Source organism: Setaria viridis, chromosome 9, assembly GCF_005286985.2.
Source record: "Setaria viridis chromosome 9, Setaria_viridis_v4.0, whole genome shotgun sequence".
Lineage (NCBI taxonomy): Eukaryota > Viridiplantae > Streptophyta > Magnoliopsida > Poales > Poaceae > Setaria > Setaria viridis.
The window spans coordinates 13338501-13407183 of NC_048271.2; the positions used below are offsets into that span (position 1 = coordinate 13338501).

The window sequence follows — 68683 nt, forward strand, 5'->3', positions numbered from 1 at the left end:
AACGCCACCTCCCACCAACCCGTTTGGAGTTTCATGAATGTTCATGCGTTCCAAAACAGACCCTCACAGTCACAGCTTGTTTGGAGCGAAATTGAGTTCTAATTCTAGGACGACGTAGATTGTCACGCCACGGCTGAGTTTGGATTCCAACAACAAATCCTCAGAATTTGTCGAAGCGATCCCGGGTTTCTGATCGAGCAAGTGGATGGTGCGGACGATCGAAATTCAAATTCAAATCGCACACTGGGAGCCAGCCACTAGTTGACTCGCAGTTCCTCTTCATTTCGGGCTCCCACAAAGTCACAACTGGGATCAGGCTCGACGATTGGCTATGACTCACACGGCCACATGATGATAAGGTTTCATTCGTCTATCCCAAGTTTCGTGCGAACCTGTACGTGCTTACATGGCCTACTAGCAAAAGGCAAACTTTTCCAGCTGCCTCGCGTGCGCTTGTGTGGCTGGAGGCTGGAGCACGCACGTGAGCAGCAGTCATCCACCTACGCACCCACCTTTGCCAAAGCCCACGCGTGCCGCGACACTTTTGGAAGCCGAGGCCGTGCACGGCTTTGCCTTGTTCGTCCACGCCAGTCGCCAGAGCTCAGCTTCCTTCGTTCGTTCGTCACACGCTTGTCAACAACTGATCCATCATTGCCCTGCACAGAAACAAAACTGGTCAGCCCGGAGGCCGTTGCAGCATCCTAATTCCTAATTCGGGTTGGCTTCCGGCGGTGGCCCTTTATTTCGCTGCAGGAAAGGATCGCGGCCAGATTCATCCAAGGTCTCCGGGGAGCGCTGGCGTGTCGTGCCATCGTTGAAGGAATCTCCAAGCATAGGCATGGAATGACGGGAAAGCTCGAGCTCTGCACTTTTCGGGCAGTTTCGTGGTCTGCCCAAGGATAGCACGGTAACACCAAAGTTGACTGGTGCGGGCTGGGCCTGAGAGTTTCGGTTCATTGAACGTGCCCGTGTTCCAGGGTTTCACTTTCACCACGCGGGCAAAAAGTGCGGTGCGTTGGATTCATAAGGCCGGGTTCATGCACGGCGTGGCTCGTGTCCGTGAGAGCGTGCACAAAAGGTCATGACGTCGAGGGTGATGGCTGCGGCTTACTGGCATGTGTTTCGGGGAAACTCTTCCTGGGAACGAATGACGAGGGAAGGTGCTAGGCTGCTGCTAGGCATTGGTTAGTCAATCTTTATCCAAATATCCAAAGAAATTAGGAGTAATATATGGTGGAGCGGTACTGAAAATAGTGCTGATCGATATCCCTACCAGATTCAGAGTAGCATGCATGAGAAGGGGCTGCCAGGAATTGGTGAGTGAATCTTTGGTCGAAATCTCCAAGGATATTACGAGTAACTAAAAGGGGTAGTGAAATTAAGACTACTGATATAGTGATATCTTTAATACTGGCATGAGAAGATCCTAGCCATTGGTGAGTGAATATTTTGTCCAAATCTTCAACTAAAAGACATTAGGAGTAATAGGGGAGTAATGAAAATAGAGAGTGATGTTATCTCAACCACATTCGGAGTAGCAAGAGAAGGGGCTGCCAGGTGCCAGCCATCGGTGGGTGAATCTTAATTTGGTCGAAATCTCCAAAGATATTAGGAGTAACTAAAAGGGGTAGTGAAATTAAGACTACTTATATATAGTGATATCTCTAGTACTAGCATGAGAAGATCCTAGCCATTGTGAGTGAATATTTTATCCAAATCTTCAAATAAAAGACATTAGGACTAAGTAACAGAGGAGTAATGAAAATCGAGAGGGCTGCTATCTCAACCAGATTCAAATGCTATGGTCGAGATCTCCAAAGATCTTAGGAGTAACTAATAGGGAAGTTGTGAAATTATGAGTAATGATATAGTGATATCTCTAGTACTAGCATGAGAAGGCGGTAGCCATTGGTGAGTGAATATTTTGCCCAAATCTTCAAATAAAAACACACTAGGAGTAATAGGGGAGTAATGAAAACAGAGAGTGCAGATATGCTCTATCAGATTCACAAATAAATGTAGTAATTTATGGTAGGAGATACACTGCACTAATACAAAAACTGTTTTCCTATTGCAGCCACCAGTATAACGTCGAGACGCTACACTTGGCGCGAAGGTACCACGCTGCGGTTTCTCAATCTCCGGCCTTCTCCCCTGGCCGTAGAACGGGTCCCGGTTCACACCCCCTCCATCCGCCGACCGTTCCTCCGGTCGTGCGGCTCTGATCCGTCCACGTCCCCGCGCCGCATCGCCCGGGGCGTGGCCGCAGAAGATCCTGGACTCGCCTATAAATGTCCACCACCTCCTGTTCCCTCCACCCCGCACTGCTCTCTGACCGAGTCCCAAGCCCCCGACCTCCTGCACTCCTCCCCTGCAACGCACCCACCCATCCCGATGGCCCAGGCCATGGCCGCCGCCTCCGAGCTGATCAGCACCACCCTGAAGCGCCCGTTCGGGAGCGACGGGCCACTCGGCGACGACAACGGCGGCGGCGCGCTCGCCCACGCCGACGAGAAGCCCAAGGCGCGCCGCCGGGAGGCGGACCCCGCGGCGGCGCTGGCCGCAGCGCGGCACGAGTTCGGGGAGCACGGCGGCGTGAACATGTCCATCGAGGCGTCGGCGACGTTCACGGTGATGGAGCCGGACACCATGCGGCGTCTCTTCGCCGGGGAGCTCGGCCCCGACCGCGGCGACATGTACATCTACAGCCGTCACTTCAACCCTACGGTGCTGGCGCTGGGCCGGCAGATGGCGGCGCTGGAGGCCACCGAGGCCGCCTACTGCACGGCGTCGGGGATGTCCGCCATCTCCTCCGTGCTGATGCAGCTGGTCGGGGTGGGGGGCCACGTGGTGGCGTCGAGGTGCCTGTACGGCGGCACCCACGCGCTGCTGTCCACGTTCCTGCCGCGGACCTCCGGGGTGCGCGCCACGTTCGTGGACGCCGACGACGAGGCCGCCGTGCGCGCCGCCGTGGTGCCCGGGGAGACGCGGGTGGTGTACGTGGAGACGATGTCGAACCCGACGCTGGCCGTCGCGGACATCCCGATGCTGGCGCGGGTGGCGCACGAGGCCGGGGCCAAGCTCGTGGTGGACAACACCTTCACCCCCGTCGTCGTCACCCCGGCCCGCCTGGGCGCCGACGTCGTCGTCCACAGCGTGTCCAAGTTCATCAGCGGCGGCGCCGACATCATCGCCGGTAAGGACGACACGGCCTCTTATTGCCCCCGATCGTCTGCATCATCTCGCGACTGCATGCAACGACAGAGAGCGCCTATCGGTCTGCGGCTGGAATTTACCTAGCCGCGGAATGGGCGTTCTGTTCTACGGCGCGCAGCATTAGCGGGTCGCATGCACACGCTTAGTATAAAAATAAGTTATTTGCAAGCTGCAATTAAAAATTGAAGCCTATCTTAAGCGTTGTCACGTGCTACGAGTAGATACGTACTGCTGGACCGTCTCGTTTGTCCTGTACGGCTACGTGAGTGCGTCACGTTCCAGTGAAGCTGGAGCTGAAAAGCTTGGCCGTCGTCACAAGGAATCCCCGGAGCTGTGGGGGGAGGGATATTCTGCGTAGGGAAAAGGTGAAAAGAAACTACCGGTCTAGAAAGTGGTAAAGGCCGTCAGTGATCACGTCGTAACTCTTATCAGAGCGTCACGGCACTGCGTGTCTGCATCTCCCAAGACCCCAACACCTACACACACACGTGCGCTCTCCAAATTCTTCGTCTGCACATTTCTCTAACGCAAAATGTGTGGCAGGATTCACACTGCCCTGCACTTTTACCCAACTGATCCTCGACACGTCCACGTCACTTTTCTATTTTTTCTTCTTCCTTTACCTCTTCCGACCACGACAAAAACGCTCGGCCATGGCACACCACCCATGTGGCGACGACCCATGCCGAGGACATCCAGATAAACGACAAGCCAGTGAGTCATGCAGGCGCAGTGGTCTTGCACTACCTAGCCGCGGTACGTGACGTGGTGACCCACCTCATCTAGCTAGCCATTGCCATACCCGGGCGTCCGTCTCGGCCTGGCTCTGGCACGCTCCATGTGTTGCATGTCAGGGCCAGGCTCCATCCCGCGCCGAGATCTCTCGCAGTCGCCTCGTGCTTGGTTCGCGCGCGGCCCCGCGCGTCATCCGGCTAATCATTTTGCCTGCCGCACCGTGTCTTTTTTCTCCGTTTTCCCCCACCTCCTGCGCTGGTGCAGCAGCGGTTGCGAGCGCTGGTGTCACCCGTGATGCACGTCCTTTTGTCTTTGTTTTCGTACCACGAACCCCCACCTCCATTTCGCCCTTGGTTGAACCGTCAATCATGCATGCAGCTAGCAGCTCGGTCGCTGAGAGATATGCGATCTGCAGTACTGCACCCGCGTGTGCTTTGTCCCGACTCCGTGCGTGCAAGCGGCCAAGGGCTGACCATGCTCTCTTGTCGTCTGGGCCTCCACGCGCGGTGCACAGAAGACACGACCGAGACGTGTGTGTGACGAACTAACCTGCCACGCGCGTGAACGAAATCTTGCAGGTGGCACTTGTACAGCTTGAATTTTGATGGCACGTCTGTGCCTGTTGTTTTCGTTGCACGCAGGCGCCATCTGCGGGCCGGCGAGCCTGGTGAACGCGATGATGGACCTGCAGGAGGGCGCGCTGATGCTGCTGGGCCCGACGATGAACGCCAAGGTGGCCTTCGAGCTCTCGGAGCGCCTCCCCCACCTCCCCCTACGCATGCAGGAGCACTCGCGCCGCGCCCTGGCGTTCGCGTCCCGGATGCAGCGCCTGGGCCTGCGCGTCCTCTACCCGGGCCTCCCGGACCACCCGCACCACGCCCGCCTGAGCGCCATGGCCAACCCGGGCTACGGCTCCGGCGGTATGCTCTGCGTCGACATGGGCACCGAGGACCGCGCCAACCGCCTCATGCACCACCTCCAGAACACCACCCAGTTCGGCCTCATGGCCGTCAGCCTGGGGTACTACGAGACGCTCATGTCCTGCTCCGGGAGCAGCACCAGCAGCGAGATGCCGCCCGAGGACCGCGCCAAGGCCGGGATCTCGCCGGGGCTCGTCCGCATGTCCGTCGGCTACAACGGCACGCTCGAGCAGCGTTGGGCGCAGTTCGAGCGCGCCCTCGCGCTCATGCAGCCAGTACCGGCGCCGCTGCACCACAAGCCCGGCGCCGCCGCCGACCGCGACGTCCTCGACGCCGGCACCACCATCCACCGCAAGCACTGACCGGCGCGCGTCCTCCCCCAACAGATGTCAAGGCTGTGCCGGCAGGGAACATGCATGCTTCTGGTGTATATTACTATTTACTACAGTACCATTTAAGTGGGTAAGGTTAAGTAAGCGCCGTCTGATCCCTCTGGTTCAGATGGATAAGCCAGTGAGTGCAAGCCGCTTCATCTCGGTCTGGGGATCCTGGAAACGAACATGAATAAGTGTGTCGTTGTAATCAGTTGTTTGCTGCTTAATCTGAACTTCATTCAGGCAGGAAGGTAAAGATACATGCGTGCGTGCGTGCAGCTCCTTGGCTACTGCTTACTACTAGCAAGATTTCTGAGATCAGCGAATGAAGCGTCTCTCTGCTCTTATCTGAATTCCGGACATTGTTCTGTCATGTTTGGTACCGAGATTCAGGTTCCTGCACATGATTCAGGCAGTCTGAAAGACGTTCTGGATCATTCTCTTCGGAGCTGCCATCGCCGCGGACTCGAGCTCTGAGATCTCAGCGGGGCTCAGCCTCCAGCCGAGCGCGCCCAAGTTCTCCTCGACGTGCCTGACCGTTTTCACGCCGGGGATAGGGATCGTGCCTCTGCAGATGCACCAGTTTATGGCCACCTGCGTTAGAGATCATAGCATCGGTTTTGTTCAGAAACCTTGTCGGAAGTTCAGATGAACACATATTGACCCAAACTGAATCACAAGAAACAGATGACAAGGAAATCAAATGCCATACTAGTTGTGGGCTTGTGCCATGCACATACAACTGCGGTTCAGAATTCAGGCATGCCACCCCCGTCATTTGCTCTATGCATGCTTGCATAGTTGTATTGTGTGCATGAAAAAACTACCTGAGACATGGTTTTCCCCTTCTTTTCTGCAATTCTTCTTAGACAGGACAGCAAAGACTCCAACCCAGGAAGAATTTGCCGGAACAACACAGACCTGCAGCGCAAAGGACAGATGAACATACCCTGAAAACATGCACTCAACACCTGCCAAAACAAGAGTTCAGAAACGATAAAGGCTCCCAATTCCATCACCTTGGTCCTTTTGGAAGGTTAGAAGCATCATACTTTCCGGTCAGCATCCCTAACCCAAGCGGACTATATGCGATGAGACGAATGCCCAACGAGTCACACACGGTTTTCAGTTCCATCTGCTCGTCACCCATGCTCAGTAGTGAGAACTGAACCTGCATGCTCAGTAGTCATACTTTCAGGTAATGCAACACTGAATAAAAAGTTTGACAAGACATAGAACTAACTATTTTTCTGCAGGCCAGCTACCTGAGCTGAGCTCAAGGGAACACCTTTAGAAGCTAGATAGCTGTGGATCTTCAGAAGCTGCTTCGGTCCGTAATTGCTGACACCAACAGCACGAACGAGGCCCTGAGAAGCAAAAACTTGAAGTCAGACTATGTGCCTAACTGACCAAATAATATGATTGGTATTTGCCAGTGATTATACAATGTGGAATTCAGTAACTTGAAAAAATGACTCGGTATAATATATGATGTAGTATGTTTGAAAGTGCAGTGACCTTTTCATACATTTCAACTAGACCATCCCAGAGAGCACGTTCCTGTAAAGGTGCATAGTTAGCAGTGGACCAATGCAGCTGCCCTATTCCAAGCCGATCTAGTTGCAATCTTTCCAAAGAAGATCTGAAAATAGACACTTCATGAGTCACATAAACTCTGATTACCAATGGCCATTCTATGCTCAATGTTTGATTAATAATTCCTGTTAAAGTATTCTTGCTAATGTTCTGCAAATACAGATTGTAAAAACTGAACTGAATAAAGTGAATCGTGGCAGATGTACATTAAGCAAACAAATTGGGAGAATACTTGCAAGCTCCGACAAACTGGCCCGATGTAAGTCGCCAAGGATATGCAGCAAACTTCGTTGCAATGACCACATCATCTGGAGATTTGATCGGCCCTGAGGCAGCATGAAGGAATAACATTAAATAAAACCATTGTAGCTGAAAAACTGACAGAAAGGATGAAAGAGCATCAACCAGTTCATGGATTCATGAAAAACCATTTTTGAGTCGATGCATTAATCTAACCTTCAAACTCACGTATAAATCTACCAAGTAACCGTTCGCTCTGTCCATTCAACTTTCCAGTTCCGTAAGAGTCCGCAGTGTCAAAAAGGTTTATGCCATTCTTCAGAGCCAGATTGAAGCATTCCTGAAGTTCACTGTCCATACTTTCTTGATAGCCCCAGAGCAGCTGATTTCCCCAAGCCCACGTTCCAAAGCCCATGGGGGAAACAGACAGGGGACCAACTTTCACCTATATTTGTGAACAACAATGTTACTTTCAGGATATTCCGTTGAATAATGAATGAGAACTAGCTGAATTAACCGCAAACACTTTGAACTATGTAGATACTGTAGCATGTTGTGGTTCAGACTTCAGACAGAAATGTGAGATCATAAATATGCATGGTTGTCTTTTTGGCTCAGCAGAGGCAATTCAAGTTTTTGGAAGCCTGAATCTATAAGAGATAAAACTTAAACCGATGTAACCCCTTGTTATATCAGGCCATTATGTGCCAATGAATGAACCGCAGACACTTGAGAAAAAAAATATAAAAGAGATGAAACTTGAAGTTTCCCTTGTCCATAAGAAACTATGAGATAGAACTTGAAACAAACATTCTCTAACTAAGGTCAATATCGTCTGCTTGCTTTGACAAAATATTGTATGATGCATCAGCTGAATCCTATAACTCAGAGAAGCTTTTGTGAAGAGATGCGATGCAGAGAGTCGAAATCATGTCTGTCCAGTTAAAAAATTATGCATAGAAGTGAAGTAGGTTTCGTCAATATCTTCTGCTCAGCGTAGTGGGGCGCAGAATGTCAGTAATGGCCGGGAGGGAGGGTGCCTGTTTATAGTGTCTCTGTGGTTATGCATGCTTTCCATTTAGTTTTCTGTGCTTTCCTGATCTCGTTGTAGAAGGCTTGTTTTCCTGATCTAACCAGGGGGGTGGGGGGGGGGGGGGGGGGGGGGGTGAACTTTTGCTGGCTCATCCACGGTAGGTTCTTTCCAACGACAATCGCACAAACACGGAACTTTTGGGTGTCCGTGAATGACTTCAATAAAGAGGAACGGCAGCATCAGGAAGAGTGTAAGACAGCACACAGCAGTAATGCTAGCTATAATCTACTGACTGTTTCGATTAGAATAGTACATTCGTCTTTTGATTCATGGCTGAATACTAGTACTAAAAGTTACTGCTAATCTAATCAAGCTCCACGAATAATGGCGTCTAGGTAGGGTCATCGGATCCTTGTTGCGGTTTGTGCTTAGGGGGGCAGGAAATCAAGGCTCAGTGAGGCCGTGCACATTCAGACAGAACATCAAGTTTGCGCCGGTGTCCCATCCCATTCGCCTGTCTCGTTCATAATGGCGAAGCCGTGCATCCACCTCACGCGTCATGTCACATGCATACCGGGTTGAGCGATGCACAGTCCTAGGAGTACTAAAAGCTTCGAACCGTGCACTGCATAAAAAAAAAACTGCAACAGCAATGCAAGTCCTAGACCTGGCGAGTATTCAATCCTCGATTGTCAGCTCTACAGTTCCGAACGATCCCGGACCCGGAGTCAAACACAGTGCTAGATTATTACGCCTATTCCGGCGCTCAGACGTGATTAAATTGCAAAGATGATCAGTACAAGTAGTGAAGGAGAGGCGTTTCTATCGGACCTTTTCCCACGGCCAGAAGAGGGGCCCGAGCCGCAGCGCCGCGGCCGGCGGCGCCGGCGACGTCCGCCTGAGACCGCCTCCACCGTGCCCACGCGGCTGCGCGGCGAAGGGCGTCACCGGCGCCGCTGCCGCCCCTGCGGCCGGCGGCAGAGCCATCGGTGGTGGAGCAGCACAGGTTCGGACTTCAGACGCGCGCCCGCTCTCGTCCGTTCATCCGCCAATAAAAATCCCCTACCTGCAGTGCTTTGCTCATAAGGTCATCTTCGTCGTCGGGGGGTCGCGGCCGGATTAGAAAGCCAACCGATGTCGTCAAGGCCCAGTATGAGCTAGTCGTCGCGGCCCAGGCCCACCCACGAGGCAGCCCGGTTTTACTTGGAGCCCGGAAGATGCCGCGACGAGGACGGCGATGCAAAGGCGACGCAGGGGACGTCAGGGACGGACGCGTGCGCTCACACGTGGGCGCGCGGCGACCGGCGGGCGAGGAATCTCCGGCCGCAGTGGACAGTGGTGGTGGACTGGTGGTGGGTGAGTAGTACAGTGCCCTACACTACCCAGTACCCAGCTACTAGACCTAGTACACTCCTAGGCTACTACTCCGGCTGACTGGTTGGTGACGGTGGTAACTCCCAACTTTCACACGCGGCCAGAGCCAGGCATTGATGGTTGATCAGTCGAGCGATCGATGGCGACGCCAGGCGGCAGCGTGGGCGGCAGGCGGCAGCGGCCCCGTGAGCCGTGGGTGGAGTTAATGGCCACAGCGGTGGGCGCTCGGCTTGAAGGAGGAGCCAGCCAGCCAGCCGCTCCCCGGGCACGGATCTCCAGGCCCGTGAAAAGTCTCCGGCAGCAGCAGGGGCCGGCTACTCGTAGTCGTAGATGCCGGGACCGGGCAGGCTGCCTTGGTGTGCGAGACCTCGCGTCGCCTTCCGTGTGGGCGGGGGTGCCGGCACCGCCGCGCCCGCGCGCATGCGGACACGGGCGGGGCGGGCGTCGGCGTCGCGGTCTGGAGCGAGCGCGCGCGCGCCACGGGCGCGAGCCTCGGGGGGTGCTCTCGCGCAGGCGGACCGAATCATTTCGCAATCGATTGCCTGGCGGACCCGGCCGGTTACCTGGGCGTGAGGGTAGAGTCCTGACACCGCTTTCCCGCGCCTAGAGTAGCGTGGCCTTCTGGACTTGGATGCATGACACCCGGCGCGGCAGAGTCGTCCAAACGGGACACTCCACAGCCTCCACCCTCCTATCGCACCTCTTTCCCGCATGCTCCTCTCCTTTTCCACTTTTAGGAACGGTTTCGGTTTCAGTTTCAGCCTTCCCTCTTTGTTTCTTACCCTGTGTTCATTTTGTAAACGAGGTGGGATGGTCCCATTCCAAATTTTTAGATAAAACCATCCCACCTTATGTTTGGTCGAGAGAAATAGATTTATTTTAATTTTTTATTTGGTTTGGAAAATAGGATGTACGTGGGACTGCTGACAACTTCACAACGCCATCATTCTCGCCAGTGCCGGTTCTAAGTTTTTGAGGACCCTCTAGCAAACTTGTCGCGAGGGCCCCTCTAAACTATATATAAATCTTATACTATATATAAGTGCTAATTTTTCTTACAAAACGAAAACAAATTCAATGATATATTTTAAATTTAACATGTTTGATAATTATCGAAGAACAATATAGACTAAAACTAATATGATTACCTTAAGGAAGAATAGAACTCCATAATATACATTGTTTCTCATAAAAAGATTGTTTTTCGGGCATTTCTTGATGCAAAATCATCAAGGACGGGAGATCAATAGTGTCCAAGATATCCCTCTCGATGGTGCACATAGCCAATCCATTTAATCTTTCTTGTGACATAGTTGATCTCAAATAGTTCTTCAACAACTTCAATTTTGATAAACTTCTTTCCGCCGAAGCTACAGTCACAGGTACAATTAAGAGGATTCGATAGGCAACTGAAATATTTGGATAGCAATCTGCAGCTATAACAAACTCCAGAATCTCAAGCCCTGACATCAAAGAATCTGGCAAAGTCACTTGTAGCACCTTTAATTCCGAAAAAAAAATCATTGATCTCAACAACGGATAAGTTATCCTGAGAAAATGTTTCTACAAAATTTTTGCAGTGCAGCCAAAGATTAGCTTCATCCAAAGATTTCAAATTTTTTGAGTTGAACAGGAACCTAAAAATATTATCAAATTTTTTCATCTGCTCAAATCTACTAGTCAATGAAGCAATTGCAGCATCAATCATAACATTGAAGTACTCTACTCTAAATGAGTCCACAGGAGACCACTGTATTTCCTCATCTTGTTTATCAAAATGTTTCTTTCTCTTTCCTTAACATTTTGTATGAAATTTTGGCTCTATATGCATTTCAGATGCAATGTTTTTTGTTGTATCCATACTAGAAGTGAAACCTTCATCTCTATACTTCTTAAAATATGATATGACACCTTCAATATGTTTGAGAGTATCATCTATACTCACAAATTTAGATTGCAACTTTTTGCTCACCTTATTTATAGAGAATAAAATATCGTGCCAAATAACCAAACCAACTAAAAATTCAAAATCTTATTTGAGGAGTTTGGAATCTGATAGCTTGAACACTTTTTATTCGGCTTTCCCAGCGTGTATTAGACCATGACTTAACTGTCAATCCCGGGACATTATCCACCAAAATCTTCCACCTTTTGGTAGATTTTGCAAACAATGTGTATATACATTGGATGAGATAAAAAAAGAAATAGCTTGCCTACAAAATTTAACAAATAGTAAGTTTGAAACCTTTCCCAAATCATGGCATATTATATGAAAACAATGTATAATAGAAATAATAGTTTACCTGCAAGATTTCCCATATTACAAAGAGTAAGATTCAGACTATGACATGCACACGGCATGTATAGTGCTCTTCGATTAATTTCAAGCAAGCACTTTTGAACACCTTGGTGAGAATCCTTCATATTTGAACCATTATCATAGCCTTATCCTCTCACATCATCAATATTCAAATCAAGAGAAGCCAATACATTCTTTAATTTATTAAAAAGAACTAATCCTGATGTGTCATCTACATTCAAGAACTCTAGGAAGAACTCCTCTACTCTTGGAACATTCCGCGACATATTGACACACCGAATAATTAGAGTCATTTGTTCTTCATGGCTCACATCTGGATTACAATCTAAAATAACAGAAAAGTACTTGGCATCTTTGATGTTCTTTAGTCTAGTTTGTTTCACACAATCTGCAAGAAGAGAAATCATCTCATTCTGAATTTTATGCCCAAGATAATGATGATGAATCTCACTATTTTGAATCCACCTAATATGTCTTGCATCACAGGATCAAATTCACCCATCATTTCAACTGTGCCCAGAAAGTTACCATTGCTATCTTGATATAGTTTCTCATTTTTCCCTCGAAAAGCCAAATTATGTTTAGCAAGAAACTTGACAGCAGCAACAATTCTTACTAAAACTTGTCTCCAACACTATCTCTCCTTTGCAATTTCTCATTGCAAATCATCATCAATTATTTTATTTTTGCTCAACCTTAGCCTAAGTTCATTCCAAGTATTCATGTTTGTTATATGCTCAACACTATTCTCATGTTGCTTGAGTCTAAAACTAAGATGATTCCAATCCCTTAATCCATCATGTGCTAGCAAACTTTTGCTTTGACTTGATTTGAACAATTTGCAGCAAAAACAAAAAACTTTGTCCACATGTTTAGAGTAAACCAACCATTTTCTATCAACCACCTCACCATTGCTTAACTTTCTGGAGTAGTAAACGTATGAAAAATGTCTATTAAGAGCATCTGCAGGGAACTCATGATTTAATTCTCTCACCGACCCCTTTTCAATCAATATATCTCTACCCTTATTATCAATATTTCCCCAAGTTCTAGGATCAAAGACATCATGAATAGAAGCTTCTTGCACATCATCAATTAAATTTTCAGGTTGAGAGGAAGGTTGTAAATTTTCTTTCTCTATAGCATCATCAATGTCATCAACTTGTTCACTTAAATTATCATTAATTTGTTGTTGTTGCTACCCTTGTTCTTCAATGTCAAGTGCATCTACAGGATTATCATCAGGCACAACACTGCATGAAGCTGAAAAAACTTATGTATAGCACCTTTTTGAGATTCAATAAATTGATCTTCTACTCTTTTCCATTTTCTTTTCTGAGATCCCGACAAATGTTTCTTAGGTAACAGTCTAAGTTTCTAACATCTAGATTAGAAGAAAAACACGACTATATGAGTACCGAGTACTAGAAGTCCGAAGTAATTAATTTAGATTAAAAAATGGTCGAAAAAATACCTAGATCATCGCCTTGCTGGACAACCATGGGACAGCCGGACGGGACCGCTCAGCCGCCGTGCCAGTGCCGCACGCGCGGTTTCGGCGTTAGACTGGTTGGCGTGTCGCAGGAAGTACTAGTCGTAGGAGCAGGACGCAGGCACGCAGCGTCGCACTCGCAGCACGGTAATCGCCTAATCGGCGACTCGGCGAGACGGATCACGGACGGGTGGATGGCGATTCGCATTCACCCTTTGGCGGCGCAGGTGACAAATCCTGGGCGAGCGTTCGCGTAGACGCGTAGTATACCTAAAGGGCCTGGCGGCCTGCAATACTGAGCGCGAGGGTGTGTCCTGTCCGCTTGTATAGCTGTATACATGGGGGCTCCTGCCGTTCTGGGCTGACCGCTAAAGCCTAAAGGGCCTGACAGCTTGCAATACTGAGTGCCTGTCTGCCTGTATACATGGGGTCCTAGGCTGAGCCCCCCCTTCCGTGGGCCCTAGGCCATCGCACCTCGTGCCCCCTTGCAGGGCCGGAACTGATTCTCGCGGGATCCACCTGTGTCACTCTCCCTACCCTTCTTTCTCCTCCCTTCTCTCTCACCGGAGCTAGCCACAGTAGCCCCTTCACGCCGTAGCTGAAGGGCCAACGACCACTACATCACCTTTCTCATGCCGCTCCACCATGCCCCCATCTCGTGTTAGCCTACGCCGCCCTGAACAGAGGGAGATGGGTGTCTGATGGTGACAAAGTGGATGAGCCCATCCCTTCATTTCGAGCAGATCGATCCATCCCGCATCTACACTTCTATAGGGAATATTCCTCTCTAGGGATAGATCGATCTTGCTTGTTCCCAATCCCGATACATCAAAAAATGGGGTGGGCTCAACCCATTCCACTTCATCCTCTCAACCAAACAATGCTCAGGGTGTATATGGGGGAGAGACAACAATTGTCTGAGATGCATTTCCTCTAGGTCATGACCGGAGGTTGTAGGGAAGTTCGAGGAGAGAGCACTCATCTCGAGGAGGAGAAGTTTGTTTGGTTTCAGACCCGAATGAAATAAGATGGCTCCGTTCTTCATCACTACTATAATAGGAAAAATATCACTAGAATTTCATCGTGATTCCAGACAGTATGTTAAGTACTAGACGACATCTCGCCGCTCGCGGCTACTCATCGCCAGATAAAATCATATGCGACACATCTTTTAACAAAAAATATTGTCTTCTAGAACTACAGGCTAGAGGCTAGAGCTAGAGACCCCACGAACATCACAAAAATCATGTAATGCACACACATGCGGTTTTCAAGCTTCGATTCAATCCCATATGAGTCTTGCGTGATTCCACATTACAATCCCATTTATACTTCATTGCTATTGTGATGAGGGGGTTTGTTCCTAATTGTTGTCTCAAATTTTGGTTAATATTCGGCCATCTAAACAGATGTAAATAAAAAAACAAATATAAAGTTTTGAATCTTATTGAAATTTATAATTTTATATAAAGTTTGTCTTTATTGGACGAGTCCGTATGAAAAAAGTTATATTTTTTTTGAAAAATCTTTCACACACACACACTCTAACACAATTAAGTAGAGTCGATTCTTGGACTGCAAAGCCATGCACGGTGGAGATCCGCGATCAATGGGAATATGGACAACCTTGGAAGATCCACACCTCTTGCAAGTTCATGTGTGATTTACCTCCTTCCCACACTTAACAGCAGATAGTACATACGCGTGCCAAGAGAGTTGAACCCAGACCTAACCATTCCCCCATGAACTGAGTGACAGACTTTACTGCTCAAACGCTTATGCAAGTACTCAATTTGGCCATTAGAATTTGTTTGACACGATGCCTTTCCAATGTAACACCAACTAAACAAAACTACGAAACTGATTCATATTCCGTTTTACAGGGCTTGTGTTATGGCGCATCAATCACTCTGATGCTGATACCTGTCCTCCATCACTCATATGCTGAAGAACTTTCATGCATGTAAGATTGTAAGCACACTGACTGCACACACGACAGTGCGTGGCCGGCCGGCCGGCTTGCGGGCGATGACGGCGTGACCCCACGGCAGCAAGCAGTCTGTCCCGTTCGTCCGGGGGGCGCTCTCTTCAAAAACGGGAGGAGAACCGAGGCTCAATTGAATTCGATCGATCGGGCATTCATGGCTCCCTGCTTCTCCGGCAGCGTTGCCTTGGCGATTTGGTGTTGCGCGGAGACGACGGAGAGGGGCCATCAATAATGCCGCGCCCGCGCGCGCCGCATGGTGGCACCTCTTTTTCCCCGCTGCAAAGCGTAGGCGCGTAGCGAGTAGCTAGCACTACGAGGAGGTAGCTCTACGCAAGCATTCGACCTCGCTGCTGCAGCTCCGATCCCATGGCGATGGATGGATCGAGTAAATTTACGGCCAGGAGTAGCAGTTACAGGTGCAACTACGTATGCTCAGATGGGAGTGTCTCAAGCTACCTAGCTACGGTAAAAAATTTTAAAAAACTGTCCACAATTCCCTCGATTGTGCTGTGCAGCTGATTGACCAGACGAGCAGATATACCGGACAGGCTGTAAAACTGTAAGCCCTGAACTGTTTGGTGTTACACATACACGCTGTAATTTTATGTATGCCTGCTTTCTTCTCCTATACATGACTAAGCATCAGGGTTGAACTTCTTTGGATGCGTGCTCTCATCAGCTCTTGAAACATAGAAGAGCTAGTTCTTATTTTGGCACGACCGGCCCTAGCAACATTAGTGGGGGGTTTTTTTACAACACACAACTAAAACTGTGGCTTTAGATGTGGACAAAGGTTGTAGTCTGTGAATTGTTCAAAGACTGAATAAGACAACACGAGTTCCACAGATCCACAGAAGAGAAATCACATGTATTAGCTAACTTATTTACTTGGAGTGTAGTACATACTGTACTACGCATCCTGCTGAAAAGACTGATGTGAGCTCACTTATTATAACGTAGAGACGAAAATGCCACCAGCATTATTCACGCATGTTCTATTTGGTGTATCAAGAATTATTCAAGATGCAAGAGACAGATCTTGAGCCATGAATTAAAATCTGATCAGTCAATACCAGATCTTCAATTTTAGTAGCATGTACCAAATTAAAGCCTTCGTTTCATATATACTCCTCGAGAGAGTGTTTTTCTTTCCATCTTTTCAGTTTTTCTTCTTGCTTTCTTTGAGGAATACATCGTATGTGTGGAGCAAAAAGAAATATAACAGATTAAATTGTTGATCGAATCGACCATGATCATTTTTGCGTCTCGGACTCCCAGGCTCGCAGCTAGCATCCTTGTGCTATAGCAGAGGTGTAAAACCTTCACATGTGTTGACTTGCGTGTATAGCCAGAAAATTGAAAATGTATACTGCTTTTGTATTGACTGATTGGATGCAGAATGCCTCAACCAGGCATTGAAAATAAACGAGAAATATATATTTTTGAGACTTGTCTGCAGTATCTCAGCATAGATAAAAACCTAAAACCTTTGCCTTGAAAGACCAAGTTGCACAAAATATTAGACAGCGGAATTGTTAACAGAGACACTATCAAGAAGTGTTCATGCAACAGAAGGATACATTATTTGCCTTTGCTCAAAACAAAGTACATATGTGTCGCATCGGATAATGTTGCTTGGTAGCTAAGAGATTATAGAGAACCATCCATGCATCATATATCAGGCAGGGAACACATATCAGATTACTCCTTACATCCATACATCTTCTCACTTCAAACCAGCTTGCCTGGATCCGGAGGCAGAAGATGGATGGAACCATTGAAATCAAGGTACAAAACATCAAGCGAGCTCCAGACGCAGCAGCTCCAGCCGCATCAAGAAACAACATATAGTAGAACCAGAAACGCCTCTGAGAAGAACAAATACACACCTGGAGTACTCATACAGTCATACATCAATAAAATGTTATGATGAGCTCGCTTCATGTATGTATATACATCAAGTTCCAGGTCCCAACATAGCATGAAGAGAATACACACATATACTGCATCTCGTCCAGAGAATTACATACACCCTCCCAAACTTTTTGAAGCAGGTTCTGCACCGAGAAAACTATCTTCAAACCTAGAACAGATAAATATCTGAAAGCAAGAATACTCAGATCGATACAGATAACTTTGTACTTCTAGTAGCAGCTTTGACAATAACATGTTCTCGAAAACTTTGCGAATACCAGAAGCAATCCATGCCCACCATGCATGCATAGAGAGAGATGGGAAAACCGAGAGGAAGAATCGGAATCGAAGAAGCAAAGAGAGAGAAACTGGAGAGAGGAGAGAGAAAGTGAAGATTCTCCCCAATCAAAAGGTAATGATGAAAACTTTCAGCACCTGCAGATGCGCAGAGGAAAGAGGAGTCAAAGCAGGCCATCATTACACCAATCTTGCTTCTCCTCGATCCGCAACAAACGAACAGACAAAGAAGGCACAGTGGAGTTCGAGATAAGATCCAGGAGTCAGGAGAGAGTACTGTGCTCCACACCAAGAACAACCAGGAATCTCATGCAAAAAAATCCTCACAAATATATCAAAATCAAAGAATAAGAACAGATTTAGAATACCCCGGCCGCTAGATCGATATCATTTGAAGCTATCTCTGAGGGGAATGAAGCCTGGTCCGAGATCCCGCAGATCCGAGGAATGAAAACTACACAAGAGATTCATCCTCAAATCACAGGCAAGACCTTGAACCAGACAACATTCCACTCAGAAGCAAATAGCTTCATATCTTTTCCCATCCCTCTCAGGTCTAGAGGCCCTCTCCTCTCCATCTTCTCATCTCCCTTTCTTTGCAAGAACTTCTGGGAGGGGCATGGGTATCTATAGGCACAGGCTCACAGGTGGCGTGGTCCATGGAGCGGTCATGATGCGTGAATGATTACTGCTAAAAAAATTTTGAAGTCACGAAAACAATAAAAAAAGGATGCTCGCACATTTCATGCGTTCATCAAACCGGTCCTACACCCAGTTACTGACGGATGGGGTACCTCGGCTGGAACCCGCATGTCAGTCGCACCGGGCACGCAAAGCTAGACATTGCAACGGCTACCGGCAGAACCACATGGAAAAAAACAGACGGCATTAAACAACCATAAAGGCAGGAATGAATGGTGACAAAGAACACGGCGGCAGAGGGCCGGACCTACAGCTGTGGCCGCTGCCTGCTGGAGACGCCGGCCGGGGAGGCCATGGCAGCCGTGCATCTCGATCACGACGGACGCGAGGGGGGGCGCCGGCTGAGAAACCCTAGCGGTGACGAGGGGGGCAGCGGGTAGGGGAGTGGTTGAGGGAAATGCGCGGCCCGAGATTTGGAATTTGGTGTGCTCTCTTGTTCTTGACCTGGTGTGGTGCTGCCTTGCCCTAGGGTCCTGCATTATTCAACTTTCACCGTCGCTAGGAGCACACACAACTGCGGTGAAAAAAAAAATTCTCTTCATTCAGAGATCGAGAGAGTTAGCGCTAGCTGAGTCACTACTGCATGTTACTATAGTAATGCATGAGTGTACTGTGGCGTCTGACTGCATCTGCGTGCATGACACCTACACGCAGTATGAGTTACAACTACAAGGGCCTTGAGTAGAGAGGAGTTTTTAACTCTGAACAGTGTCGAATCAGCGGTCAGTTTTTTACACTAGCTAAGGGCCGGGGGCCGGGGCACGGAACAGACACGTCAAGAATCACCCTTGAGGTACGTCTCAATCGGCAATAGAAAAGATGATCCTTTCTTTCTCTATGCTCTCTACAGATATGTTTGATTAATGGTCGTGTCTCGTGACATGTTAGTAACAACGAAATCTTTTTTATCAGCAAATTGCATTTGCTGTCCTATATATTGGATGCGTGCCGCCGCAGCCTCTGATAGTGTGTCTTGCATCGGACTGTGCCCGGCGGCACTACAAAAATACAATTGATGCTGCAGGTGCATATGTCTGGTGAACAATACGTGTATGCATTTGAGTTGCTGAAGCATGGCCTCTTCCCTCTTTTTTTTTTAGATTCTTTCGTGTTCTTAACTTTTTTTAATACAAAACGAGCGCTAGCTCTCGTTTACTACTGGTTTTGTTAACGTGCTCTGCAAATTAATTTTCTGTTCATCATGTGTTGGATTCGTTGTATGCGAAGGGCGTGACACGCACGCTGACACATCCGAGCAAGAAATACTGTAGTGGATGCATGTCCAACAACTATTCAAACCCTCACCGCATGGGTCTGCAAGTTGGGGTTCAGATGGGGTCGAGAGTGTACCCAATTAACATGGTCGTACTTAACTCTGTCCTAATTCAAAGTAGTTAGGCCAGCCTTGTCATTTCGATGTCACATGCATAGTCATGCATGCGACTATTGTATCTCTGCACAAAACTGTATGTATCCCTTTTTAAAAAAAAAACAACTATATCGTTTTTCTTATTATTAGAAGCAAACTGGCGAACTGTACTCTTGTTAACCAATCATACTTCACATCATTATGACAAGATCACTAAAACCACTACTAGTGTTATACTATATGTTTACCAAAAACAAACCACTCCGCAGATGTACATTCAAGAAACGGTGATGCCGCCTAGCCATATGATCCCGTCTCTCATATTTAGTGTATATGCCATTTTTTATTTTTTTGAACAGTGTATGCCAATTTTATAGATCCTATATAATCATTCTTTTTTCTCTCAACCAAAGCAGAAAGCACCACTGTGTAGACAGCCCATTGATAATGCTTCACTAAAAAAAACTGAAAGAAAAAAGGATTGGCAGCCAATGAGAAGGCCAGCAGGCCACGGCCGGCCGTGCATGCATACGTGAGCAAGCCCAGACGCACATACTTGGGCCTTCCTGTACGTCCTTGCAGCCTTTTACCTGATCCAGATCCGATCTGCCAAACCTTTTTCCCGCCCATCCTGCGCAGCGCGCTTGCTGTTTAGCTCCCTTGCTTGCAGTAGCGAGGACCCATGCTACGCACTCGATTATGATTTCTTGAATCCTTGTTCCTTTCCGAGTTCTGTTCCGTTGCTTAGGGGTTCCTAAAGTGACTAAAAGTGACTAAAGGGCCAAACACTATGACTAAAAGTGACTAAAAATTTTTAGAAGTCTTCAATTCCTTTAGGAGCTCCACACCTCCTAAAACCTCCTAAAAGTCATCCTGAACCTCCATTTATTGCCCCCCTCTCTCTCTCCCAGCCTCACTCCCCGCCCGGCCCCCGCTAGCGGCATTCCTCCCGCCGCCCGCCGCCGCCACACGGCAACCCCCACGGCAACCCCACCCCACCACTAGACCCCCACGGCAACCCCCACGGGGCCCCGCCGCGCCGCATGCCGCTCCCTGTCGCTGCACCCGCCGCGGCCCCGCCGTCACCGTCACTCCTCGCCGTCATCCTCTCCGTGGCGGCTTCTCCCGCGCCGCGACCGCCCCCACGCCCCAGCCCGACCACCTCCCTGCCTCCGCTGCTGATGAGTCCCTACAGGGTTCGACCTCCTCGCCGGCTTGCCCACCTCCACCTGCTACTGCTGCTGCCGCCGCCGCCTCCCACGCCAGTCGCTGCTCGCTCCCCCATCCCCGACGCTGGATCCGCCACCCCCGAAGCTCCCCTTGCCGGATCCGCCCCCGAAGCTCCCCCGCTGGATCCGCCCCTCCCTCTCGTCCAACGCTGGCCCCCCTCCCTCTCCTCCAACGGCGGTGCGGCGCAAGGGTGCGGCGGCGAGCCGTAATAAGTGGCTGGTGGTGCCGATGGTGGGGGAGCCCCGCGAGGCGGAGCTGGGGAAGCACCGGACCATGGAGATGACGGTGGTGCAGTGAGCATGGTGGGAGGAGCTGAAGATGGGAAAGGCAACTGGTGGGAGGGTAGCATGGTCATTTTGCCACAACATTTATTGCTTTTAGACAGTTTTAGTCACTGGAACCAAACAACCTTTAGGAGGTGGACTAAAACGTGACTAAAACTTTTTAGTCACTAAAATTTTAGGAGGTGGGAACCAAACAGGACCTTAATGTTCCATGCAACACGCGCTAGTCCGTTGCACCTCCTCATGTTGTAGATGATGCTGTTTGCTGCTGGTTCCGCTTGCTGTTGTCTGTTGGGCCTTGGTCGCCCGCCCCCTCTTTCTTCTTCGCCAGCGCGCAGCCCGGCGGCACGGGCACGCCGCGCGCGCGAACGCAGCGCGAAAGCCCGCACAAAAATCGTTGTTAAAGCTGTGCAGCCCAAGTGGGCATGTTGTTTTGATCCCAAGGTCGGGTGGTGACGGGCCAAGCCCACAACTGCCATGGACTGGCCGTAGAACGGTTGACACGTTTTGACCAGAGGGAGAACTTATATAACTTCCGGAAGCAGCTTCCGGTGTCGAAGATTCGTGCGGCGCGCGGGTCGCACGATCTCCGTTGTCTCCCTTCCTCCGACCTCCTAACCCTAGCTCTGGGCCACCCATTACCTCGCGCTACAACCCCGTTGTCTTCGCGTGCACGGCTACTATTCCCGCAGCATTGGCCGTCCCGCGTGTAGCTGCTAGTCGCCACCGCCATGGCTGGCCATGCGCTACCCCCACGCGCAGCTGCTGGCCTTGCCCCGTCACCCGTCACCACCGCGCACCGTCGCCGGATGATTATTTTTTTCTTCAAAATGTTAGGCAGATTTTGAAAAATGTTGAATCCATTCGTTTAAGATGTCCAAAATGTTGAAGGTATTATTTTTCAAAATGTTGATCTAACTTTAGAAATTGTTGAATCTAATATTTTCAACTGTTGATATATGCTTTTTAGAAAATGTTGAAGTTTATTCTGAATGTTGAATGTAGACATTTTATTTGAGCCTAATTATCTTTAAAGCTATAAGGCTTAACCAGCTCCCAAGAAAAGGAGAGTTTTGAGGGCTGACAGGGTGGGCTTGCCCGCTGATTTTGTTTCTACTTTGTAGATCGTGGAAGACGGCTGTTCCAGCGTTGAACGTGCGCGCCTAGTGTCTTTTGGGCACCTCTGAGCTGGGGAAAAAGGGACCTCTGCGTGCTTTTCAGTAGAGCTGCTGAGTTTGCGCCGTTCAGTTGGCGCTAAAAGCTACCACACCTATGGCGCGGGTTAGTGTTCCTTTCTTCTTCCCTTTGAATTGCGTTTTCAGTACTTTTGTGATGTCATGTTCGAAATCATGACGTCTTAGCTATGTTATGACGTCTACTAATGCATCGACCGATTCACCTAATATTATATATTGCTTGCGCTACGTGCATGTTTGGATGTGCTATTGCTAAAGTTTAGTAAGTGCTAAAGATTAACCCATCTAAAGGTTAGCACTTCCATCCATTAGTACTCCCGTTTGGAGACATGTCTAATGAATAGAGCTAAAGTCCATAAAAAGTTATTTTTACCCTTTTTATCTTCTCACCTCCTCCCTTTCTCTCTCCCCTTTTTGTCTTTTCACAAGCCATTAGCATCCATTAGCTCCTCCCTACCAGCTAATACTTTTGCATCTTTTTAGGGTGGATTAAAGTTTACCTCTCCTATTAGTCCTCCCGTTTGGATAGGGTAATGCGTAAAGGTGATAATGCATCCTAGTTTTTCAGACCTCGGCTTGTTGGGTCACTTGGGAGGCACCTGTTAGATATTCAGAGAATGGAAGGGGCGCGCGGCCCCTATCCTCGTGCTCCACATGGGTGTGGCGTCGGTAAAGTGGCAGAACAGTAAGAGCGGTCACGGTGAGAGAGTGGGGAAAGCATGGTAAGCAATGCATGACCGCAATGCAGAGGAAAGGTGTGCGGTAGCAGGGACATACCCGTCGGTGCCCGTCCATTAATGGACAAAAGAACTGCGTCAAAAATTTCTCCTCACCACAAACCCCTCGATCCGCATCCGCTGCCGCATGCTTTCTATGCCCGCATGATGCCGCGTCGCTCAAGTAAAGGCCTCGCGCGGGCAGCAGCACAATCCCGCGCCGGGGCGCCCCCCAAATCCATAGGCGCCAGCAGCTCGGTGGTGCGCGGAAGATACGCCCTAGCTCCAGCTCCCGGCTCCCGTTCGGCCACTCGTCGCCACACTTGCCGATCGAGCCGCTGCAAAAAGCCGGCCGATCACTAGCTGTCTCCTCTGATCCCCGGAGCCTACGGATTCGATCACTGTCTCCTCCGATCACTAGGTACATAGAGCCGGCCAGTCCGGGGCGCGGACACGGCTACCCCCGCGTGGCCAATGAGCCCCGCCGGTCGTGCAGCGGCATGCCTAGCGCCCGGCTTTCACCTCATGTCCCCCCGCCCCGGCACCCCTGTAGCCCGCTACCTCCTGCTGCTGCTTATCCTCGATCGCGCGCAAAGGAGAAATTGACTGCGCGCGACCGAAAAGGAAAGCCACTTCCGCTCGCGTTATCGACCGAGCTCGCTCGCTCGCCGCGCGCTATTGCGCCCGCCCCTTTTCCGCGCGGATCGGATAGATCGATAGCTAGCGTCTCGCACTTGGGATTAGAAAATTGGGCCTCATCGCCACATTCGTATCCGGCTTCCCCGATCGCCCTTTTCACAAAGTGATTAGCTTCCCGCTCTGGACTGAGCTGCACAGCTGGTTCATTCATCGGCCCCTGGAGATGCGAGATCCTCTCGTCGTAGTGCATCAGTTGTTTAAATATAAACAAATTCCATTCATTTTATTTCCCATAAAGGTGGCGTGCGGCATGATAGGTCGATCACTGGCTAAGTGATGAGACGATCCGACCATTTATATTCGGTCGCGATGAGATGAACTTTATGCGACGATAATGATGTCGTGGCGCCTCCCACTAGCAGAGGCCGCGCAAAACACACATGCTTTGCATTGGTTAGTGACTGTGTCCGTTGTAGTGTGCGCGATCGGTCTGGTCGCTGCTATGCTAGTAGCCCCGACCCGAATGATGCTGCTCGTCAGCCATCAGCTCATCGCGCGGCACGAACGGGGAGTGAGTGGACACACAGCTACTGCGCTGAGCGCGACGGCTCCATCGGGGGCACGATGGACGCGGCGTGCATGCGCGCTAGCTAATAATCGATGTCGATCGGTCTGCTCGACCTTGGAGATCGGTGGTGGCGGTCGTAGACGGGCTCCTGTCGTCGATCGAGGACGTGATGCGCCCAGGCCACTCTCGATTAATTCACAGCTGGGGGATATCGATCGATCGATCGGATCATCGTCTATCATATCAGGCGACAACCGGGATCAGAAAGTTGGCTAGCTGGATAGCTGCCTACCTCGAAGGTTGGAGCAGGGAATTGGTCGAGCGGGGAGATGCATGAGTGCCCTTTTGACGGGGGGACTCTCTTGCGCCCGGATTTGGAAATATGGCGTGTCGTCGTTTCATCGGATACAACCAGGTGAATTTGGGAGATTCGGGAGGGTCTTCTTGCGGAGTTGTACCAATTAGTTGGTTGTACATGGAGAAATTTTCTTTGTCTATTTTTTATATAATTTTTTATTTCAAGCCTGTATACATGAAGAATTTTGTTAATATACAATAGGCTCAGTTCACGTTCAGATTCAGCACCAGGGCTGGGCCGTAAATTTGTCGTGCGTGCTCGGAGGTGTTGGTGGGTGCTGATCTTAAGGTATAAAGATGTTTACCCAAAAAGAAGTCAAGTTAGTGTAAGCCAAGAGTATATAACTACAAACTTAGTGAGTAGCCACTACATTTTCCCTAGTGAGTAGCCACTACAAACTTAACCACCTCAACTACGTCGTCTTAGCTCATGTAGTGACAAATTTTACTTTGCATTACCGGCTACTGCTAGTAACATACCTTTGCAAAAGCATCCGATCTAGGACATGATGCGCGCTCATCATGTCCTAATTAACCAGCCGTTTATTCTACATTAGCTTCAGGCGCAAGTTGACAGTTGGGGTTATTATCTTTACATATTATTGTCCCACCACACCATCAAACCGTCTCGGCGTCACATCATGTGTACTTGCTTGTGGCTCCCCCCCCCCCCCCCCCCCCCCCCCCCCCCCCCTCGCGCTGCTCCGGCCGCTTTCCAACTTCCGCTGCTCGACCGATCGTCACCTCTGTGGCTCTGTATCGCGCGCACCACCACAGCCACCACCCAGCGTGCCAAGTTGTCATCACCTCTCTCCTCTATATATCACGCGCACCAGGGAGCCGCAGCGCCGCCAGCCAGCCACCTTGCCGCCTCCCATCGTACAAGAACACACAGAGAGAGAGAGAGAGGGTGGGTCTCGAATGGGTCGCGATCCTGCTGCATGCTGCGCCGCCGTCTCCATGGCGCCGCCCCCGGCGCGCCTCCTGCTAGTTCTCATGGCCGCCGTGACCGGTAAGCGCACGACGACGACACGATCATCGATCGTGAGCGTTGCGCGGCTGCCGCATGCAGCGCGCTTGCATGTTTTTCTACTGCTAGTTTCTGTTCGCGTGCTCGTTCGGTCGGAATCACTGACGCTGGTGGTTTGGTTTCGTGTGGGTCTTTGCAGTGATCCTGGCGGCGCCGGCGCCGGCGATGGGGGCGTGGGTGGACTACCCGTCAGGGGTGCCGTGCGGGGAGACGATCCCGGTGGAACAGTGCGACCCCGGGGACGCGGCGGCCAACAGCGCGTGCATGGACATGTGCCACTACGGCGGCTGCCGGCGCGGCGGCCAGTGCGTTTCGCTCGGCTTCGGCCGGGGACGGGGCTGCCACTGCAAGTGCTAGCTAGGCGGCAGAGGAGTATATCGACGATGTGCATGTTGTTATTGGTGACCCTTTTTTGGTGGCATGGTGCTTGCGTTTGTGTTATTCTTCTTCGTTCTGCCTTTGGTGTCCGGGCAGCGTACAAGTGAGTTTGGACTTTGGACCCAGCGAGCAGAGAAACAGGGGAGGGGGAGAACGGAGAACCATGAGATGGTTTTCTGACTTTCTCTCGCTTGCCTCTGCTGTCCGCCTCTTGCTTTTTCGTTCTAACTGGAGTAGCTTTTTTCTAGTTGAGGTGAAAGTTAAGCTTATTACAGATCGAGTTCCAATCACTAGAGGTTGGCCGACGTAGCAAAAACTATGTACGTAAAAAAATCAAAACGAATAATAATTTGGGAGGAAGGAAGTTCTTAGATAGTGTTTGGTTCAAGGAGTGATAACGCAAACGTAAATGTAATCGAATCACGGGGGAATCAGCACTAGAATATGCGATTACGTTCTCTGTTTGGTTCAATCAAAGTAACGGTATCGCAAAGTATTTGAGGGAAGCGATGCGATTATAGCCGGGGACGAGCGGGATCCAATTTGAATAGGCTGGTATCCGATTGCAGCGTAATAGATTACGGACCAAGCCAAAACAAACGCCTATAATGCTACTTGTTATCACTCCGTAACGTAAACACGTTACTTTCGGTGAACCAAATACTATCTTAATAACATCTACTATGTGTAGATGCATATGGATTTAGAAAAAACAAAGGTCATTTAGCCTGCGCGTAGCACATAATTCGCATCTAATAAATTTAATAATCCTAGCCACATTAATCAACGGTGCTGATTTTCAACAGCTCAGCTCACGCGGTGCATGCATGCATGGTAAAAAGAAGATGAGATGGAGCCTCTCTGTATGTTTAGCAGGAGATCGGCAGTATATCTGGCAGCTAAGATATGCGCGCCGTAATTAGCTAGCCAATTAATTGATACTGCATTTAGCTTTTTTTTGATACTGCATTTAGCTAGCTGGCATATATGTATATACAGTACTATCTTAGTAGCCTGCGCCGCCGCTTTTCCAACCCACCCTGGCTGCCCGGCTGCCCCGTGACCACACCACCCCTATATTGCTCGCGCGCGCACCGAGCGCCGCGGAGCCGCCAGACAAGCATCGCTGTTGCCACCTCCCAGCCCGCCGGCGCAGAGAGAGAGAACAAACAGATAGATCGATCGCATGGCGAGCGTCTCCGTGGCGCCGCCCCACGCGCGCGCCCTCCTCGTCCTCGTGGTCACTCTCACCGGTAAGCCGCAGGGGCCGTCGCGCCGCCACCACCACCACAACTGCGTGCATGCACGCACGCGCCGCATCCGTGTACGGTGTGTATCTGACACTTGCGCGCGTGGTTTTTCTCTGCATGCAGCGGCTCTCATGGCGGCGGCGCCACCGCCGGCGCGGGCGGCGTGGGTGGAGTCGGACTACCCATCGAGCGTGCCGTGCGGGGTGACCATCCCCGTGGAGCAGTGCGACCCGGCGGCCGACGCGGCCAACGCCGCGTGCAGGGACATGTGCCACTACGGCGGCCGGCGAGGCGGGCGGTGCGTCTCCCCCGGGCGGCTCGCCCTGGTGCAGGGATGCCACTGCAGGTGCTAGCCGCAGCCCGCAGCCCAGCTGGCGGCGGGGAGGGCAGTTTCGAATCCTTAGGATTTACTAATAAAACACAGCATGGATGGCGCTGTGATCTGTTGACTGGGTAATGCCTGCCTGCACGGTGTTTGGATCAGCATAATCGTTTGGTTTGTTTTTCTTATCTTTTTTTTACGAATTCTTGCATGTTCCAAACTGCTGCCAAAGTAGTACTCCCTCAGTCAAAATGTAGGTCGTTTCAGCTTTTTTAGATATGTAGATTTCACTATATTCAAATACATAGCAATATATATATATTTAGAAAAATGAAAACGCACGGGAGGGAATATCAACATGCACTTGTTATTTACTAGTACGACGATCTCGTAATAACAGCTAGAAACTCGGACGAGCATGACGGACAGCCCTCTCAGAGAACGCTATTTCACCAGGTGAAAGTTCTCTACAGTGATTCTAAGGAAACAGAGGCGACTTTGCACCAGAGGCCTTCGTCACGTCGTTACTTCTTCCTCCGACGAGCAGTAGTAGTGGATAAGTTCCCGAGTTATGAGTTGACAACTGCCGCCTTGCTCAGTATCCCACCAGCAGCGTTATCTAGTTTTAAGTCCCAGCTATCTGTCGGGTTAGTGCTCGCTGAACTTACATGTACCTCATCACCTTCCGGAACGAAACAAAGCAAACACCATCCTGTTCCATGAAACCAATATTGTCGCAAAAACGACTTTCCGAGTCGCAATCTCACAAAGTCACAATCGCATCCGAAAATTCAGCTGGTGGCAAACTATTCCTCGTACAAGCACTGCTCGCTGTCGCCGGCAGCATGCAAACAAAAGAGCCTCCCAGAACCAGAAGCTACGCTACTTATTATCCAGCAGAGAACAGCACATATAAGGAATTCCAACTCGTATGGCAAACAACGTTTACAAATCACTACACAATACATCACAAAGAACAAGAGTTACACACATGAAAAAGTTGCGGCACCGGTGCCACAAATATCGTCCGTCCCTTTCTGCTGAAACCCTACAACTGTACTGGGAATCCAACAGGCCTATATAGTCTTATTCACACTTTGCAAACACAACAAGCTGATCAAGGACACGGCGCTGGAGGTGTTGTCCCTATAATGGGGGTAATGAGCATCAAGTGGGCGGCATCAGGGACCTCCAAACAACCGTACACACCACCGGGGTGGAGGAGGTGGAACACTATGTTCTGGACCCAAGTACACTCATCTGGATGGCTCTATAGTAGATGTATTAGATATCAGACAAGAGAAAAGGTGAAACCAATAGGTGCGCAACAGGCTGTTGTCTGAGATAGGCCTTGGCTTTACATCTGGATAAATAGCACCCACCCAGCACCTTCTTGCTTATCAACCACAAATGTACATCTCTGGAGCTGAGTGTCAGCAAGGATGCTCTGACTTCTGAATATAATTGCGGATGTGTGGATGTGGACAAAATTCCACAGTTCGCCGCTTGTACAGGTGCAAGATTCTGGCCCGATCTCAGAGCTGCAGACTGAGTCTGCAGAGTAATGTATTTACAGCTACTGTACAGGGTTTTTGGCTGGCCTGCCGATCAATTGACATTGTTGAGGCAACAAACTACAGCGAACTTGCCCCTTGACATGGAGTAGTTCACCATCAATACCACATCCGTCATGTGTATTTGGGCCTGCCTTGAGCCTCACAGACTTCACCTGAAATTTAGCACAGCAGTGAGCTAAAGAGTTATAAAAAATTACAAGTGAAGTTCTGGTCAAATGAGTAATACAGAGATCATTAACCTCGGAAATGTCCAAAGGTTGTGACAATTGTGCGACACAAAAAGCATGACATGCATCAAGCCAAAATCAAAACAACACTACCATGGATGGAGTAATGGAGTAAAATCTGATATTTTACCAACAAAAGCAGCCATAACATACCTTTACATATTCTACATTTGGAAGAGATATATGCTTTCCAAACTGCAAAAGCACAAAAAATCTCAGTAATCTGAGTCTTCCACTTCCACCAACCAACAGCAAGTCCAAACAATTGTCATCATATTCAGCCTTGGGAGCAACAACCTGAGAGCTCAGACTCTGCACAGTCTTGCATGAATGGTTGCACACCAGTACACCAAGATAACGTCCTTTCCTAACTGTCCATCTCTCATCTAAGCTTGGTACAAGCTCCTTAGTCAGACCAAGCTCAATGTCCTCTTGAGGACTATGGAGTTCAATTGAAGTCTCAGGTTCCCAGTTAGGCTGATTATCCCATTTAGGCTCTGCGTCCCACTTTGGTCCTGAATCCCACACAGGTCCAGGATCAGAAATTGTTGACGATGTGTCCTCTTTGTCATGTGCCGTGTTAACCTTAGAGGATTTTGCATCGTTCGTACTAGTCAAGCCTGGCCATGCCTTTTCAGTCCTTGACTTTGATTTGGATCTACGCCAGCTGGGAGTAGATGTACCATGAGACTGGGGATGGAGCACTTCTTCTGGTTCTTTAAATGTACTCGCTCTACCTAATGATAGGCGCTTTGATTTTGGGTCAAGCGCACGAACAAGCTCAGAAGGTTCGTTGTTTGCACGAGGACTACAAACCTCCAGCTCTGCCCCAGACATGATTCCTGTAGACATTATTGAATCAATGCTAGATAAACTTGAGGCACGCGGTAAACATTCTGCTCTCGATCTCCGAACTACATCATCATAAAGATCTGATGCATCAACCTTTTCTTGTCCTACCAAAATTTTATGCTCAGCACCATTGGCATCTGATATTGGAAGATACTCCACTTCAAAACTGTACTTTGGTAAACACAGGAATTTGAGAAAACCAGCTACAAAGTAACGGAGAGGTCCAAAACGCTTCTGGTATTTCTCTGAGAGTGCCAGAACTGCAAGAGATAAGATGGATCATCACTTTTTTTATTGCAGAAACTAAAGTCACCTATGGATAGTTCAAGAAGCAAATTTTGAGAACCAACACAGTAAAATGGTCTGAAGTGTTGAATATGTTACCATCACTAACAAAACCAAAATATGATACGGTTGTGCCATAATGCATAATCCCACTTTGAATCCATTCAACAGAAAAAACATCAATAGGTGTAAGACCTCCCTGCAACCAACAAGTGACTCAGTAAAAATTTGCATACAACCATACATATCCACATCAAAGGTTTCAAATTAAAACTTAAAATAAGTATAGACGGAAATATTGACACACCACACAGTTAAACTTGCTTCATCAACTATTTTCCAATCTTTGAAGGTAATTATCAACAAAGCAAAAGAACGCTTGAAATGGTGGGCTGGCTAAATCTGGCCTCGTTATAATAAGCCTATAGATTTTATACATAAATATTTTGTTGGCACGTCTAATATAAAATTTCAAAAGCATAGTTGCTCCAAGAAGACATTTCCAATCAGCTGCTGTCAAGAGCAGTGCAGCATTGCAAGGCAAGTGAATGCAGGGTACAGAAATGCAGAAGATTTGAGAGAGACATGAAGACAAATAGATTTGGGTTGAATGGGCAATAGGGAAGTGAAGCAAATTGTGGAATTGTAACTGGGGAATTTGTCTCTTCGTAATGCAAAACCACCATTAACGACGAATCAGGCATGTAGCTCAACCTAGCTCATGACTGAATATTCGACAGCAGGGAAATGAAATAGCAAGGCAGTTAGTTCTGTCTAAGAACAAAAGGTACCTTACCCAGCATGACAACAACATTTTAAAGTCTTTTAAAATGCAATGACAATAAATTATATGCAAATAGAAGGAGTGCAAGACATAGAGAAGATAAAGTAGAGCTGAAATAAAACAACGTGTTCTTTACCCTGACAATTGACAATGCTGCAGATATTGGATCCTTGACACCCAAGACTGTCCAAACAAGTGAGTTATCAGATCCAGCAGGTATAATACCAATTGGAACAGAGGCAGACACATTTTGATCATCTCTGCACAGAAGACCGTTGAGAACCTACACAATCAATTGATAACTGCATCAGAACCTACAGTTGGCATATGGAAAACTGTTTCTGTAACATGCAAGGAGAGGATGACTTCAGAGTAGTAGTAAACGTACAAAGATCTAAATGATGTTTCAACACACATTCTGTGATACTAGCAAACAAATAGGTCCTTCAGAACTTAAACCACATTAAGTTATGCAATTGAACATCATTTAGAACTTCTGAGTTTAAAAACAATAAAACAAACTTGGCATAGGAAATCCTATATGATGTATAAAATTTCTTTTGTGTTCCTCCTAAGCTCCCCTGAAGGAAAACTTGAAATCTCAAGGGCATATTACATGCACTCCAAGTGTCCCATGTGGGGCAGTCCCATGCTCACATAGTGACTTGCTTACACTTGTGTCTTTGCTTCATGTGAAAGGGTTGAACAAATTATTGATCGGGCCAAGAGGCATTATACCATATGCTAGTGCTACTCACTTGCAAAATCCAATGCAATTCTATCCCCCTAGCACTACTACACTTCAGACACATGGGTGACCTTTATTCCGACAAGACCCTAGAAGACAAGCTTCGAGCAAGTTGTTCCCGATGGAGTAGGTCAAGACGTCAAGTTGCGCGGATACTAGGTTGGTTAGAGAACTGTTGTAATTTATTGATGGTGCTATTACCAACACCTAAATTCACACAAGCTGAGGCAATATCAGAAATCAGGATAGATAGGTCTGTCATTATGATTACCTTTCACGATTCCAGATATCAGCAAAAAGGAAAATATGTGAATGAATAATACTAACCTCGTTTACAATTCCATCACCACCCACGCATACAATACCTAGCAAAGACAGGCGAAAAATGAGTCAGGTGATGAATGTAAAACACTCATCTAAGATGTGAAATTGCATATACCATCTGGACAGGTACTAAAATCAATAGTTGATACAAGAGATTTTGCATGACCAGCATGTGTAGTTTTTATCACTTCCATCTTGAAACCTGCAAGCTGTGGCTAGCACTTGTTATTAAACCATACCTAAGTTCCTGAGATACTCAAAACATGCAGAATGTGTTAACAAGCATGATGACATACATTTCTTCGCACATAAAAGGTCAATAACTTCAGCATTCTATGACTGACACCACATATCAGGAATAGTCCTGAAAATCATGGTCATGACAGGAAACTGACAGTAACTTATAACAAGAGCTAAGTAGACATGAACCAGACATCTGCATAATGGCATCAAGGTCTTGATTCATCTAGATGCGATGATTTCTAAAGAACTTAGGCTAATAGGGTGGTGTTTCCAAATACAATCCTGCATAAAGAGTAGACCTAGAAGGAGCATGGAACATTTTCAGGTTCCAAAGTTTCAGTAACATGGTCCCTAAACTTATGGACAATGACAATTAGCATGCCTTGCCAACTCTACATGACCTAGGTAGAGAACCTTTATAAACGAGTCTTTGTAAGATATGGATAACATTGCTTTTTACAGCCAATATATGCATACTGGTGCTTCTAAAGCACAGCATAAATCCCAACTTGAATTCATATGTAGAGAAGGTTATCCAGTAAGATAATGATATCTTAGAAATTGAGATTGTCTAGTACAGAAATACATATTAAATGCTCTATGGCGGCTGGACCAATGAACCATGTATACCTGGTGAACAAGGGAACATGGAACAATCATTTTATCAGTTATAAACGGATATCTTAATACGATCAGTGTGACTGGTAAACAAGGAAACATGAAACACATAGCAAGAAGTTTTAAATTGAGTGAAGATTATCCTAACATTGGTCTTTGAGTATGAGACGCCCTACCAAATACGATCTTGGGAAGCGTGATTACTAAAAACTATCTTTGGAAGCATGATTGTAAGTTGAGTATGATTCTCTTTTGTTAATCTTCCTAGTAGAAGCGACAGATAGCATAGACCCGTGAGATAAGAAACATGCTTCTACTCAGCTAGACATACCTTAAATATTGGTTCCACTTTTCCATGAAAAACTTTGCTAGATCTACCATGCCCAGATCTAGGATTCAAGATGACAAGTATCCTTGGTGGAGACCGAGATTTAACATAAGGATCAAGCATGGCATCAAATGGAATAAGTTCAGAAGAATGCTTCTTGCTAGATGCCATGGGGTGAGGCAACAGGTTAACATAGCATTGCTGGTCTGCAAAACTATTAACCCACCGAAAGGCCTCATGTGGAGAAGGGGATAGGAACTTCAAGTCCTTTTGGGTTCTTCTAGGCTTCATAAAGCAGGAGAGTCCACTGGATCTTTTTTCAAGAGGGCATGAATGCACCGTGAAATACCGGAGACCAGAATTATATGATACCTGCAAGGTCATTTCATATATCTTAAATTGATCAATTTGTTGTGGACTAACAGTAGAACTGCAAATATATATGTGCAAGTAATGTAAGTCAACGAGGTATCTTACAGATACAATATCCTCAAGCTTAAGGACGTTAGAACCCCATATAAGGGCTTCAGTGCTGAGCCTAGCATCAAAGCAATTGCCACTAGACCCTGATCCAGACTGTTCACTTGATGCACTTCTAGCTCTGTTATCTAATGTAAGCTTCCCAGAATAAACCTCATATCCAAGCAAATCAGATTTCTCATCTTCAATTCTGATACTATGTGTGCTCGCCTTTTCTGGATCATTGATGACATCATCAGGATCCTTTTGCTTTGAAAATATTGCGTTGCTTGTTTCTGGAGATACAGGAGAAGTTTGTTGCTCTGCTGCAGTGGGAGAACGCCTGCTATTTGTACGACGAAGTATTTTATGGATTAGCCCTCTTGGTGAAGTAAGTTTCTGCTCATGATGGTCAGACTTCTGCATCTCTGACTTCTAAAGGTATATCCGGTACATGGATAACATCGGGGGATGTTACATGTTCGGAAAAAACATAGAGATACAAAGCATCACTTGGGGAAGCTAATGAGAAGCCCACTCATGAGGCATGACTGAGCCTGCAAAACGTAACTGGACATCAGCTTGATAAAAATGGTTCTAAATTACTACGTATAAACATGTAATGTAATTAACTACTATATTCTATTTCTTATTAAAAAAACTGTTCCTAGAATTGCATGCTCCTGAGGGCTAAAGCTTATAATTCTAAGCGCATACTATTTAAAAAGTCATGAACAAATTATACACAAACAATATAATTGTGCATGAGGCAAATTGACTCTGGTTCAGTTGTCCACTCTTGAAAGGGAAGATCGAAACCCAGAAAGCAATTTTGCAATGCTTCTAAGGATCTCTACAACTCTAACCGATAGATTGTGACTAACGAAAAGATCACAAAGCAGCCTTAGAGAAACAACATGTTAGGTAGAACACAGGCTGGCTCTTTCAAAAGATCAAAGAGAAAAACTTCTTCTACCTAACTTTAGAAACCAGAAGGCAAGAGTTTCATACTGGAAGGTACCAAGCAACTCCTAACAAACACTGTATCATATTCAAGCTTTAGAAGTGCTGCTAACAACTCAGGTACAACTACAAGACAGATGAACTTGCCCCAATCACACAGCTAATGTCTAAATTACTATTGCTCGAGAACCACAAGTACCAAAATATGCAATGAAACGCAAAAACCATGTAAAAACTAATAGATTGAGTACAAATTCTAGTGGCAAGAACAAAATGGTCTATTTCCCCCACAGCAGGAACGGTAGACAGATCACTAGCTGAATTCAAATAAAAACCCTGCTTATTATCACTCTGAACAAAGCTAACACTTCTCGCAATCCGATCATACACGCATGAACAAGTAGCATTTGCAGTATAGTAACTTATCCAAACCCGCAATTTGGGTTGACTTAGGCCACGGTGCAAGGTCGCCTTATCCAAAATTCAAACTACTCACTCTTCAACACCAAATTACAGTATCAGCACCCATCCGAATAACGGATTGCTACACCAGCAACGCATGGAATCACGTAAATTCTCCCAGAACACAATTCCAATTCAACAGTAAACTGGAACAAAATCGCAGAAATGGAAGCGCCACCCCTGTGGCTGCTGACCACAGAACGCTCGCAGCCCAATCGATCCATTCCGACAAAAAAAAACCCCGAAATCCGGGTAAACCAAAAATCGCGCGAATTCCGCCAAACCCACATCGCCCAGGACCCGAACATAAAAACCAGGCAAGGTGGGGATGGGGGTGGGGGGCGCTCACCAAATCGGATGGAACCGGGGGCCGAGCCTAGCCGAGACCTCCCGCCGCAGGGGGGCCAAATCCCCGAGCTCGATTAGGCGGGGAAGCCAAACCCTAGCTCGCAGTGGTCGGAGACGACCGTGGGCGCGGACCGCGGAGGCTAGCCGCCCGAGGAAGGGGACGAGAAGGGGAAAAATTTTATTGATGGAGACGAGGGGGGACGATATAGTGGGGTTTGCTTTTTTTCGCTTTGCCTTAGTTTATTTTCGATTAGGGAGAAATGCTCCGATTAATTTATTGCTAATCGGGCTCCCTTTCGCGTCCTAATTATGGCACGTAGCGTATCTTCCCTGAGCAGAGCAGGTCGCCGGCTTTCCCTTGGATTTTTCAGCTCGCCTCACTTTCGCGATGCAGGGCATGCTTCGTTGCTACTAATTTTTGTAAGTGTGGCGAACCACAAAAAGTATGGTAAAAAAATTTGAAGTCACATTTTACCATGGTAAAAGAAATCTTGCCACATTATTTATTTCTATAACATGTGGAGCTAAAGGTTAGTTGTCCAACTAAATATTTACTTAAATTGGATAAACTTGACTGAGGTTTGGGTGGCAAAGTACGGCGGGGAACCGAACACCCCCGCAGTCCCAGGCGCGGCGGGCCCGCCTGTCGGTGGTGGCTGGCGCGCGTAGCGAGTGTGACGCTGCACTTTGCGAACGGGCGGACCGGCGGAGCTCGAGTTTCGGCCTTTGGACCTGTTCAAGGTACATGGGCCGTACTATCTTACGCAAAAATGGCCCAATATCCCAATATCTACATTTGCTCAATCCAACGGAATTTTAGCCAAATGTAGATATTGGGCCGTTATATGAATGAATTTTGTTTTTCTTATTGGTTTTCTACGGGCCCACAGTGAACACAGAGGAAAATGGACACATGTATGCAAATTCATAATTCAGGGATCTAGGCAACACCTATGAACAAGTTTAGGGACCCGTGTATTCTACTAAATCAGTATCACTTACTAGTCAGATTCATATGTTTTTTTTATTCTTTCTTGCATGTAAGTCCATAGAACTTACAACTGTTTGATTCATTGTTTCCTTCTTGATGTTCTTAAAAGGGGGGATGTTTCACGTACAATTAACTATGTTGCAATTATTTTGTTTCCATATGGACTGCTAGTTGACATTGTGACATCTAATCTTTAGCAGCATAATATTAGAAAAGAAAATGGTTGTACAATGGAGCAGTGATCTCAAGTTGAGCAATTTTGCTAATCCAAAACCATGCTTGTTGTCAAGCTTGTTGAGGGGTCAAAAAGAGAAGGGGAATTTGCCAAGTACAGTTGAGCTAAAACTATCGAGGATGCCTCACCTATCGATCTTAATACCCGAAGAGAAATATTTCATTTTCAAGGTTCTAAATTAAATTTATATTTGCTAGGAAAGTTCAAATTTAAAGTATATTTTGAAACTGTTAGGCGAAGCAGCTCAAAACTCTGAGCCACGAGTTCAATCAAGAGGCAGCCCTTTTTTGTTCCTTTTTTCTTCTTCTCTCTTCAAGAGAGGATGAAAACAAATACCAACTGACTTTATTCGTTTAAAGCAATGCCACAGCTGATGTCTGCGCATATGGTATACTAGTTTTCATAAAGTTTTATCAAGATACGGATGCCAGGGACCCCAGACAAAAGATAAGAAATCCACACAAAATAGACAGGGGAGAGAGGAGAAATGGATGGATGGTGGTCAGTCTCATAACGAATAACGGACGGGGACAACGATGGAGCACCAGAATTTCCGCAATCCTTTCGTGCAAAACATGTATGCAGCTTCCAAACTCCAAACCTTTTTCCTTCACATGAACACACTCGCTCAGCAGCCTTCAGAGTCTATGCTAGCAAACAATCAGGTTTAGCACACTACGTGACAGTAATTACTTTACTGTCAAACCGCAGACTGACCCCCAGCTGCAGCAGCATGGAGTTGCTTGAGATGCAATTTCCAGCTCACTGATCCCAACCACTTCCTGCTAATTCAAGCCAACCTCTGAACCACAGCTGTGATCTCTCCAAGCTGTTGTATGGCATCACAGTGCCCAAACTTTGGCACAAGCATTTCAACAATGATTGATGAGAGGAGAGAACATATTCCACAGGTCCCCTAAAAGAATTCCTGCGATCACAATCTCTAGACACATGGCATCGCCTTGCTTAACTCGCTTGTAGCCCACTACACCAAGATATTCTTTCCTGAAGCTTGGGGCACCATTCACCTATACCACAAGTCAGAAACCAAGATGGTTCTCTCTTAAAAAAAAATTATGCACGTCATCAGCAGTACTTGATACTGTGATCTGGGGTTCAAATTCAAACCATCTGAATATTTAAAGACACGGCCAAGAGGCAAGGGCTGAGATTTCAAGATTAATTGTAGAAAAAGGGGAATAATTGGGTTGGGGGAGAGGAAAAGGCAAATGGAATTTGAAATGGAATGGAATGGTGTGGTATTACAACTGCAAGGAGACGCAGCCACCCGTCTCGCACCGTCCATCCCTAAAACATCGCCACGTCCCGCCTGCGGCAACCCCCAATGTCCGTGGCCACCGGCGGCGGCGGCGTGCACTCCCGAGCCCAATGCCCAAGCCCCACCACGCAGCCGCCTCCCCGCCGCAGCAGCCGCCGCTCCTCCCGCTCGCGCTCCTACCGCCGCGGCACTGCCCGCTCGCCTCCGCCGTGCTGGCGCTGCTCTCAGTTCTGCTCGCCACCGCGCTCTGGCTCCTCCTCGTGCTCTCCCCGTCCCAGGGGGCCCCGCCCGCCGCCTCTGAGCGCTCGGCGCTGTTGGATGCGGGCGCGGCGGTCGCGGGCCCCGGCGCGGCCTCGCCCCTCTCGCTCGGCCACCTCGTCTTCGGCATCGCCGGGTCGGCGCATCTCTGGCCGCGCCGCCGCGAGTACGTCCGCCTGTGGTGGGACCCCACCGCGATGCGCGGCCACGTCTGGCTCGACGCGGGCGCGCCCGCCGCTCCGGGTCCCAGCTCCGCCTGGGAGGGATCCCTCCCGCCGATCCGGGTGTCCGAGGACACCTCCAGGTTCAGGTACACCAACCCCACGGGCCACCCGTCGGGACTCCGGATCGCCCGCATCGCCGCTGAGGCCGTGCGGCTCGTCGGCGGAGGGGCGGGCGTGCGGTGGGTCGTGCTTGTCGACGACGACACCGTGCTGTGCGCGGACAACCTGGTGGCCGTGCTCAGTAAGTACGACTGGAGGGAGATGGTGTACGTCGGGGCGCCGTCCGAGAGCCACTCCGCGAACACCTACTTCAGCCACAGCATGGCGTTTGGAGGCGGTGGAGTCGCGCTTAGCTTCCCCCTCGCCGTCGCACTCGCGCGGACGCTCGATGTGTGCATCGAGAGGTACCCCAAGCTGTATGGAAGTGACGACCGCCTTCATGCCTGCATTACGGAGCTCGGCGTGCCCCTAACTCGCGAGTATGGATTTCACCAGGTATCTAGCTTATCCTTCAACATTTTGTGGGAATTGCTGGTGCAGACACCTCTGATCCAGTTAGTATTCATCAAGCAATTGAAGTGCTCAGACTGTTCTTCTATATGGGACTTGCTCCTAAACGAGTTCTTAGCTGCATCATGAAAGTAACTCGAGGATTACACCGTCTTTCCCCCATTCAGTCAATTCACGAGTTGTTACACACTCTGAATGTACACCCCAAAAAAGTACGGAATCTTCATGGATCAATCCCCAATGTAGAGCTTGGCCTAGATCCTGGATGCTCTATTGATGCATTGTTTGGATCTTTACCACATCAGTCATGCTTGCTTCCTTAGGGCAGAAACGAAGGCCATGCTTTCCACCGTTGTGCCACCTGGCTGGTCAGTTTTATCATTGATTTTAATGCCTCAACAAAAGTAGGGTATTGCCAGAGTGGTTACGACAGTGAAAGGAAGTTTGGTAGGACTCGAAGGTTACTTTTGTTAGGTCTCTTTTCTGGGCCCTACACTTTTGCCAGGATCTGCTTGGCTGTTCTACAGTACTGTCTCTCAATGCCCCTCTGTCAAATAGGCAGTGGATGTGTTTGAACTTTAAAAATGACAATAGCTTGGTATTAAAAGTTTGTTTTGTTTTCTGCAATCATCGTGCAAAATTATATTGGTTTTCAGCTTCTTTGATCGGGCATATATGCTGATGAATCCATCCATCCTTCTAATGTCATTTTTTACTGCATGTCATATGTCAGTGGGATATCAGAGGCAATGCTCATGGTTTGTTGGCATCTCATCCAATTGCTCCTTTCATCAGTATCCACCACGTGGAGCTTGTAGACCCCATATACCCTGGATTGAACTCTCTTGAGAGTTTGGATCTGTTTACAAAGGCTATGAAAATGGAACCCATGAGCTTCCTGCAGCGTTCAATTTGTTACGATCAAAGCCAAAAGCTTACATTTGCTGTCTCGTTGGGCTATGTTGTTGAAGTATACCCCAATGTTCTTCTTCCTCGCGATTTGGAGCGATCACAAAGGACTTACATTGCTTATAATAGGATGAGTCAGAGAAATGAATTTGATTTTGACACTAGGGATGTTCAGAAGTCTATGTGCAAGAAGCCGATCTTATTTTTCTTGAAGGATGTCTGGAAAGATGGAAACATAACTAGGGGATCTTACGTACGATCAAGTGGCAGGGATGACCTCAAAAGAAAGGTGTTTTGCTTCCGGTCACCCCCTTTACCTGACATAGATGAGATCCAAGTTTCATCGTCTCCATTAAGCAAGCGTTGGCATCTGGTATGTACTGTCACTCCTTATCAGTACCTCGTTTCCTCTCTAAAAATTATTTACAATTGCTAAGCTATCATTCTGCTGATACAGGCACCAAGAAGGTTGTGCAGTGCACTTAAAGGGTCCATTAACGGTACTCTGTTTATGTTTGTTCAGCAATGTGGACGTGGGACTTTTGGTTCAGCTTCTGATTCCCTATGACTGATGGAAAACGGAGATGTATATTTTCTGTCCAGATGATACCTGGAAGGTGTAGTTACCACCCTACATTCTTTGAATCAAGTGTTATGGGGGCTCTTTTTCTGCCTCAAGCGCTTGGCAGTAGTCAACTGCTTGTTATACTTGGTAGTTACTGAAGGTAGTTTCTGTATCCTCTCTTAGTAGATTACATTTAAAATATCATGTTAGTGTTAAGCATGAGAAGTAACTGCGTCCTATAGAGCACTTTAGTACAAAATATTAAGATGGCTTCTCAGGCTAATACAATTTGTTGTTCTAGTATTATTGACCTATCTTGTGCTTGATGGAATCATTTTATTGTTTCTTGCCACCTTGTTACCAACGGTGCATCTATTGCCAAGAACAGATAAATTGAGCCATCATTCATAGGCCAATATTTTAACAGCTTCAAGTTCAACATGAACTCCAACCTACCTTTTCCACTTTTACTGAATGGGATATGGAGATGACATTTACAAAAGTTAATAACTGGATTTCCTTTCTAGTACTTGGGAAAAGCCTTGTGCGCTGAATCCTTATTAATGGAGTTCCAAACTAATTTCATGTGCACACTGTTAATTTGCTGACCATGGTCATTCCTAATGCTCTTTTTGCATGCCTCGTTTTCACAATCATACACACTTTTCAGTTAATTTCTTTTCTGTTCCCTTATTCAACATGGATACAAAGGGAATGGCTCCCTATCATAGTATTTATGCCAATAGGCACCTATATTAAATTGACATAACAACTAGAAAATTTTACCATTTGATCATTTTCTGAATTCTGAAAGATGGTGCTGTTATCTTTACTGCTTATGCAGAAAGACATCATGTTTGCACAATTGTTATGTAGCTATCATTGCCCTTGAATTTTGCTTTTGGTATGAGCAGATAGACTATTTCTCTGCCAATTTTCCAAAACTTTACTTTGCCAGTGGTGCTTTTCTTCTCATTTTATTTATGGGAATCAAAGTTCTTTGGGGGTTTAGGCAAATTAATTCATCCTTTTACTTAGAAGGATAAAACTCTTAACTTTGTTCTAAACCTGGAGTTTTGTTCAAATCTCGATCTTTCCTTTCCTCGAAAGAGGACCTTAGAGCGATATATAGATGTGCATGTTTGCTGAAAAGGTGAAAAGTGACAGAGAAGAACAGTATTACTGATTGGAGACATCAGAGCACCGCTGTCTATAGAACAACGGTCTGGCTTTTATAATTCCTCTGGTGTAGTCTCAAACTAGGCTACTGTTGAGTCCAGACTATATACTGCCGGAGAAGTCTGAGTCACTGTGATAAGGGGTGCTTGGTTGCTTTGCATAGGTCTAGTCTAATACATGCACGAGCTTACCAAAAGTTGATCTCTGATCTAGTTACCAGTCATATTGCTGATCAACTAGTATATCCCAGTTTCCGGGGCAAATTTGGAGGAAAATGTTTGGAGTAATTCAATATTTAGTTGTAAAGATTCTTGTTAGTGGAAAACGTGATTTAATCAGAAAGTACAGAACACTGAAGTTCACCATCTTCTCTAGGATATGTTCCCAATATCGAATTGCAAGCACGAGGTTCCTTTTCTTAAGCTCAATAACTATAAAAGCTATAAGTCTATAGAAGCAGCTAGAGATGAAAACATAAAGCCCACTGCGCAGCTGGTTGCCTGATTGGGATATTGCAAGTCAATTATCTGTTCTCAGGTATATTCATTCAAATAATATGCTTGCTGGGATGTATGTTTACTGTTCATAATCATACCAGTATATGGAATCTGATTCCTAGAAATTAATAGTAATTTCAGATATCTTATATGCACTCTTACATCAAAATTTGTTTTCCTCTTGTATTTTGGGTTTGCACGAGACTTCCATCCTGCACAGCTTATAACTTAAAAAACAAATAAAGTTCTTTTCAAGTAAATTCACATCACAGGTGGGAAAAAAAATCAAGGATATGTAAAAGGAAAATCAAGATGCTGCATTAGCATTTACCTAATCGAAATGAATTATTTTGGAAACTTGTTTCCCACATGTAACAAAATATTTCAACATTTGTGTTTGCCCATTATAAAAAAAACATTTGTGTTTGCATGTGTTGTTGTTGACTGTATCCTATCTTTCACTTAAATACCTTTTGTTTTTTCAGGTTGACATATAGTGTTTGCTATAATCAGTGCTTCATGTTGTGCTGGCATACATTCCAATATTCCATTCTGTTTGGAAAGTTTTGTGTTGCCTTGGTTGATTTTAGTGGAAATATTAATCTATCTTAGTGCGATATAGAAGTATACAAGTTGCCAGATTGACTTGAATTTTCTGAAATTACCTTTTTGTAGCAGTTGTTGACAGAAGAATTTGCTGAAAAGACATACTGGAGATTTTTTTTGCTTTGGAACCTCTATGCGGCTGGTGTATGATACTTGCGGTCTGAGACCTAGTGAACAGAGATCTTTGACTAAACCTTTAGTCTGAGAGAAATAACTGGCTGGTTTCATTCTCTGAGACCAGTTTATTCACCTTCATGGATTCTCCTTGAAAATGCATGAAATCAGGTAAGAGTAGTGGATATGTTAGTTTCGGGTTGTAGGGCTGTGAGACTGTAACCCTTTCATAGTTCATACCCTAGTTAGATTTTGGAGCATTGTAAAGCACAACAGCCTCGAGGGAGAATCCATTCAATCTATTCTTTCCTGTTACATTTCAAAAATCTTCATCGTCATGCCATCTCCTGTGAAAGGGAGCTTTTCTTAAAGAGTCCGGTGGGTTCCAGTCTGGATCTGGTTTGATATATGAGTACATTGACTTTAGAAATTTCGTCTTATTTAGGTCCTAACTTAAAAGTCATTGGTCCCTTTCAAACATGGGGAAAGTTTGCAGACCTCTGAGGCAACTGAACCATTTCTTCACTTTCTTGACAGAACAGGGCCTTGAAGTCCACCATTTCCTTTCAGTTCTGTGTCTGACATCGTCTAGTGTCGAAGTCACCTTATTGTGGTATGTCTAGTGCTGAGCGCTTAAAATGAACATGGACCTTTTCCGATTGCCTGATCTCGTTACTAGTTAACTTGCGATTTGATCTAGTTAGTTTGTGCGAGGGTTACAGCTCATTTTTCTCCCAGTTTCTCATCGTACCGAATGCTGACTGTTGAACGCAAGTTTCTGATAGATAATCCTCTGAGCAATGCTTCATGCATGTGCTCTCCAGTCTTCGGCAACAAAGACTCTTAACCTACTTTTTCAGTGTTATTTTCTGTAGAGTAATACTGACATGTTCTCTGGACTCGGTCTTTAAGGCCCATCTTGGTCTTAAAAAAAGACTTTCAGGCCCATCTTGGTCCATTTAGTTCTGTTTCCCACCTTGTCGTTCTTTCTTGACAGGAAACTTTGGTACTTCCATCAATCCAGAAATTGTAGGTCGTTTTGATTTTTTAGCTTAGAAAAAACAAAACGACTGTAATTTGGAACTAATGGAGTATAATCCTATTATACGGGCTTTTCTCGTCCAAGACTGGAATTCAAATTTGGTGGCTGGGTTCTTGGATCGGATGGAGCCCACAATTTCAGCAAATATGAGCAAACGACAAGCTGTGGTTCTGTAGAGAGTCCTGAAAGGTACGACGCGACAATCGTGACTCGGAATGTATAGCAGGGTCCTGCGATCAATTGTGTTTCGCTTTCGCACCACAAGAGAGATCACGTGTCAGGCCAACGCCCTCGGCATGCTGATGCGAGTGCGTCGAGACCGCACGTAAGAAGGATTTCACGCGGAACAAGAACAACACACAGAAGATATTTCCCTCTCTACAGGTAGCTTGCTTCCAGAGGCCCAGAGCTTGGGATTCACCTGATCTGGAGAACTCCTAGTATTGGCTACCACACCACCAAATCCCCCCGTGATCACGCATCCTGCGTGCGTGTGGTCCTCGTCACCGATTCCATGTCAGTCGCGAGCAGCATCTGATCTCGGATCAAGAGGACCACGCCATGGAAGTTTCTCTGTGATGAAAAAGAAAAACTTCTTGCAGATTCCATGCACCGTGCTTTGTCAGTTCCCCTGCCTAACCAGTAACCACCAACGCTTTCTTGGTTCTAGCGGGTCTCGCGCTAGCCCCCTAGCCATTTTGCCCCAGTAGGTAACCTGTTCCGGTGTAAAAAAGAGGACAGGGAGCGCTGTTACCTTGCGTGCAGCCGGGGGACTAGCAGCTAGGTGATGTTGCCGTCCACGCCGGCGATGCCAGCTTGCCGAGTAGAATTCGGTTTGACGCGTGACGAGAGAGTTCTTCTGACTGGTGTCCCGTTTTAACTTTTGATCTCTCTGAATTAATCTGTGGAAAGTTGGTAGGAAACCTAACCGGGAGGGAACGACCCGTAAAATTCGACGCGCCGTTGATTGATTGGCCATACAAAACACGAGCTCCAACATATCTTCACGCCCCCATTTGGAACGCCTGAACAATTATTACAGCCCCAGTGAGAGTGGCCGCTGGCCAGCCCCAAGGCGCCGGGACGGCGGGACACCCCGGCGGCCCGGCCGGTCGCCGCCCGGCATGCATGTTTTGCGTGGAGACGTGGCGGTTGGAACTGCCACCGCTGGCAGAACCTCGGACGGGGACAAGAGATATGCTCCCATCGGATTCGGATGAGAGAGAGATCGAACCAGATGCGTGCCGCAACGGAGAAGCTCGCCTCTGTCCCGTCCCGCCCCGCCCGTACGGGGCGGCGAGCTGGGAGCCGCACGTGAACCCGTGGACCTTGCAGGGTCTCGCACGGCGGCCGGAGCTGGAGCGAGCGGAGCTAGGGGTCGATCCACCATTCACTCTTCAGCATGTACAGTCACGTAGGCGTACGTGGCTCTCACGTACACCAGCAGCAGCTCTAGTTTCAACGAAGGGTGGTTGACCACGCTGCAAATGCGGCGGGTAAGGGAATGAATGTGCCCGTGGCGGTGTGGACACGGAGTCGCCATGGGTTAGTTTGGCAGCGGCCGGTGGTTGCAAGCTCGACGGGTTCGCAGCGCAGTCAAACACGAGCCGAGTTTCTGAGCTGTTACCATGCATGCTGTTCATATCATACAGAAGGCCGGCCGGCATCTTCCGGTTTGGAAGGCCGAAGACCTCGCCGGTGTGCCTAGTGAGGAGAGACCAAATTAAAACCCGCACGCAAAGGTTAGCTGTGCTCGGATATTATGTTACCGGTTCGAGCGTCCAACCTAGCTAGCTACCGCGCGTGTTTTATCTGCTGGAGAATAACATTCACTGTGTTTATCTGCAAGCATCTATATCCATCTATCTATCAGCTAGCTACGTCGTACGCTAGACACTCAGACTAGCTGAAGCTGACCACACGGTAAGAACACCACCTGTGGCGCGACAGCGAAACGGGATGGAACCATAAAACTAGAGCTCTCGAGGTGGTGTGGTAACTGGTTAGTGGATTAGTACACTAAATCGTTAGGGAAGCACGGTAACGGTCAATATCAAGGTGTCCATCATCAGCAGCAGCCAGATAGATGCTGCAGTGAGCCGTGTTATCTGCACGCCGTCAAATTACACCATCTTGTCAAGGAGGGGTTTTTTAGCGAGGTTGATTTCCTCAGCCGGTTTACTTGGTACTCCAATAATTGTGGCATCGTGCAGATATCGTACTATACCACTACTAGCTTGCGTACGTACCAACCAATTGGAATCAAAGCTTAACTTACCTCGCGGGTCATTAATTAGTTACTCGTAGCAATCACGGAACTGGCCGCATAGCTGTTCATCTTTGACCCTCAAGTCTGAACCTTGCCCGTACCCTCTCCCCCCACCGGTTTCCCACTGGCCCAAGAAACTGCGGTTAAAACTGCAAGCTAGCCCTGACGGCCTGACCGCATGAATCGCTTCCGTGAGGAACCGAAACATTCATCAGGTCAGGCGAATCGATCATATCAAAGATCTCAGCGAAGCTCCGGTGACAGCGGCAGCCGCGCACTACGGACGGCCCCCGGCGCTGACGACGCTTCCGTGCAGGCGCCGGCTCCGGCGCGGATGTCAGGATGTGCCCGTGCTCGCCGGCGCCGCATTTACGCACGCACGGTTACAATGAACTCTGGAGCGGCAGGCGGGGAGGTGATGGGATGATGAGCAGGGCGTGTGCGTACGTGGTGATGGCGCCGGATCATCAGACTGGCTCGCTGACTTCGCGGGGAAGTTGTGTGAGTACAGGTACTGACGCCTTTCGTCTGGGCATCGCGTGAGTCGCCGGGCAATGAAGGCGGGATGCTCACGGACACCGTTGGCCATGGACGCTAGTAAATGTGAGATAAGGAGCCTGACTGACTGACCAACTGACTGACCCAGACTGACTGACTGGCCTTTCAGTAGCAGTCAGTTTCCTGACTGTCAGAGTCGCGTCAGTCAGTTGCAGAGTGATTGTGTGTTCAGACTCCAGACTTCGGAGCCGTGAAACTTTCCGATCAGCTGCATGGTTGGTAGCAGCCTTTCAGGATCGGCTGCTGGCGTACAGCCTCCACTGCGTCTCAGATTTCAGTACTTGCAGCTTCTGAATTCACGGAGTAGATTTAAATTACACGCACAAGCCAAGGCCTTTCCGCCCACCCCACAAGAGGAACAGGAAGAGGAAGCAGGGGTCCCTTTCCGTCGGAGGCCTCGTGGCCGCGTCTTGACGGCGAACGCCACCGTTGTTCCCCCCCCGCCCCCGCTCCCCCCCGCCTTCCGCGCTTAGCAGCGTCCGTCCACGATCGATCGATAGCTATCTGCCTATCCGTAGGGGGGATCGATGTGGAATTTGGCTTTCGATGATGCGCGCAACCGCGTGATGCTTGGCGCGAGCGCAGCCACACATGTGTGGCCGGTCAATGCCGCGCGCTTGTTAGCGCCAATGCCCGATGGCTGCTGCTGCTGCTGCTGCTGCTGCCGTGAGGGTGGCCAACAGTGACGCCACTAGCTAAGCTTGGTGACAGTGACGAAGGCATCGTCTGTTGGGGCTAAAAAAAGAGGGCGGGTGACTGTGACCTCCAACCTTTATTTTACTTTAACTTGGCCGGTTCATCACCTGTGTTCATTGCGTGCCGCTCTACTCTTTTTTAATTTTTTTGATGAGGTTATTGTTATGTCCTCGTTTCGTTTAAAGGTGAACAGGGAACAAGGTGGGAAAAAACTTCATTTTCTTCGCGAACGCGCATCACCTTAAATTGGAAGCTGACAAAACCAGGTCAAATCAAACGACAGGAACCGGAGGTGGTGGTCAGCAACCCCGGTCAAACATCGTGGAAAAAGGAAGAAACAAACCGGAGGGGATGATCTAGCCCTACCCCGCCTACCGCCGCGCGTGCTCATGCTTGCACGCATCAAACCGTGCGTTCACCGGCCGCCTGATCCCGTCCACATTTCACAGTGGCCAGTCACTGGCCACCAATCCACTATGCATGTCGGCTACTCCTCGATCACCAAGTTGCATTGCCGCTGCCGCTCCCGAATGAAATGGACGGCCGACGGTAGCTAGCTGTACGACGAGCCGGTGAAAAAGGAGACCAATTCTCCCTTGATCTCCTACGCGTAAAAACCAAAGGCAGCTTTATCTGTCACCACTCACCACCACCAGCATTAGCAGCGGTAACTGTCGGTCAACAGCATCAGCACGGCGATCGGTCGCCGGCATGCATGGACACGGGCGGCGGCGCTGACTTTCAAACGCGCGCGGGCGCGGCAGAGCAGGTGCTCACCTGTCCTGACTCCTGACAGCACGGCTTGTTTACGGTTGGGAGCGACCGGTTCGTTACCGTCGCCGCCGCCGCTGATAGATGATGTCGGCCGCGCCGCGCCTCCCCGTCCGTACGACCGGTCGGCCGGCCTGGTCAAACCGGTCAATTACTGGGGTACCAGCTCCCCCACGGCCACTAACTCGCGGTAGTACTAGCAGGACAGGGGGGAGAGCAAGAGCGCGCCATCAGCCGGAATCTTCTCGCCGCCGCCTCCCAGGTTGGTGTGTGTGTGTGAACGCTGTTCGTGTTCACCGCTCGAAGGCGTATTCGGGGTCTTTGACTCTTCAACGAGAGCCGGAAAGGGAAAAAAGGGATTTGGCCAAGGTAATTGGGGTTGAGAAGCTCGCGACGCTACGCAACAGTGAAAGTTTGGCACACGAGGCCGGCGCGGTCGTGCATGGTGCACGTGGGAGCCACCAGCCACGCGCGTGCCGTGTGCCGCGGTTATTTTATTTTTGTTTTTTTTCCTTTCACGCGCGCACGTGTGGTTGCGTATACGGCGGTATATGTTCGCAACGAGTTCATATACTCGTCTTCGGATAATCCAGCATACTTGCGTCCATAATTAAGCAGCAGGTTTGAGGAGCATCATCGAGATGTGAAATTAGGAACGAATTGTAGAATTATCGAATTTGTCATGATGTCATCACTGGAGCTAGAAGACGACCTTGGTAGAGACGACGATAACCTTATACCAGAGAAAGATAAGAGAAAAGAAGATGAGGCAAGAATCTCCATATAAACAGGATGGTGTACATGATATCGACATATTCCCACTCTTATATTTCAGCATGTCATCCAATCGATGCATATTGTGTTACTGACAAAAGATGGTCGATCCTCCGTGTAGGAAACAACTTGGAGATGCGCGCCCGAACGTTCGGGAGGAGCAGCTGCTCAAGGATGAGCTCACCGTATTCATTTGGCGGTGCCGTGGCCATTTGGCATTTCCCATGCCATGCATAAAACAAGCGTGTTCTCATCTCATTTTGGTCTCTTAACAACTTTTACAAAAACTATCATAATCAGAAGGAAAAGGATAATCCAGTGCCACATTTTCTCCATGACTTCTTGCTGATGACACCACAACGATAAGCTGCAGCTGCTGGTACAAAAACATGATGGGGCTAACTCACCGGAATCATGCATCGTGTCATCAGTCAGTCAGGCAGAGGGAATCTCTCATATCCTCTTGCGATAGATAATGCCCTGTGTGTATCGTTGCTTGTGTGGTCGTGCCGGTTCTGATGAAACATCGCAAACTAACGCTAGTCAAAAAGGTTTGGCCAAGAAAGTAAACGGATACGTACACACACAATTATTGTATGATCCATACGTTTGCTTGCGCCCCGTGTCGCGTGCGTGGACAATGCCGCGCACACTGGTAAAAGTGACCTGACTGACCCTGAATCCACACAAGTTAACGTTGCCATTTGTAACATGCTCTGCTAGCTGCTGCAAGATCTTGGACAAGCAGCTCCATACAAAAACTTCACTGGCCTCATGCACAACCCTGGACCCTGGTGCCGGAACAGGAGAATGTTTTATCTTTACAATGCATGTTGTGGTTGTGCAGGCGACAGGAAACGGAGCTGTCCGATCTCCAAATGTGAAAGGACTGGATCGGAAGAACTGATGAACGACGGGCGAGGCGCGGACGGGTGGATGATGATTCTTGCCCTGTTGCGCATTGATTTTTGTACAAGATATTTGATGTGAAATGCCCTGTCGTCGTTTAACCGGATTAATTAAACAACGGTTGCCATTTGGAAGGGTTTTGGACAAGGACGTACGTGTGGCTTACTTAAGAATTGATCAATGCAAACTGAGCTCCCCCAAGTAATGCACGGGTTAACATGTACTCCCTCCGTTCCAAATTATAAGTCATTCTAACTTTCTTGGAGAGTCAAAGCATCTCAAGTTTGACCAAAATTATAGAGAAGATCACAAAAGTTTATGGCACCGAAAAGATATACTATGAAAATATATTTAGTGAAGAAACTAATGGTATCTATTTGGTATCATGAATGTTAGTACTTTATTGTATAAATTTGGTCAAACTTGAGATGCTTTGACTCTCCAAGAAAGTTGGAATGACTTATAATTTGGAATGGAGGGAGTACTATATCACGCTTAAATAATTACAGTACTCGGCGCGGCTTAAGAGAAGCGTAAACAACCAAAGTGACCGACATCACAGATGCAATTACCCGTCGCCCGTCGGTCAACGCGTAGATCATATACATGTTCCAAAGCTGAGAAAGTTATCGGCATATATAATTAATTCTCTATCGGACGGCTAGAAAAGAGGAGCATAAACAACCAAAGTGATCGCCATCACAAATGCAATAATCACCGAACAGTCAACGCGTAGATCATATACATCTTCCAAAGTCGACAATGTTATCCGCATATAATTCTCTACCAGACGGCTAACTAAAAAAGTGTGGCAGACGACCGTACTTATCTACTCCCTCTGTCCATTAGCATATTAGTGTAAAGCGTATTTTTGTTATGAAAAAATTCTTCCAATTTGAGTAGATTTTGGCATTCGATTTCTCTTGAAATACAATGCCAGTCGCTATAAGATCTACAACATATTTAAAACATTTCGAGATATAAATCTATTAATGCACCTTGCATACTAAATATACAGATAAATCTTTTTGAAATTGTTGGTCCAACTTATCTCTAACCCTTTTGAAATCAAACTAACCCCTGTATAAAATTGAACGAATAGAGTATTGTACCGGTGCAATTTTGTATCTTCGAAAATTCTGAGCTACGTGCAATATGGGTACGACCTTGTGGTTCTGCCATTTCTGAACCGCGGATAGGTCATCATCCCATCCGGCCGGCGCCCGGTTCAGAGGTTTCAGCGCTCCGCCTCCGCTCCTCCCCTTTTTGCAGAGGGAAGGACACGAGGAGCCGGCGTCCTCGACGGCGCCGCTGCGGCTGCGCCCGCTGCAGCTGCAGGCGAATAATTTAGGTGGCCGCAGCCTTTTGTGCCCCGGACGCCGGGGGGCGCCGGGCGCTGCGTCCATGCCCATCGTCGCCGTCGTCAGCTTTTGGCAACGGCGAGTTTGGGAGCATTCCGGTGTCAGCTTCCTCGGGGTGTCGCGCCCGTCTCGGCCCAAAAGGCACCCGGACAAAGCTGTTGCTCTGCCCGCTGCCCCCCCTGCAACTGCGTGTACGTCATGGTGGTGCTGCACTGCTAGACTGCTAGTGCTACTGGTAGTATAGAATAGAAGAGATGCCCTGCAAGTGGACGGTTAATAAGAATATATGAAAACCTTGGCCATTCCAAATATGGAGCCTGGGGATTTTCTTTCCATTTCCTTAGGTCTTGGGCCTATAGGGTTATTTGTATATTATTTATTTCTTTTAGAGACAAGGGCATTCGTATTTAACAAAGGTAACTGGTGTCATAAACGCATAATAATATGATGCCTGTTTGGCAACGAGGTGTTAAAGTTTAACACCCGTCACATCGGATGTTTGATGCTAATTAGGAGTATTAAATATAGGCTAATTACAAAACTAATTGCACAGATGGAGTCTAATTCGCGATGAATCTATTAAGCCTAATTAGTTCATGATTTGACAATGTGGTGCTACAGTAACCATTTGCTAATGATGGATTAATTAGGCTTAATAGATTCATCTCGTGAATTAGCACATTGTTCTGCAATTAGTTTTATAATTAGCTCATATTTAGTTCTCCTAATTAGCATCCGAACATCTGATGTGACACTGTTAAAGTTTAACACCTCGTATCCAAACACCCCCGAAGGAGTATAGTTGCCATACAACCCGACATAGAGCCCCTTTTTTGGCCCGACCCGTAACCCTTTGGACTCGGGCTGGCCCGGCCTAGTGGCTCGTGCCGGGCTTGGGTCGGCACCTCAGCACGACGGGCACGGCCCGGCCCGCATACCAACGGTCAGCCCGTAGCCAACCCGTATAAGCTAACGGTCAGCGTCGGCCCAGCCCAACGTCCTGGAGGAGTCATATATAACTCCCTCGACGGCCTCCCCCTCGCAAACTCTAGCCTCCACGTCTCCTCTCGGCGGCCGCCATCCCTTACCTTTCTCGCTGACTCGCTCTCGCTCTCGGCTTCGGCTCTTCCACCGCTGCCCGCCCACCGCTCTCGCTCTCGCCTCTCTCCCTCTCATCTCCGGTGACGGTGAGATCTCTAGGTCCTCCTCTCCTCCTCAGCTCCTCCTCCTCCCACTCCCGGTCCTGCTCTCCTGTCTTGTCCTCACGCCGCGGAGCGGTGGTCTCGCTCGCCACCGTTGGCCTTCGTCCTCTTGCAGTCTCCCCTCTTGACATCCCATCCCGTCGTCCTGTCCGGCTCCGGGCTCCGGCTGAGCAGGTAACCTTAACCTTAGATCTTGATCTCGAATCCTAATGTTGTTCTTGTAGTCGTAGATCTAGGGTGTTTGCGTTTTGATCCTCTCCTTCCTTCTTTTTCTTGCAGGTCTCCGGTCGGGGGCTGCACACCGTTGAGGGATAGAGTTGTCGAGGCGACAAGGTCAATGCCGGAGGGCTGCCGCCTGTCGCACAAGGTTGTCGTGATGGATGAGAACTACACCATCAATGACGACCTCAGGGCTTATGGGCTGCCAGACGATGATGTAGACGACCTGGCTGCCGGAGCTGTAGCAATCTTCGGTAGCTTTGCTGCTCCCATCAATAAGGATGCTGGTGCTTCTGCTGGTGATGCTGCCGGAGGTGGGTCTACGACTCCGACACCAACTTCTACCCCATCTTCGACGCCAACTACCTCAACAGGCACCAGCGTCCACAAGGGTACCACTGCATGGAATGACTTCGAGGAGTTGTTTCAGGAAGGCGCCAATGGTAAGAAGGTGAGATATGCTGCCAAGTGCATTCACTGTTCTTCTATTTTCACTGGACGTTCTTGTGCTGGTACTGGGCATTTGCTCTGGCACCAAAAGATGTGCTTGGCTAAACAAAATCATTCTGCTCTAGTTCAGTCTCAACTTCAGTTCAATTCTAATGGCTCTGTCCATAATTGGGAATATAAACATGATGTTGCTCGTAAGGAGTTGTATCATTTAATTGCTAGATTTGATCTACCTCTTGGCTTTGGTGAGATAGAGGCATTTGAGGAATACATTCAGCGTGCTCACAATCATCGTTTTGATAAAGTTTCTAGGCAAACCACTATTAGAGATTTTACCAAGTACTTTGTTGAGCGTCGTGCTTCCCTGTTTGAATGTTTGAAGTTTTCTGTTTCTTCTGTCTATCTTACTTCTGATATTTGGTTTGCCAATGCTAAGGAAGACTATCTTAGTGTTGTTGCACATTTTGTTTCTGATCGGGAATTAGAGAAAAGAGTCATTGCTCTTAGGCTAATTGATTGTTCACATTCTGGTGTTAACATTGCTGAACGTATTGAAGCTGTGGTTCCTGAATTTGGTTTGAAGGATAAGATTTTCTCTGTCATACTTAATAATGCTTCTTCTAACACTTCTACCATGGCCACACTCATTCCCAAATTTATTGATTATCTTGGTCCAGACCCTAAACCACTTGACAAGAATGACAAAGATCCTAATAAAGCATTCCGTGATCTCTTGCATCAGTGTTGTCCATGTCATATTATTAACCTCATTGTCAAGTCTGGTTTAAAGAGGATCAAGTATTATCTTGAGGCTTTTAGGACTGCAATATCTTTTTTGAACTCTTCTAACCAACGCATTACTGCTTTTCATAACTTTTGCATTGTCAAGGGGGTACGCCCTCGTAAATTTGGTTTGGATATGGATGTGAGATGAGAATTCTACATATCTCATGCTCAAACATCTACTACCATATAAGAGCACCTTTTCTATCTTTATTTTAGCTGATTATGGTTTGCACAATGGCCAGCCACTACTGAGTGATGGCCATTAGACAGTTGCTGAGAAAATTTTGCAGTTCCTTGAAACGTTTTACGATTCGACTGTTGCTTTATTTGGTGTTTACTATCCAACAAGTCCTTTGACGTTGCATCATATTGTTGAGATTGCTGGTCATTTGCATGGCCAAGAGACCGAGCCATTGCTCAGAAACATTGTTGTTCCCATGAAGCTCAAGTTCCTCAACTATCGCTAGAACATACCTCTGTTATATTCCTTTGTGTTTGTTTTGGATCCTAGAGCCAAGATGAGAGGTTTTCATAATGTTCTTCAACTTCTTTCTCAGACAATTGGTGTTGATTACTCTTCTTATTTGAGTGAGGTAAGGACTGAATTATATAAGTTGTTTAACAAGTATGAAAATAAGTTTGGTGCAGTTAGGTTGCAGAGGCCCTCTCAAACTATAGGAACTATTGGTAAGAAAAAAACTGCATGGGGTAAGATTTTTGGTGCTCCATCTGGTTCAGGTGGTTCTCCTATTCTTGCATCTGCACCTCCTATATCTGTTGTTTCTGAGTTGTCAGCCTACTTGAACAGTGACGCTGTCACTTGCTACAGGGATGACTTCAACATACTTGGTTGGTGGCATGAGCACAAGCTATCTTATCCTATTCTGTCCATACTAGCTAAAGATGTGATGTTTATTCCAGTTTCCACTGTTTCTTCGGAATCTTGCTTTAGTCTTACTGGCAGGGTGATCGAGGAACGGCGCTGGCGGTTGTTGCCGAAGACGGTGGAGATGTTGACCTGCATCAAGGAATGGGAGTTGGGAGATACAAGGGCACAACATGATGTTGAGAACAAGTGAACTGGAGGAAATATTCAGCAACCCTTACCTAGAGCAAGATGAAGGGCAAGCTAGTGGAAAACAGTAAGTGTGTACATGTTCAGTCCTGTTCTTCTATTGCGTATCATGATTCATTGATTCCTTCTACTAAAGTAATATACATGATTAATATTTTGTTCCTACTTGCTAGGCCTGCCCGTGCCAATGCCAACTGATCAAGAGCAAGCTAGAGTCATGGAGTGTGGCTTGTGGAGTTTGGAAGACTACTGTTCTAGTATTCTTAAGTTATCTTGTGCCTTTATGATCATGTGATGTAATGTTGAACTTGAACCATTGAACTTTTCTGAGCTAGTTTAACTCTTTTTTCCTTCCTAGGATTTTCTTACGAGGTGTGAGTTTTTACCTAGGAAGGTTTTTAATGAGTCAGCTAATACTTGATCACATAGATCAAGTGTTGAACTAGTAACAACTCTATCTATATAATTCTGTCATTCTGTATGAATGTGAATATATGATGAACTTTGATTCTGTGAATGTGTGTTGTGTGATGAACTGATTGTTGAATTGATCTTTATATCTGAGTTCAGTGTTGAATTTGAAGTTGGTGAAGGGTTTTTTGCATCCACGGGTTGCGGGCTGGCACGACACGTGAAATTGGCCGTGCTCTGCGGGTCGGTCCAGCACGAAAAAGGTATTGCGGGCCCATTCTTGGATCGTCGGTGCAGTCCGTGGGTCAGCACGGCACAGCACAACGGTGGTGTAGTGCCGGGCCCGTGCTGGACTAGGCCGGACGGCATGAATGGAGTAGTTCAGTAGGGAAAATTCCTACATCGGGAATTTAGTCTACACTACCATATTTGCTAGTAAACTTTTTTAGTGGAGTACGATTAAACTATTTGTGTAACTAGAGCCGCCGGATCGTGGATCAATGGACTATGAAAGTCAGTACATGGTTCCACTACCTGATCACTTACCCCTACCTTCATCATGGAAAAAAGAAAGAACAATTCAGGCAGCCTGTGAATCTTCCTACCAACCATTTCACGAATCAACCATGTAAATGTGCTTGCACTAAGCGCGGAAGAAACGAACAATTCAGGCAGCCTGATTTTCCACCGACTTGATGTTTGATCAAAGTGTGGAAGAGCTGCAGGGAGGTAACGGCCCGATTGACGCGGGGAACAATTTGATCGTGATTTAACAAGCTCAGTTGAGAGGAAGGTTGTCAGCATCTCTTCAGTGTTTTCTTTAAAACGTCAGGTCCAAAACTGGACTAGAAAGAAACTCTTGCTCTAGCTAGAAAATGACGAGACTGACAACAACAACAACAACAATCCATTTATTTGCTCAGCAATGAATGGAACCGGATTAAAAGCATCACCAAAAAAATATTTGGAAATTAACAACGGAACAGAATATGCGGTGATTGATTGAACAATATATAAACAAAAAAGAAACCAAAGCCAATGGAGAAGATGGATGACGCAAGCTATGTGGGGGCAATGGGCAACAAGCCAACAACTAATTAATTTACCTTTTGTGGGCAGAAACATTCCAAGTGAATTTACCAGATCCAATCCAACTTTTTAGCTAGCCGGTCGAGGTTGCCACCACTGTCATTCACTACAGTATGCTGTTGGATCTGATGAGCTGAGTTTTTATGGTAAACCTCCATTGACGTGCATGCATCCCATCAGAAAGTGACGCCGCAGCATCACACGGCACTGGCACCGGCCGTACCTAAGCGGATGAGTTTGGGACGAGGAAAAGAAAAGAAAAAAAACACGATTAAAGTCGCAACAGTTGTGTGGATTAACACGCGCCGCCAATGTGGTCAGGGAAGTTGGCATCTACTACCTGCAAGTGTGTGGGGCCTACATCTGATTATTGAAAAATGGGGATTAGACAGCGTATACATAAATAGTTAGCACCGGATAATATGGTGATGCTATATCTAATGAGATGTTTGCCAATAGAGAAATGGAAGGAAATTACCTACACGTCTGCTACCAGTTTTCCTTTTCTTGATATAGATAAGAAAAACAAAACGCATGATACTTTTTTTTTAAAAAAAAACAAAACGCATGATATGTGGTGTAGGATAGCCTGGGCTTTCTCTGGCTGTAGACATACAGCACGTGGTAAAAAAAAAAGTCTAACTCACCTACTGCTTTGTGTGGGCTTTTTTTCCTGTCCGATTTCTGAGTTCAACTATAACAGTTGCTCTAAGTTACTGTTGTTGTTTGACTCCAGGTTTTTTATCTTTTTTTTGGGAAATCCAGCATGAGGTGTTTTTTCAGGGTGGCTAGAGGTACAAGTGTACATATTTGGAAATTAGCACCTTGCAATTAACCTATTAACACCAAAAAGAAACTCTATAAGAAAAAAGAATATGGGTAGGTGTAAAAGAACTTCATTGTTAATAACTAGCTAGATGCTTATATACATGTGGGATCATACTATATAAGTTTTGTCAATATAGGAAAAGTAAAAGTTTCTACTGGGCATATAGCCGACTTGTCCACGGATGCTGAATTTTACCACCTGAAAAACTGTAAATTCTGAAATCATCATGGACATGCATGGAGCTGCCACCGTCCGCCGCCGGCTGCACGCAAAAAGGTTCCCGGTGGCTTAGCAGTGTAGTTAGCAGTGTAGTTAATGTGGTGATTTTGGGAGGGAGCCTTTTACACCCCTCAAGGCATCATCAATCATTACCCTCCGCCCGGCAGATCATGGGTGATGCAGGTGGGATCGTGTGCCACCTGGAGGGAAAGATTCCTCCTCTTTCTCTCACCCTTAATTTCAGCGTATTGCCAGCCCTAGTGCAGTGCTACGCGCACCCAGATGGCACCACAGAAGTCTATGGTAAGTTTCAAGAACAGTACTCTCTCTCTCTCTCTCTCTCTCTCTCTCTCTCTCTCTCTCTCTATATATATATATATATATATATATATATATATATATTATATTACTTATATGCTATATATCACATTGCATATCAATAAATCATGCTCATTGTCAGTGATAGTTCATATATGTATTATTAATTTGATGGCTGATATAATGAGAATTCGTCTACAAAAAATGGTGTGTGGATCGCCCATATATCCTTTCTATGTTTGTATAGGAGCATTCACCATTTTAGTAGTTTTGTAGTAAGCAACATTGAAAGCAAGGGGACTCCACAACATTAATTTATGCATGACATAATAACAAATCATATATGCATTATTTTAGATACACATCATATGTGCATTTTTCTATAGGTGTTATCTTGACGCACTATATTTATGCCCTTTGGATGGAGTGACATAACAAATCATGCGTTGACAAGTTATAGATAGTGATATCTAGGAGCTACTCAAACATTTTGATTCAGGAATTTGGGTGACAAAGATATGCTAAAACTAAAGGTGACACACAAAATTATGATCTAATATCGTTCATGCATAAAAAAGATATGGGGAACCTAAAATGAAAATATAGAAGCAAAATTGATGAGTATAAAATGCAAATATAGAAGCAAAATAGTACTATTTACATAGAAGCCTCTGCATGTACGTTTATCGAGTACGGTCACATCACAAATCGCATGTGTTTTATTTGATTTATACATCATTTTTTTAAAGTTGTTATCTTACCACACTACATTTAAGCCACTAGATAGAGTGATGTAACAAATCATGTGCTGAGAAGTTAAAGGTACAGCAATATTGTTGTGTTACTCAAACAATTTGATTCAACATGTGGGTGGCAAAGATATGCTAAGACTAGGGTAGGTGACCCTCAAAGATATGATCCAATAACGTTCATACATATTGAGAAAAGATATGGTGAACCTAAAAACAAAGATATTTATGGAGAAATCGATGAGCGTATCTTCGTATATACACATAGGAGCATCTGCAATTTTAGTATTTTTGTGATACCATATGATACATGGAATATATATTAATAAGATAATTTAAAGAAAAGGGACTACTCATGTATATATGCTATTGGGATCCAATTACATAACAAATCACATGTGTTTTCAGTACATTATGCATGCATCTTTTTTTCTAGAAAAAGAATGAGTCTAGATTTAGAGACACGTTTTGCGGCACTACATTTATGCCATATTACATGGTGACGTAGCAAATCGTGTGCCGACAAGTTAAAGATATAATGAGATCTTGGTGCCACTCAGTGTTTCAGATATGCTAAAATTTGAGCCAAGACTACTCCTAGTATAATAATATTCATACATTGACAAGAGATACGGGGAACCTAAAAACTTGAGTATAGACACAAACAAATTGATGAGTTAGATATAGTGATATCTATGAGCTACATGCTAAATATTTTTGTTCAACATGCCAGGCATGCAAAGATACGACGAATTAAAAGCGGCACCTAAAATCCCCATATGCATGCATAGAAAAAAAACGGCGAACATAAAACCGTCAATATAGATAGAGAAAAATAATGAATGTTAAAGATATAATTTCTATAAATCTATGTGGCTCGCAACATTTTGATTTAACATGTTGGACATAAGATATGCATAAAATCAATACATGAATACACAAAAGATACGACGAATCCTAATCATTATTTCAATTTAACATGCTGCACAAGAGATACACGGAAAATCAATACACGAATACACAGAAGATACGGAGAATCCTAATTACTCCTACAGTCATGGAAAATTAATCCGTATGCACACAATTTTCCTTTTCTGGTACCAATATCTTGTGACCATAGCGGCACTCCGATTCAACCCACGCAGCCCTGTTCTAAGAAAAAAAATATTCCCATGTGAAACGAGATGGAAACCCCGTCGTGCCATACATTAACTTAAGCAGGGAATAATAATTGGGGTCGTTAACTTAATTAATCGCCCAGATTTTTTTGTCTATTCATTAACAAAGGCCACATCAGCATTTATTACCTGGAAAGTGAGGGATTAACCACAACATGCCAATGCATGGCCATTTTTATACCCCCCATGTTCCACTCGGGCACGCATCCAACCCCACCCTGTCCGCATGACCTGTGGGCCCGGAGGACTCCGTTGCCCCACAGACCAGTGGCGTCTTCCTGTGGGTCGCTTTGGTGGGGTTGGTTTGGGGGGCGGGTGGGGATGGGGGTCCGCGTTAATCGCCGGGCACGTTCTGCACCTCTTTCGCTCTCCGGGAGGGCCCACATTACAGCTGTTATAATGTGGTCTTGTCTGCCTCTTCACACTCCTACTACTGCCTTTATTTCTCCCTTTCTTTTTTGCTTTTTCTACCCTAACTAATTCTGTTCTGTGTGTCTGATAGTTAAAAAAGGTTTTTGTAAGTTAGCCAATACTATGTGTGGATTTCTTGCTCTAGAAAATTGACCTTGGGCTGGTGTAATTTTTTCTTGGTGTCCCTTGGATGCTCCAATGGTCCTGGCACCTCAGGATATCTCACCACTGAAACCAGTTATTTATCACCTCAGACCATCTAAATTTATTTTTATTAATCATTCTTTAAAAATATAAGTTGTGATGTTGGGTACCATATGCATAAGATGCATCCAAAATTTACTGTATTCTTTTAACTAATGTTAAAATCTTGTGCATAACTAGATATTTTGTGGGAAAATAAGTAAGATGGTCACAGAATCCAACATATTCCTCCATGGGTATTGAGGTAGGGGAGTTTTGTAGAGAGGTATTTGTGCCCCTCTCCCTTTTGTTACAAGCCTCCTCCATCTCTCTCACCCCTTTCTCACTCATTCCACAGTTTCCAGCACTCCCTCCCTTTCTCTCTCCTGCTTCACATGCTTCTCTCTCTACCATTTTTTGCCCTACACTCCTCTCCCTCTCTCCTGTCCTTTTGGTTTTACTAACAAGTTGTATTAGGCAGGGAGGTAAAGCCCCCCCCCCCTGACAGCGCAGCATCTTGTTTGTTTTATCTCCCACATCATCTCCCTCATCATCTTCTGCAGACCTCCATCTTTCTCTCTCCTGCAGCAGTACTCAACATTTCTCAACTTTCACCTCTCATCTTCTCTCTCCTTCACCCTACATACCCCCCATCTTCTTCCTCACAGCAACCACATTCTCCTTCTCTCTCCTCCATCCTCCCTACTATTATTTATTGAAGGCTGCTTATTGATGGTATCTTAATTCTTTTTTCCCTCTTCTTCTTCTTCCCTTCTTCCTTCTCTAGCAGGAGTACATTTTTTTTGCCAGCCTTCCTTCCTGCAGTACTAGTGCTCCCTCCCCTTCTTCTTCTCTGGCTACTTCCTCTCCTCCTCCCCCCTTCTTTCCCTTCTTTTCCCTCTCCTCCTTTCCTCCTCCACTCTCTATCTCTCTGAGGTCCGCATCTCTCCTCTTTCCAGTTGTCCTCGCCTCCCATCTTTTTCACCTGTCCCTCATGTACTGATCGTCTCATCACCTCCATTCCCCAGTGGTAACACGGGGCGACGCGCACGAGTGCGCGTGTGCGGGAGCAGGAGCTCTTAGCATGCAGCAGCAGCAGCACGGGGGAGGGGGAGGAGGAGGAGGAGGCGGCGGCGGTGGAGGTCCGGCGCAACAGTTCGGCGCGCAGCAGGTGGAGATGCCGCCGCCATTCTCGCCGGCCGGCGGCGCCGGGCAGCGGATCTCGCTGGCCGAGGCGCCGTCACCCATCAGCAGCCGGCCGCCTGCGCCGGCGCAGCAGCAGTACGACGAGCTCGGCGTATCCAGCGCCGGCGCCGGGGGCTTCGACGCCGAGGGCCTGGCGGCCGCTGCCGCCGGCGAGGAGGGCGCCAGCGGCGGCTCCGCGGGCAACCGGTGGCCGCGGCAGGAGACGCTGGAGCTGCTCAAGATCCGGTCGGAGATGGACGCCGCCTTCCGGGACGCCACCCTCAAGGGCCCCCTCTGGGAGCAGGTCTCTAGGTAAACAACTCGCTGAATTCTTGAGCACCACCGCACTGCACGAATTCACTCGCCACGCGCCGGCGCCGGCGCCGTCGTCCTGGCGCGCCGCCGCGGCGGAATTCTCGTCGGCGGAATGCTGCATGAAATCTCGGCGGCCTCCGGGACCGGCCCCTGGCGCGATTTGGCTCTAGCTAGAAGGCGCAGTTAATTAATTATTTACCCGGCTAAAGAACACTTCTTTTTTACCTTTTTCCTTAACCATCCTTCACGAGCACAGTGACTTTTCCATTTTTAAAATAGCACGATATCGCTCTCCTCCCCCCACTTTTTCCCCGAAAAAATCCTACCCCCCCCCCCCCCCCCCCCCCCACACCAATTTATCTATCACTTTGTCTCTTTGATAAGAGGAAGCAGTAGCAGTAGACACGAGTAGCGATATTCACACAAAGCTTCAGATCCGGAGGCATCAATCCCAAACTTTATCTCTCCGGTCTCTGAATTTCGCGCAAAAAGGTTGAATTTTTATTCCCAGTTTCTTCCTCCTCTGCGCTGTGCATTCTTCTTGGGATTTACCACTGCTAGTGCTGCATGGATGTGTGTGTGCATATGCCTTTCTTTATCTTTTCCATGGTGCCCAAATCGAGTAAAATTCTACATGCATGCAACTTTTGTGTGAGGGCTACAGTTGCCTTGCATGTATGATTGAAATCGCGGTGGTTGGTGGCGGTGGTACGCCATTGAATTGGATACAAGGTAATTATAAGCTCTTTTTTTTCTTGTTGCTGTTGCTAATGACGATCGATGCGGTGGTTGGCAGGAAGCTGGCCGAGAAGGGGTACACCCGGAGCGCCAAGAAGTGCAAGGAGAAGTTCGAGAACGTGCACAAGTACTACAAGCGCACCAAGGAGAGCCGCGCCGGCCGGAACGACGGCAAGACGTACCGCTTCTTCACGCAGCTCGAGGCGCTGCACGGCACCGGCGGGGCGGCGCAGGCGGCGTCGTTCGTGCCCCCGGCGACCTCTGTCGGGTTGTCGTCCTCCGGCGCGGCGAGGCCCTCGGCCCTGCGCGTGCCTGCCGAGCCGCCGCCTGCCGTGGCGATCGGCGGCGCGGGGATGCCGATGGCCCTGGGCAACCAGATGAGCTTCTCGACGTCCAACACGGAGGATTACTCCGATGAGGAGGACTCAGACGACGAGGGCACCCAGGAACTGGGCGGCGGCGCGGACGAGCGGGGCAAGAGGAAGAGGGTGTCGGAGGGCGGCGCCGCCGCCGGCGGGAGCGGCAGCGGCAGCGGCAGCGGGAAGATGATGCGGTTCTTCGAGGGCCTGATGAAGCAGGTGATGGAGCGGCAGGAGGCGATGCAGCAGCGGTTCTTGGAGGCCATCGAGAAGCGCGAGCAGGACCGCATGATCCGGGAGGAGGCGTGGCGGCGGCAGGAGATGACGCGGCTCGCGCGCGAGCAGGAGATCCTCGCGCAGGAGCGGGCCATGGCTGCCTCCCGCGACGCCGCCGTGCTCTCCTTCATCCAGAAGATCACCGGGCAGACCATCCCGATGCCGTCCATCGCTGCGCCCACCATCAACGCCATGCCGCCGCCGTCGCATCCGAGGCCACCGCCGCCCCAGCCGCACCCCACGCCCATCGCCTCCGCCTCGCCAGCAGCCACGCCGGCGCCGGCGCAGCCACCAGCCTCGCAGCCTCCGCCCGCGCAACAACCACAGCCCTCGCTGCCGCCGCAGAGGTCGCCAATGCCGGCCACGCCGCAAACGCCAGCACCACCGCAGCAGCAAAGCACGGACATTGTCATGACGCCGGCCGAGACGGCGGCGCATGCCGATACCCCCGGTTACGACGGGTCCGGCGGCGGCGCGACGTCGTCCCGGTGGCCCAAGGCGGAGGTGCACGCGCTGATCCAGCTGCGGAGCAACCTGGACACGCGGTACCAGGAGGCCGGGCCCAAGGGGCCCCTCTGGGAGGAGATCTCCGCCGGCATGCGGCGGCTGGGCTACAACCGGAACGCGAAGCGGTGCAAGGAGAAGTGGGAGAACATCAACAAGTACTTCAAGAAGGTGAAGGAGAGCAACAAGAAGCGGCCCGAGGACTCCAAGACGTGCCCCTACTTCCACCAGCTCGACGCGCTCTACCGCAACAAGGCGGCGCTCAGCTCCTCCGGCGCCGGCGCCGGACCAGCCGCCGTGCACGCCAGCAGCGCACCGTCGACACAGGCGCCGGAGACGGTCAAGGTGACGGCCGCGGCGCCCATCTCACAGACTCCGCCGCCGCCGACACTGCCTTCCCAGTCGTCCCAGCACGCGGCCAAGAACGGCGGCGGCAGCAACGCCGCTGCTGGCAGCGGCAACGGCAACGGCGGCGGCGCGTCGGAGCACGGCGCCAGCGGAGGCGGCTCCGGGGGCATGCAAGCGCAGGCGAGCAACGGCAGCGTTGCGGCCAGCAGGTTCTTCGGAGATGGCGGCGGCGGCGGCTCGGCCTCGGCGGCGAAGAAGGTAAGCCAGCTAGCCACTCACACATAGACATACACTTGCATGTGCGTTGTTGGTGTGGCCATAGCCAAACTGCACCGTACATGTGGTACCTGCTGTTTGTTTTTGGTGATCCAATGCTGATTGCATAACGCTGCACATTTAAAGCCAGAGGACATCATGAAGGAGATGATGGAGCAGAGGCCGCAGCCGCAGGCGGTGGTCAGCGGCTACAACAGAATCGACGGCGCGGACAGCGACAACATAGACGAGGATGAGGACGACTACGACGACGATGACGACGACGAAGACGACGTCGACGGCAACAAAATGCAGTACGAGATCCAGTTCCAGCAGCGGCAGCACCATCACCACCACCACCAACAGCCGCAGCAGCAGCACCAGAACGTGGTCAGGCCGAACGCCGGCGGCGGCGGCGCCGGCAATCCGCCCGGCACCACCGCTCCCAGCACGGCCGCGGCCGCGACAACAACAGCCGGATCTTTCTTGGGCATGGTCCAGTGATCGATCCGGCCATCCGCTCCCCAAACATTTTCACCCCCGGTGATTCTCATCTCCTCTCATCAATGGCTTCCATTTCTCTCTCATGTACCTTTTGTATCTACCTACCTGTCGCCTCCATGCTCGTCTATATCTCTACACCTCAAAACCTCAAAACCTCAACAGCTCTCCCCCTCTTCCAAGCTCCGGCAGTTCTCTTCCTCATGCACGCAGCAACACCTCGATCAATGTCGTCGTCGTCGTCGCTGCCACATACCCGCACCATATCCTCCTATTTCTTGATTCGTTGCTGTGTTAAATTACAGTGGTCGCCTCTTAGGTGTTACAGTAAAAAAATTGGTGGTGAGATGTGGTTATTTATTGATTTGTTGTGGTAATTAATAAGAACCCTCAAGCATTGGGGTGTTCACGGAGAGGTTGAAAATTTGGTGCGGTGAAAACGGCACGTGAAGGCGGTAATAAGGGCTCCATCGCGCGGTTAAAGAGAACAAGCAGACAAGGTGGCAAAAAAAAAAAAAGGGAGGCAGATGACGCAGTGCATGTACGCACTGTTACTGGGTAAATTTTGTGCATGCGACTACTACTCTACAGTGGGGTAGATTGTTGCATGGGAGCAGTGAAAAAGTTATGGAAAGGACTTGCTCGACATGGGCATGAACAAGAAGAGCCAGAGCTGGTGCATGCGGGAGTTTTTCATTATCCTTCCTTATTTTCCCTTTTCATTTTCAACATTTCTTTTATATTTTTCCAACCAAGTAAACTGTCCATTACGAATTACCTAAGTTTTTTTTCTTTCTTTCTCAAACTGCTGTTACCGAACTTTTACAGTGTATACATGAGACATATTATATGTTATATTCTTGTTATTATCGTACCATAAGTGCTTTCAAGTGTGATTTTATATGTCAACTTTGTTTAAAAAAGCAATCTAGTCAGCTGTGTAAGATAAAATTACATTGCTCAGTTCTGATTATACTCTAGGATCCAATGTGCCATTTATTGTAAATATTGTGTTGAGATCCAGTAAGGGATCTCCTATTATATATTAATACTAACATGCCAAGATTAGTATACCTTTGAGAGATCGCCCTCACATGCATGCCAAGATTAAATATACCATGAGGGAGATGGAGTCATGATTTTCTTAAACTATATGATCAAATCCAAAATTAGGCATACTGCACCTCAAGGCTAATATAATCCATGAAAAATAGCTCATACTTGACAAAGTATGAAGCAAGCTACAAATTGAAAAGGCACACTAATTTTCAAAATTATGGTTAGGAAGAAGGAATGATCGTATTATTTAGAAAATACAATTAGCATAATTACAAAATTTCTCTATTGAAATAAAGGATGAGTCCCTTCGCAATTATTTCTCTCATTTTTATTGGATTTTAGTTGTTCCCCATGACATTCATGCAAAAATCTTGTGAAATTATTGCATCCCATATGGTCCTAGAATGCTATTGAACGATTGTATCGGATCCGAAATCAAGCACACTGCCTCTCAAAGGTAATCATGGAAAATAACCTATATGTGAAAAAAATGTTAAGAAAGCTACAAATTCAAAGTATAAACAAAAATTTAAAAAATATGGTTAGGAGATGGAATACTCATATTATTTATAATTAAGAATGGTCGCACAATTTTTCTTTAATGAAATAAAGGACGAGTCCAATTTTGGAATATAGAAGTTTCCTCATCCTTATACAAATTTTTTTTGAAGGAAATTCTTGCAGGGATTTTATTTCTTTCCTTTGATACTCCTGCAAAATGTATGTGCATTATGTGTTGTCCTTTAATGATAGATATGCTTCGGCATTTGGGTATTTTTTATACGACATATATACACAAGTTTGAACCTAAGTTCCATGGATTTAGGTATGGTAGCATAGAAAAATAACCAAATTTACCATGTTTTAAAACTCAACCAAGTCTAGATCTATATATCATCTCTTATGATGGTTGCCAACACTGGCTCAACCTGCCTATTTACGAATCGGAGAACACATTCGACAAGGATATAAGCACATCCTAGTCTAGTATCCGTAATCCAGACATTTGCTATATCGCCACCCCAATTCTAAGCAGATTGATGCGCATGGTAACCTCGCTGAAAAATCTTGTCACCTCCTACATAAAAAAAACATCTCTCAACAATGCAGGGATGGCAAACAGAAAAATTAAACACCTGCTAGACATGAACGAAGGGAGAAAACTAACACTTCATACAATAAAAAATCCATTCACCCCTTTGTGAATTTGATTTGCTCCTAGCTAGCTAGTACTCGATGAGATGCTCCTACTCTATGAGGAAAAAATGTTATTCCCTGTAAATAAAGCCTCGAGATGCCTCGGAGTCGGCGCCAGGGCGTCTGGGCTCGTAGTACGGAGTATATGAATATGATGATCCATTTGGCAAGCTACAAAATTGGTTTGGGGCCAGTCAGGTCAGGCTCAGCGCTCAGGCGGCAGGCAGGCAGGGTGGCTGCCCGGCTGGGGATCCGTATTGAAACGGTTGGAGCGTGGGGTGGCGTGTCCGCCATAAAAAGTTAAAAAGGGGCGCCCCCCGCTGTGGGATCGACGCCCCTGCTAAAAACTACGCGCGGACACGGGGGAGCGTGGTGGCCGCAGCGCTCTGCGCTCGGGCTCGCGTCGCAGGCCCGGCCGGCGCCCTGGCCCCTGCTATAGGTAGCCCTCGCTCTCTCTCTCTCTCTCTCTCTCTCTCTCTCTCCCTCCCTCCCTCTCTCTCTCTCTCTCTCTCTCTCTCTCTCTCTCTCTCTCTCTCTCTCTCTCTCTCTCTCTCTCTCTCTCTCGCGTCGTCGTCACACTCACATCACTCGTCTCGGTTTGTTGCTGGACCAAGAGGCTTGCTTTCGTCGGCTGGAAGAGCATGATAAATCGATACGTCCTGATGATGAGATGAGATGCCTCTGCCTGCTGCTGCCTCTAGCATAGTAGCATGTGTAGTAGTGGTACACTGGTCTACCAGCGCCACTGGCCATGCCATGCTGCATTGCTGCGCCTTCTTGTTGCTACAGTGCACTCTGCATCTACATGCAACACTTGTTGATCAGAGCTCTCAGCTTTTTCTCTCTTAGCAAGTAGCAACAATGTTTCTTTCAGCCTCTCTCTTTCTCTCTCTGTGGAATGAAGGGGTAGTGTTTCTCTCTCTGTGTGTGTGTGCTCTCGGGCAATTAGCATGAGAAGGGAGGGCATGGCTCTACCACTTTCTTGTTGCCGCAGGCTGGCTGAATGATGCACATGGGGAGGTGAGAAAGGTACAAGGAGTAGAGAGGAGTGGTGAAAGAGAGAGAAGGGGGTGGTAGGGATCAGACATGTCCAGAGGAGCCCACATTGCATGCAGCACTGCTTCCCGTTTTGCCCCCCTCCCTTCTTTCCCTTTCTTTTTTTTTTACTATCTCTATTCACTTTTCACCTAGCTAGCTTGTGATGGTAAAAATCTTAGTCCAATGATCAGTAGATCGGCAGCTAGCCAAGGTAGAGTGCTAGACAGGTCCAATTGCCGCCCGTGTTTATTTGGAGAGAGAGAAAGAAAAGATGTCATTTGCCAA

General features: G+C 47.6%; 7 protein-coding genes and 1 long non-coding RNA gene across 13 annotated transcripts; 5 read left to right on the forward strand and 3 right to left on the reverse strand.

The window, feature by feature from the left end:
- Nucleotides 1-2299: 2299 nt before the first annotated feature.
- On the forward strand, nt 2300-5505 carry LOC117838653 (methionine gamma-lyase). Its single transcript, XM_034718765.2, has 2 exons — nt 2300-3196; nt 4593-5505. The coding sequence occupies exons 1-2, from the start codon at nt 2395-2397 to the stop codon at nt 5231-5233; spliced, it is 1443 nt and encodes a 480-aa protein (XP_034574656.2). The 5' UTR covers nt 2300-2394; the 3' UTR covers nt 5234-5505.
- LOC117838654 (pyridoxal reductase, chloroplastic) lies at nt 5433-9159 on the reverse strand. 2 transcript variants are annotated; one of them, XM_034718767.2, is made up of 8 exons: nt 8946-9158; nt 7298-7526; nt 7074-7167; nt 6764-6887; nt 6511-6612; nt 6265-6416; nt 6073-6166; nt 5433-5839 (listed from the first exon to the last, which is right to left on the reverse strand). In XM_034718767.2, the coding sequence occupies exons 1-8, from the start codon at nt 9099-9101 to the stop codon at nt 5654-5656; spliced, it is 1137 nt and encodes a 378-aa protein (XP_034574658.1). In that variant the 5' UTR covers nt 9102-9158; the 3' UTR covers nt 5433-5653. The 2 variants fall into 2 exon arrangements, with proteins under 2 accessions (XP_034574658.1, XP_034574659.1); XM_034718768.2 differs by having other exon boundaries at nt 5698-5839; nt 5958-6166; nt 8946-9159.
- Nucleotides 9160-16819: 7660 nt separating this feature from the next.
- Nucleotides 16820-18126, reverse strand: LOC117836254 (uncharacterized). The gene is made up of 2 exons (XR_004636045.2): nt 17637-18126; nt 16820-17344 (listed from the first exon to the last, which is right to left on the reverse strand). It is a non-coding gene; the product is annotated as an uncharacterized lncRNA (long non-coding RNA).
- Nucleotides 18127-25303: 7177 nt separating this feature from the next.
- On the forward strand, nt 25304-26030 carry LOC117836578 (uncharacterized). Its single transcript, XM_034716037.2, has 2 exons — nt 25304-25571; nt 25729-26030. Exons 1-2 carry the CDS (start codon nt 25481-25483, stop codon nt 25944-25946), a joined length of 309 nt encoding a protein of 102 aa, XP_034571928.1. The 5' UTR covers nt 25304-25480; the 3' UTR covers nt 25947-26030.
- Nucleotides 26031-26478: 448 nt separating this feature from the next.
- On the forward strand, nt 26479-28283 carry LOC117836580 (uncharacterized). The gene is made up of 2 exons (XM_034716038.2): nt 26479-27220; nt 27341-28283. The coding sequence occupies exons 1-2, from the start codon at nt 27154-27156 to the stop codon at nt 27568-27570; spliced, it is 297 nt and encodes a 98-aa protein (XP_034571929.1). The 5' UTR covers nt 26479-27153; the 3' UTR covers nt 27571-28283.
- A 169-nt stretch (nt 28284-28452) lies between these two features.
- LOC117836577 (sphingoid long-chain bases kinase 1) lies at nt 28453-35954 on the reverse strand. Its single transcript, XM_034716036.2, has 9 exons — nt 35759-35954; nt 34003-34541; nt 33529-33897; nt 32452-32545; nt 32340-32377; nt 31401-31547; nt 30580-30679; nt 29497-30455; nt 28453-29268 (listed from the first exon to the last, which is right to left on the reverse strand). Exons 2-9 carry the CDS (start codon nt 34408-34410, stop codon nt 29116-29118), a joined length of 2268 nt encoding a protein of 755 aa, XP_034571927.1. The 5' UTR covers nt 34411-34541; nt 35759-35954; the 3' UTR covers nt 28453-29115.
- Nucleotides 35955-38229: 2275 nt separating this feature from the next.
- On the forward strand, nt 38230-43495 carry LOC117839795 (uncharacterized). Of its 4 annotated transcripts, none has more exons than XR_004636892.2 (4): nt 38230-39239; nt 39988-40536; nt 40687-40888; nt 43080-43495. XR_004636892.2 is itself a non-coding variant. In XM_034720215.2 (3 exons), the coding sequence occupies exons 1-3, from the start codon at nt 38373-38375 to the stop codon at nt 40729-40731; spliced, it is 1527 nt and encodes a 508-aa protein (XP_034576106.1). In that variant the 5' UTR covers nt 38244-38372; the 3' UTR covers nt 40732-41173. The 4 variants fall into 4 exon arrangements, 1 of the variants encoding a protein (XP_034576106.1); XR_004636890.2 differs by having other exon boundaries at nt 38244-39239; nt 40621-40888; XR_004636891.2 differs by having other exon boundaries at nt 38244-39239; nt 40621-40888; nt 43083-43495.
- Nucleotides 43496-60959: 17464 nt separating this feature from the next.
- LOC117838608 (trihelix transcription factor GTL1) lies at nt 60960-65978 on the forward strand. 2 transcript variants are annotated; one of them, XM_034718703.2, is made up of 3 exons: nt 60960-62120; nt 62920-64606; nt 64755-64912. In XM_034718703.2, exons 1-3 carry the CDS (start codon nt 61708-61710, stop codon nt 64764-64766), a joined length of 2112 nt encoding a protein of 703 aa, XP_034574594.1. In that variant the 5' UTR covers nt 60960-61707; the 3' UTR covers nt 64767-64912. The 2 variants fall into 2 exon arrangements, with proteins under 2 accessions (XP_034574594.1, XP_034574593.1); XM_034718702.2 differs by having other exon boundaries at nt 60964-62120; nt 64751-65978.
- The last annotated feature ends 2705 nt before the right edge of the window (nt 65979-68683 follow it).

What these genes read in the sequence shown, in the direction of transcription:
- LOC117838653 (XM_034718765.2), top strand. Translation starts at nt 2,395, where the DNA reads ATGGCCCAGGCCATGGCCGCCGCCTCCGAGCTGATCAGCACCACCCTG. An exon ending in CGGCGCCGACATCATCGCCG is followed by an intron (nt 3,197 to 4,592) that starts GTAAGGACGACA and finishes CGTTGCACGCAG; the next exon opens with GCGCCATCTGCGGGCCGGCG.
- LOC117838654 (XM_034718767.2), bottom strand. Translation starts at nt 9,101, where the DNA reads ATGGCTCTGCCGCCGGCCGCAGGGGCGGCAGCGGCGCCGGTGACGCCC. An exon ending in CAGTTTGTCGGAGCTTGCAA is followed by an intron (nt 6,888 to 7,073) that starts GTATTCTCCCAA and finishes GTCTATTTTCAG; the next exon opens with ATCTTCTTTGGAAAGATTGC. An exon ending in AACCTTCCAAAAGGACCAAG is followed by an intron (nt 6,167 to 6,264) that starts GTGATGGAATTG and finishes TTTGCGCTGCAG; the next exon opens with GTCTGTGTTGTTCCGGCAAA.
- LOC117836578 (XM_034716037.2), top strand. Translation starts at nt 25,481, where the DNA reads ATGGGTCGCGATCCTGCTGCATGCTGCGCCGCCGTCTCCATGGCGCCG. An exon ending in TCTCATGGCCGCCGTGACCG is followed by an intron (nt 25,572 to 25,728) that starts GTAAGCGCACGA and finishes GGGTCTTTGCAG; the next exon opens with TGATCCTGGCGGCGCCGGCG.
- LOC117836580 (XM_034716038.2), top strand. Translation starts at nt 27,154, where the DNA reads ATGGCGAGCGTCTCCGTGGCGCCGCCCCACGCGCGCGCCCTCCTCGTC. An exon ending in CCTCGTGGTCACTCTCACCG is followed by an intron (nt 27,221 to 27,340) that starts GTAAGCCGCAGG and finishes CTCTGCATGCAG; the next exon opens with CGGCTCTCATGGCGGCGGCG.
- LOC117836577 (XM_034716036.2), bottom strand. Translation starts at nt 34,410, where the DNA reads ATGCAGAAGTCTGACCATCATGAGCAGAAACTTACTTCACCAAGAGGG. An exon ending in AGCTTGAGGATATTGTATCT is followed by an intron (nt 33,898 to 34,002) that starts GTAAGATACCTC and finishes ATGACCTTGCAG; the next exon opens with GTATCATATAATTCTGGTCT. An exon ending in GTGATGGAATTGTAAACGAG is followed by an intron (nt 31,548 to 32,339) that starts GTTAGTATTATT and finishes TTGATTGTGTAG; the next exon opens with GTTCTCAACGGTCTTCTGTG.
- LOC117839795 (XM_034720215.2), top strand. Translation starts at nt 38,373, where the DNA reads ATGCCCAAGCCCCACCACGCAGCCGCCTCCCCGCCGCAGCAGCCGCCG. An exon ending in GCGAGTATGGATTTCACCAG is followed by an intron (nt 39,240 to 39,987) that starts GTATCTAGCTTA and finishes GTCATATGTCAG; the next exon opens with TGGGATATCAGAGGCAATGC. An exon ending in TAAGCAAGCGTTGGCATCTG is followed by an intron (nt 40,537 to 40,620) that starts GTATGTACTGTC and finishes CTGCTGATACAG; the next exon opens with GCACCAAGAAGGTTGTGCAG.
- LOC117838608 (XM_034718702.2), top strand. Translation starts at nt 61,708, where the DNA reads ATGCAGCAGCAGCAGCACGGGGGAGGGGGAGGAGGAGGAGGAGGCGGC. An exon ending in CTCTGGGAGCAGGTCTCTAG is followed by an intron (nt 62,121 to 62,919) that starts GTAAACAACTCG and finishes GGTGGTTGGCAG; the next exon opens with GAAGCTGGCCGAGAAGGGGT. An exon ending in CGGCCTCGGCGGCGAAGAAG is followed by an intron (nt 64,607 to 64,750) that starts GTAAGCCAGCTA and finishes GCACATTTAAAG; the next exon opens with CCAGAGGACATCATGAAGGA.